This window comes from Cornus florida, unplaced genomic scaffold (genome assembly GCF_030987335.1).
Source record: "Cornus florida cultivar Cherokee Brave unplaced genomic scaffold, ASM3098733v1 CherokeeBrave_3.0.0_Hap2_Chr11, whole genome shotgun sequence".
Taxonomy (NCBI): domain Eukaryota; kingdom Viridiplantae; phylum Streptophyta; class Magnoliopsida; order Cornales; family Cornaceae; genus Cornus; species Cornus florida.
In genome coordinates, this window is record NW_026775581.1 from 87,875,687 (window position 1) to 87,936,958 (window position 61,272).

Sequence of the window (61,272 nt, forward strand, 5' to 3'; positions counted from 1 at the left end):
TCATTACACCCCCAAATTTAAATATTGCTAGTCCCTAGCAATGAATTAGAAAGAAAATGAATGAAATAAACAACTATACAAGTACGAATCTAGAAAATAATAAATGGATAACGCCACTTTCGTAGGGAACATAATTGCACTTAGCATATGCAACAAACCTTTTAAACCCCTAGGTTACCTCTAATGGACGAGTGAAGTCTCGTGAGGGTTTCCAGAAATGGTACCCACAAACATTAAGCTCATTATTTCAAAAGAGGCACCAATATTACAAACAAGTATTGGGAGAAAACTACCTCAAGTATGCAATGTTTCAAACATTTCCAAGCAATCTCCTAAAATTTCAACATCAAGCAAGCAACTATGGTCCTCCACACATCAAAAAAATGATCATGCAAATCAAAACAACTATAGAATCCTTTTGAGTGGACAGGCATCAAATGTGTTGATATCTAAGCCAACTAAAGAATTAATCACATCCTTACCCTCAAACTAGCACACAAATCTTGTACCGATCATCAAGACAAAAAATGGACCTTTTATTAAAGCTTTATTTATCTAGGTGCATTTTTTTATTTTTTTTATTTTTTTAGGATCAAAGATGGAAGTATAGTGCAATGTGTTGATCTATTAAGCTTTTTAGCGATTCATGAGGTTGAGCGTTAGGTTAATAACTCTCAAACCAGACTGCTTTAGGGTATTAGGTATTCAAATACCCCTACGGACTTACAAGCTCAAATCAACTAGGCTACAAATCAAGAAAACAACTATCTAATCATTTCCCACTTCTCACCTTTTGGGAGAAATCCTCACTTTTTATTGCTTTTGCAATTTTTTATTTTTATTTTTATTTTTTATAGCAAGTTCAATTATTAACATAGAGTTTGGGCCCTCCACCTTTTGGCGCGAGAAGTTCAGTGCTTGATAAGGCTAGAATCCCGGCTACTTAGTGAAAAGGGGTTGTTATCTACCTTTATTAAGAATGAAAGCTTTCAATGCACTACTAGCTCAATTGGGATATAACCAATTCAATAATTAACAAAGCATGTACCCCACAAATGAATGCTAGTGTGTGCATGTACTAGTGTAGAATACTAGAATGAATATTAAAACAATTACAAAATCAAGATGATGTGGACCACAAGTGCAAGCATGATATCAATTTTTCAAAAAATTTACTCCTAAATGGCAATCATAAGGCATACAAGGAGTATTGGACTCTCAAGTCAAGCAATTTTTAAATTTTAAGCAATATAGTCCTCAAAAGATCAAAATCATAGCTAGATATGAACCAATCATAGAAATATCCCTCAAATACACAAGTCATGCTAAAAATTTGAATTTAAAACTAACACTGTAGAGCACCATTCCCCCCAAACTTAAATTGCACAATGTCCTCAATGTGCAAAGAGAACAAAGGAAAGAGTATACCAGTGCAACTAAGCAAGAATGATCGGAACTGAAGTATCCGAAGTGGGTGGCATTGCCCCCCAAACTTGGGATGAACTGTGGCCCTGAAAATTGGCACTTGGATAAACTTATTTGATAACAAAATGGGATAATCAGTGCAAAGTGGACATGCAAGTGTAAATAGGATAAAGAAATGGGAGAGGTATTAGGGTAGTCCTGGAAATTGGGTAGCATTCTTTCACTGAAGTCACTGTGATGCACCTGATAGAGTTAAAAGGACAGATGTATCAATAAAAGCATACAACATCTATCATAGATAAAAACAACAATAAAGTGTAATACATCCAGTGTAAAAGCCGACAGACCCGGCTGCAAAAATAATAGTATCACAAGTGTAGCAGACACATAACACAGATAGAGAGCATAAAAAGATAAAGAGACTGGAAGTCTCAGGCAGAGGGAGCTCCGCGAATCTCTCTGGCTAAGTCATCAATGGCAGTCAAGATCTCCGTACGGAGGTGAGAAATGTCAGCTCGAATGGCAGCCATCACATTCAGACGAAGGGTACTAATGTCAGCTCTAAGGGCAACCAGCATATCCTCCAAACTCTGAAGGTGCTCCTCTAAGCGACATATCTGATCTTGAGCCTCAGGTGTGGCTGAAGTGGAAAAATTGTCACTCTTAGTCATGGTCTGCAAAAAAGAAATCTTGCAATGGGATTAAGTGCTAGAATAATGAATTAAAGGCACAATAGTAAAATGTTTGTCAGATAGGATAGACAAAACACATATGATATAAATCCATGCAAGTGATAGGATGTGAAGTATGCCAAGCAATATAAGAATGAAATGCATCCAATGTGGAATATCACAGGCATTGGGCATAAATATGATAGCATGAAGTGAATACAAGATGAATGAAGCGTGTGTGTGACATCTGTGAAGTTCGATCGATCAGAAAATAGAGTGAGATCGATCACAAAAGTTGGATCGATCGAAAATAAGTGAGATCGATCTTACAACTTCGATCGATCTGGGGCACAAGTTCGATCGATCGAACTGTGTTATGTGAAAAACGAGAAGTCACAGATCTGTGACTGTGGGAGCACGGTATCCACACAAACATGTTCGTGGGCCCATCAACACAACAATCATTAATCACAATTACCTAAAATGGTTCGCACTCCCAAAAATCAAAGCGACTTATTACAATGGTGATGGCAAAAAGACGAAAATGGACATATAAACATGAAAAGCTTAAAATTTCATCCATGGCCAACAATCATCATGAATATGGGAGTGGATCAAACATTTAAAGCATACTGTTAACAAATCATGGTGTGAAATCAATAATGGGGTCTCGGATCTTACCTTGAAGCAAAGAAAGGAGAGATGAAATGAAATGTGAAGAGGATGAAGATCCGAGAAGAGGGAGAGATCGACACCTGGCTCACTATGGATATCTCGCCGGAGATGGAGGAGATAGGCGAGGATACGTGACGTAGGAACTAGGGTTTGGAAATGGGGGAGAATGGGATCTTATCCTCTATTTAAAAACTGTTGCACAAGAGTTCGATCGATCGAACTAGAATTTCAGATCGATCAATTTTTTTTTTTTTTTTTGAATAAACAAGAAAATAAAATAAAAATAAAAATGAAAATATTTTTGGATTTTTGAAAATTGAAAAGTCAAACAATAAAATGGAGAATTGAGATCGATCAGAACAAGAGTTCGATCGATCAGACAGAGAGCAAAAATATGCAGGTTTTTGGTTCAAAAATTTGGCTAAGTGTTGGAACATGAGATCGATCGAACTTGGAAGTTGGATCGATCGAAGAACTTTCAGATCGATCTTGGAATATTTCGAATGATCAGACAAAGAGCTGAAATATGCAGGTGGATGCAGGCTTAAAATTTTTCTAAGTGTTGAATCATGAGATCGATCGAACTTGGAAGTTGGATCGATCGAAGAACTTTTAGATCGATCTTGGAATGTTTCGAATGATCAAACAGAAAGCTGAAATATGCAGGTAGATGCAGGCTCAAAATTTTTCTAAGTGTTGAATCATGAGATCGATCGAACTTGGAAGTTGGATCGATCGAAGGACTTTCAGATCGATCTTGGAATGTTTCGAACGATCAGACAGAGAGCTGAAATATGCAGGTGGATGCAGGCTCAAAATTTTTCTAAGTGTTGAATCATGAGATCGATCGAACTTAGAAGTTGGATCGATCGAAGGTCTCTTGATCGATCTGAGAGTTAGTTTGAACGATGGGACAGAGAGGTGATTTGGATGCATGTTTCTGCAGGGTGAAAAATTTTCTAAGTGTTTGATGCAGAGAGGAGTTCGAGCGATCGACTCAAGTTTGAGATCGATCTAACTATGCAGAATGCTCAATAATGACATGAAAGCTCATGCAATCCTCACCAAAGTTCATTTCAATGCATATGAGAACCAAAAACAAGTATCTAGACTCTGCATGAAATGAAATGAAAGATAGAAATGAGGGAGGAATGGGGTATTGATACCCTATGAATGCCTTTGCTAGTCTTTAACGTCTCTAGCAAGACGTTGGACTCTTTTAGCCCGGATCAAAGATTTTGTTATGCATCCCCTCCTTATTGGGGTGATGAATGGTTCTTTGAACTTTTCCCAACAAATGGTTCTTTGAAGAACTTGTTGGTTTAAGCTCAAAAGGAGCTCTTGGTTCCTTGTCAATGCAATCTTCTATGTGCTTATACACCGGGTCAATTAGATGTGTAGCTTCAAAATGTCTTTGAAAGACTTGACCCTCTATGTAAGGTTTCAATCTTTGATCATTAACTTTGAAAATGTTGCCCTTCTTCAAGTTTTTGATTTCAACCGCCCTATGAGGTGCAACAGAGATGATTTCATAAGGCCCTTTCCATTTGGTTCTCAATTTCCTAGGAAAGAGTTTCAGTCTAGAGTTGAAAAACCAAGCTTTTTGACCAGGTTCCAAAGACTTTTTCACAATATGCTTATCATGAAAGGCTTTGGTTCGTTCTTTGTAGAATTTGGCATTATCATAAGCATTGTGTCTCAACTTTTCTAACTCACTCAATTGGAGTAACCTATTCTCTCCGGCTTTATCAAGGTCAAAATTGAGCTTTTTAACTGCCCATAAGGCTTTATGCTCTAGTTCAACCGGAAGATAGCAAGGCTTTCCATATACAAGTCTATAAGGAAACATGCCAATGGGAGTCTTGTATGCCGTCCTATAAGCCCACAAAGCATCATTTAGCTTTCTTGACTAATCCTTCCGGGTGGTGTTAACCGTTTTCTCAAGAATATGCTTAATTTCCCAGTTAGACACTTCAACTTGCCCGCTTGTTTGAGGATGGTAGGGAGTGGCTACCTTATGAGTGACGGAGTACTTAAGGAATAAGTGCCTCAAGAATTGATTGCAAAAATGTTTTCCTCCATCACTTATTATAGCCCTTGGCATACCAAAACGAGCAAAGATATTGGATTTGATGAATTGAATAACCACGGAGTGGTCATTCGTTTTGGTAGCACATGTTTCCACCCACTTGGAAACATAATCAACGGCAAGAAGAATGTATTGAAGATCTCAACAACAAGTATATTGGTCAAGGGCATCATATCCCTTCTAGACATTGTTCCCATCTTTTGACATCTCTCACATGATTTGCAAAAATTGTAGGCATCTCTATGAATAGTGGGCCAAAAGAGCCCACTTCGAAGAACCTTCAAGGCGGTTTTCTTTGCACTAAAATGTCCACCACATGCAAAAATGTGACAAAACACTAGGACACTTGGAATCTCACTCTCTGGAATGTATCTTCTCACAATTTGATCCGGACAATATCGGTATAAGACAGGGTCTTCCCAATAGTAATTCTGAATATTGGCAAAGAAACGATTCTTTTCGTTCTTCGACCAAGAAGTTGGTAGCTTACCTACTGCCAAATAATTTACAATGTCGGCAAACCAAGGCATTTTTCTATTAGAGATTTGGAAGAGTTGTTCATCCGGAAAAGAGTCACGGTAGACTGGGGAAAGGCTCTATCGATAACCTAGAAAGATGATCGGCAACCACATTTTCGGAGCCTTTCTTGTCCTTGATTTCAAAATCAAATTCCTGAAGAAGCAAAATCCATCTAATTAGCCTAGGTTTTGTTTCCCTTTTTGTCAATAAATGCCTCAAGGCGGCATGATCAGAATAAACGATAACCTTGGACCCTAAGAGATAGGAACGAAATTTATCAAGAGCATATACTACGGCAAGTAATTCTTTCTCGGTAGTAGAGTAATTCAATTAAGCTCCCGAGAAAGTTTTACTTGCATAGTATATAGCACAAGGAAGCTTACCCACTCTTTGTCCCAAAACTGCCCCTATGGCATAATCAGAAGCATCACACATGATTTCAAATAGCAATGACCAATTGGGAGGTTGTATGATAGGAGCAGATGATAATAATTCACGTAATTTATGAAAAGCGTTTAGGCATGCTTGATCAAAGACGAAAGGAGTTTCCTTGGTAAGAAGATTGCACAAGGGTCGAGCAATTTTACTAAAGTCTTTGATAAAACGGCGGTAAAAACCAGCATGACCTAGAAAGGAGCGAACCTCTCTCACCGTTGAAGGTGGAGGCAATTCAGAAATATGCTCGACCTTCGCTTTATCTACCTCTATTCCTCTCCTTGAGGTAACGTGACCCAAAACAATACCTTCTTGAACCATGAAATGGCTCTTTTCCCAGCTAAGTACAAGGTTGGTTTCACGACATCTCTTAAGCACTAGATCTAAGTTTTTGAGGCATGCATCAAGTGAAGATCCAAAAACAGAAAAATCATCTATGAAGACTTCTAGATACTCTTCCACCATATCCGAGAAAATTGACATCATATACCTTTGGAATGTGGCGGGTGCATTGCACAAACCAAAAGGCATTCGTCTATAAGCAAATGTGCCGAATGGACATGTAAAAGTGGTTTTCTCTTGGTCTAATGGGTCGAGGGCTACTTGATTGTACCCCGAATAGCCATCAAGGAAGCAATAATATTGTTGCCCGGCCAATCTATCTAGAATTTGATCAATGAATGGCAAAGGGAAGTGATCCTTTCTAGTGGCGGCATTTAATTTGCGGTAATCAATGTATACACGCCATGAATTGGCGGTACGCTTAGAGATTTCCTCACCCTTTGCATTCTCAACCACCGTAATCCTCGATTTTTTGGGAACTTCTTGAGTTGGACTCACCCATTTGCTATCGGAGATTGGGTAAATGATTCCGGCATCCAAGAGTTTGACAACTTCCTTCTTAACTACTTCCTTCATGTTTGGATTAAGTCTCCTTTGGGCATCCATAAAGGGTTTTACATAATCCTCCATAAGTATGCGATGCATACAAATAGAGGGGTCAATTCCCTTAAGAGCCGCCACACTCCATCCTATGGCTTCCTTATTTTCTTTAAGCACACTTAAGAGAGCATCTTCTTGGTCTTTTTCGAGACTTGAAGAAATGATAACCGGAAGAGTTTCTTTTGGTCCTAAGAATGCATACTTGAGATTGGAAGGTAGAGTTTTAAGCTCAAGAATTGGTGGAGAGACTAAAGATGAGACCGGTGGAGTGCTAGAGAGTGGAGGAAGATGTTCTATTGGAGTTTTCCAAGATGGAAAATCTAAGCTTGCAACAGATTCCATGAGATTGCTTACCTCATTCATTGAATTTTCATTATCAAATCCACAACTTCCATACATTTCAAGAAGGCAAGATGCTAAAGGATCATTGGATAAAAGAGATGAAAGACTATCCTCAATTGGTTGTTTCATTACCATTGTTGGAATTGCTTCCCTAACAACCTCATCTAACACATCTACAAGGCAATACTCCTCCTCATCCATGGGATGTCGACTTGCATGGAAAACATTAAGTTTGATCATCATATTGCCAAAAGAGAGGTCCATTATCCCGGATCTACAATTAATTATTGCATTTGCGGTGGCAAGGAATGGTCTTCCCAAGATGATTGGGATATGGTTAGAGGGATTAGTAACCGGTTCGGTATCAAGAACTACGAAATCAACCGGAAAGTATAATTTATCTACCTTGACAAGAATGTCCTCAACCATGCCCCTAGGTGTTTTGACGGATCTATCGGCCATTTGAAGCACCACCGAGGTTGGCTTCAATTCATTCAACCCTAATTGGACATATACGGAGTAAGGAATCAAGTTGACACTTGCACCTAAGTCAAGAAGAGCTCTACGAATTTCATGAGTTCCAATCACACAAGAAATAGTCGGAGCACCGGGATCTTTGAACTTAAGTGGAGTGTTTTGTTGAAGAATGGAGCTCACTTGCTCCGTGAGGAACACTTTTTTAGGGCTTAGTCCCTTGCTCTTCCTCTTTTGTGTGCAAAGATCTTTCAAGAATTTTGCATAAGGTGGAATTTGCTTAATGGCATCCAAAAGAGGAAGATTGATATTGACTTACTTAAAAACTTCCATCATGTCATGTGTTTTCCCTTCTTGCCTCCCATGAGGCGAAGTTTCCTTTAAAGCATAAGGGAATGGAGCTTTTAGCTCACAAGACTTTATAATTTGAAAGGATGATGGAGAAGATTAAGAATTCCGATTAGGATTATTTTCATTCAAAGGAGTAGGAGTAGAATTGGAAATTAGATGGGTGACAACTTTAGGTTGCACCGATTCACTATCTTCCTTTGGTAGCTTAACCCTATTGTCCACTATTCTACCACTTCTCAAGGTGGTGATGGCTTGCGCTTGAGTTTGGGAAGAATACCCCGATATAGGGTTTGCTTCCACACAAAATTGGGCATTTGGATTCCTCTCGGGTTGACTAGGCAATTTCCCAATTTCTCTTGCATTCAATGCATTAGCTATGGTCCCAATTTTGGATTCAAGCTTTGATATAGATTGGGAGTGGGAATACAACAAGTTGGTATCCTTTTCTAAGCTACCCAAAGCCATCAAGACCTTATCTTCAAATGTGGAATTACTAAAAAGTGCTTGAGGATAATGAAAGCCAACTTGGGAATCATACATTTGAGGATGTGAGAATTCATTCATTCTTTGATGATGAAAAGAAGAAGAAACGAACCCTTGAGAACCTCCATTTCTTTTATGAGGTGGAATGTATTTTCTTTGAAGATTTTTAGCTTGATAAGGGTTTTCATTCCACAATGGAACATATGCTTTTGAATAAGGGTGAGCAAATGTGGCATTAACTTGTTCAAAGCGTTCATTAACAACATGTCCATGGGGACAATTGAAAGTAGTATGCAAAACACCTGAACATGTCATGCAAGGCTCACAAAGATGAGTTGTATGATGAAAAGGAGACACATTGGTAGCCGATTTTTGATTCAACAAGAATTGATCAAGTTTTTGAGAAAGAGTTTTAACCTCGGCTACAATTTCCCTTGAATTATCAATTTGACACACTTTTACACTTTCCTCTTTTTTAGTAAAACCATGGTCAAGCCGAGAAGTGTAATATTTGTGCAAAGAATTTTCACTCATTTTTTCAAAGAGGTGCCAAATGTCATCTTCTTGTTTTCCAAAATATGAACCCCCACATGAGGTATCAACTATGTCCTTTTGCATGTCGGATAGGCTTTCATAGAAGTATTGGACAACTTGCCATTTTGGGATACCATGGTGTGGACACTTTCTTAGCAAGTCATTCAATCTCTCCCACACCTCATACAACAATTCTCCTTCCCTTTGAGAAAATTCTCTAATTGAAGCACACATTATATTGGTCAAACTTACGGGGTAATTTTTTTTAAAAAACTTATTTTGTATTTGTGTCTAAGATGTTATTGAATTCACCCCTAAAGTATTGAACCAATGCTTTGCTTTATTTTTAAGTGTAAAAGGGAAGAGGAGTAATTTAAAAACTTCCTCCGGGATATCCATGTACCTCACGGTGGAACATAGTTCAAGAAATTCATTGAGATGCCTATATGGTTCCTCTTCATCCAAGCCATAAAAGAGTGGACACATTTGAATGGTCTCGGGCTTGATTTCATATTGATTAGCCTTAAAATTAGGCAACACAATGCAAGTAGGTGCATAGTATGCATGAAGATTATAATGATCACGAATGACCATTGGGGGAATTGGAGCTTGAACTCCGGGGTCATGTTGATTAAGAGGTCGGTTATGCATGAAACGTGGGTCTAAGTAGCCAAGATTACCCTCTAGGTTTTCCATGTGAATACCTATAATGTATGATAGGACAAGGTCTATACAAGGCTACAAATGACACAAAAATCACCACAAAACAAGCAAGCACTCCTCCTTCGCAACAAATCAACAATCAACAATCAACAAACTTCCTCCACATACAATGCTCCCATACTCCCATGCTTTGATAACAATGTAATGTAAAGTAAAGTAAATAGCCTCCACGCGGGCTCATGATTTATCTAAGAATTCAAAAACAAGCCTTCACGCGGGCTGACGATTTAACTAAGGGATTGAGTAAGAAAGTCTCACAAAAGTCCTTTAGCACTTCAACTCCAAATTTAAAGCTTAGCTTAGCAATTTTTTTTTTTAATTTTAGCACTTTTCCTTGCTTGCGTAACTCTCTGACTTGATGGCTTCTTTGCTTGCCTCCTAACTCAATACTCCTTGTCAAAGATGAACAAACACAATAAGTAATCTAAAGGAAAAACAAAGTAAAGACACAATCAAAAGAGTACTAATTCTTAATTGATTCCACAAATACAACGTTGCCTAATCCCCGGCAACGGCGCCAAAAACTATGGTGTTTTCCCCTAGGTGTGCACAAAATAATGCACAACACTTTGAGTTTGGAAATTAGTGTCAAGTGAGCATCATAGTTAAATTTATAAACCACTTAACACCTATACTATGTAGTATGAGTGAGAAGGGGTCGTCCCAAGGGATTGGAGTCGTACTTGAATGTGAAAATGCAACTAGGGTCAGTAGGTCGAGTGATCAACAAATGGTTGGTTGGTTAAGTAAACTAGAGAACAACTAAATTAAACTAAGTGATTGAATGTAACAAGAGTAAGCAAAAGAGAGAGAAAGATCTTGGGGTTTAGAGGTCACCACCAAGCAATGTTTTTCTACACTTCCAACTAGTGACTAATGAGGGTAAAGTGCGTTGCAATATTTGTGTGTGTGTGCTTGGTTGATTCAATTAGCAAGGGTGACCAATTTAAGCATACATTGTCTAATCAACATGTGAAAATCACAATGTATCTAGCAATTAAGTATATATTGTCTAAATAGCATGTGATAAGTACAACATATCTAGTAAGTCATTAATCATTTCATTAAGCTCACAAGCCAAACACACCACAAGGTTAGAGACATATGCTATTTGCATTCAAAAGTATGGAACATCGAACAACTAGCATGGATTGTCCTCTCATCTAACAATTATGCTATCACTACACTACAATTAAACTAGTGGCATGAAATTAAATTAACTAAGCTAAGGGAGAGGAATAATAATCAAAAAGTGAGCATGAACCATCTAGAAAATCACAAGAGCATTCTTTTAAGGACAATGTTTTGACAATCCCTAAATCCATAGCATTAATACACATAGACATGCATTAATTACACAAGAAAAAGAGATAAACACATGAACATCTGTTCTAGCATACATAGACATATGGATAGAATGAAATGATTGATTGGAAGCATTAAACCACATAAATCATTGAATAAATAAGATCTATATGTATAAAAGTGTTAAAACATTAATTACAACACTAATCCCTCAATAATACACAAGATTAAGATATAGAAAGCATGCTTAGGGCTAACTCTAGCCCCAAGAGGATGTCTAGCCACTCATGGTGATGATGCTCCAACCCTCAAGGGCCAATTCCATAATTGAAATCTGCTCCTTGTTGATGAAGAGTCTCCAATGGTGTCTCTAGCCTCCTCCTCCTCTAAGCTTCCTCTCCAAGAGATGATATGAAAATAAAATTGGCTCCCCATTGAAAAAGCAATCCTTATCCTTATATAGGTAGGTCAAAATGACACCCAAAATGAGCTGGGGTCGTGCACACATTATTCCCTAATGATTGGATAAAGGACAACTTTCAATGAGATGGAATTTTAACTTTTTCGCACTGGAGGAAGTTCGATCGATCGAACCTTGAACTTGAATCGATCGAAAGTAAGTGAGATTGATCGAACTTAGGCTGGATCGATCTAACTGGCTGAGCTTTTTTGAAAAAGACAAATCTGAGATATTTATGGGAGATATTTATGGGAAAAAGACAAAAGTGGTTAGTGGGTGGTACAGCTGTGGATAGGATCAATTATTTGAATAAGGACAAAAGTGTTGGATCGATCGAAGGATGGTGTTGGATCGATCGAACTTTTGGAACTTAATGCTTTTGGGTCAAGGTTTGGATCTATCTTGAAGTGCTGAGATCGATCATTGTTCGATCGATCGAACCTTGAACTTGGATCGATCGAATTTTGCTGCTTGCCACCTTTGGCTTCATTTACTTCCTTCTTTCTCCACTTTGCTCCTTTCTTTGATTAATCTCGGAATTGCTTTAATTAAGCTTTTATTTGGCTGAGTTAGCTTATTTTCGGGATAAGTGCCTGAAAATGGAAATAATACGAAATCAATCTAAAATGGTAAAGTAAGATAGATAAAGGTACGTCTAAGCTTAAGGGGTTTAAATACGTACTTTTCAGTGCTCATCACCCATTACATGGCCATGCTATACAAAATGTATACATTCACAAAATAGGACTCTACAAAATAGTGGGTACAAAAGAGTGGGTATAAGAACACAAAAGATAGTAAAAAAATGGGGTGAGCCTAAGCTCAGTAGGTGATGCCTAAAACACATTTCTTATGACCCCGTGAATCCACATAAGAAATAGATAAGAGAGAAAATGGGATCATGACATAGGGGTTATATGACAACACTTACAACAACCAGTATATGATAATTGTCATCCAAACACATACAATCCATATAATCTAATGAAGTGCAATGTCATGCAAATGTCGCTCCCCATGCTCGAAACATTTCCGTTTCAACTTCCAAAACCGTCAGTGTAATCCGACCCAAGGCACCTCCAAGTCGTCACGAATGGTGGGTTGACTAATTATCTTCGACCACAAGGCACCTCCAAGGAGTCGCATCTGGCCTAGTTAATTCAACCATACTCCTTTCTAGACTACACTAACAACATGGACCACTAGACGCCTCTTAGGCATCCAGTTTTCGCAAATCCAATTCAAAATCATTTCCCAAAGAAAATAAGTTCCCATTTTTACTCTTTAAAACATTTTCCCCTTTCTTTCCCAATGGAATGCATGAATGCATCATACCTAATACAATCGTACAAATATATATAATTTCCATACTATATAGATCAAGTACCACATACAACAAGCCTTAGGGGAATCTCAACAAAATAAACAACATGCTTCCATATTGTAAAATCTAGAAATTTACACATGATAGGCAAATAATAAAACCACTTAAGCATGTTATTCCATACTACATCAACACATATATAGAGACATGCTTTATTTACAACAATTAAGTCATTTAAAACGGAATCAACACAAATGATCATGTTAGACAACAAATTCATGAAGAGAAATTCACATAAAGCCTAAGAAGTTATGAATTAGAAACTCCTACCTCTAATTTGAAGAAAAGCCCCAAATCACCTCAAACCCTAGGATTTTGAGATCCCCAAAATGGTGGCCAAATGGAGATTGGCTCCGATCAAAACGTAGATCTCTTCAAGCTCTTTAACGTGCCGCAAACGACATCAAAAATCTCTAAGAATTGAAGTATTAATCAACTTTTGAAACTTGAGTTAAAAAAAAAAAAAAAAAAAAAAAAAAATGAAGGAAGGAGGGTGGGAGAGATAGAGTGCCGAGAGGGAGAGAGGAAAAATGAGAGGCCAAAACGGCCTCTTGATCTCTTAAGGTGGCGGTGGGTCCCACCACCAAAATTAAATTTCTTTTTGATTAAATTTTTATTTCCTTTTTACACCACACACAAATATACATGCACAAACCCTATAAAACCCACATAAAATACATCAACAAAATGTATGTGATGCCAATGGACCAGACTAAAATTCTCGTACACGACAATTTCGGTAGCGGGTCCCACACGAGACCGTTCGGCTCGAAAAACGAAAAAATGCAAAAAAGACAACCCTTGCATTTCAAAGAGTCCTGAACTCAATGAAATGCCCCAACCAACTCTTAGACACTCTCGGCACACCCCACGGTGCCCGGTAAGAAAAAAGGCAAAAGACGAAAATGTCCTTACGTAAACGAAAAATTCTAGAAAAATGGAAAATGACGAAATTCAGAAATATTGCAATAACTGTCACACCCGACAACGCCGTTGAAATCACCAATCTCTCCCATTTTCAATTGATCTTGATGATTCAATCTCTAGGTTTGGGGTTAAAGGACATCAAGCTAGTTCCAACGATCTTATTGTTGTTGAAGATCTTGACGGTGACGTGGTCGGTAGTGGTGTCCCTAGCAGGGACGGAGCCAGAAAAAAATTTCAGGGGGGGCACATTATAGTACTGTATACCATACCATATATTTATAATATAATTTACATGTATATAAGTCAATATTTATGAGTCTATATATATATATAGAAAGAGATAATGATATTTTTGGAATGAAATTAATTTATAGATATAGAATATAAGGATTAAGGAAATAATTTAGGATAAAAAAAATATGAAACATATATAGAATTCTATGGAGAATGAGAAAATTCAGGGGGGGCACTTTCCATATTTTCATTAAAAAACATATATATTATTATAAAATATATATAGAATATAAGAGAGGGAGAAAATCCAGGGGGGGCACGTGCCCCTCCTGGTCCTTAATTGGCTCCATCCTTAGTCCCTAGCGTGGTAGATCTTAATCGTACTTTTGAACATATCCTTTATACCTAGTTCCATCTTCATCACCTAATCATCCCTCCGACTGGGCTCCACCACCTTCCACTTCGTCACCGCCACCAACATCTAAGATGAAAGCTTAGAGAGATGGTGGTTCGTATACATTAAGGGCAATTCTGTCATTGATGTCCTTAGATATTTTACATTAAAAAATCAATTAAATGTTGAATGGCAATCTTGTCTTTTACCATTTTTTTAAGGACTGTTTGGTTGAAATTTTTGACGGGGGGTGTCAATGTTCAAAAAAAGCCTAACTTATATATGACTGTTATTATGACAAATCTCAGAGAGTGTCGTTGTAATTAACCCAAACATTAGTTATTAATTAAACTTTCTAATAGGAATTCAATTATTAATCTTTTTAATAGGAATTCAGTTATTAAACTTTTTATATACATTCTTGTCTAATTAGATAAACTAAATTATTTATTTTATTTATATATTTCCTTATCTAATTAAGTTTCCTTTTTTAAAAAATTCGTAATAAATAGGTGATTTGAGTTTTATGAAAACTTTTCTAAACAACTTATATTAATTAAAAAATAAAAACTCATAATAAATAGATAACTTGTGTTCTAATAGCTCTTTTAAAAACTCCTTTTTATATTAATTGATAAATACTAAAACTCTTTACACTTTTATAAATGATATGATTATTGTCCAAATTACAAATTGATTTTGATTTGTATGTCAGACAACTTAGATTGCCGCATTCAACAATTATTCTTAATCATTATCAAACCCTCAACTTTTTATTAGAACTACTAATAATAATAGACCAATAACGATTAAAGAAAATTATTTTCATTATGAAAAACTTAATTGATTAATTAATTGTGAATGGAAGAGAACTAGTATATTTTGAAGGGATGAAATTATTTTTATTATCATTGTTTCAGTAAGTTAATCTCTCACATTTCAATTGAAATAAGGAGATAGGAAACCCGAGACTTTGATACCAAAATAAATTGGCCCCAACATAACATTTAAAGATAGAATATTTACTTTCTTAAAAATAGTTAAAAGCATTAATTTTATCCGTTAAAACTTTCAGAAGTTGCTTTTTAGTTGTTATACTGACAAAATTCTTAGAATCGTACAACTAGATAAAATAATACTCAAGATCCCTCCAATGCCACATTTTGCTTCCTTCTATTCCTTCACTTTTTTTCCACATGAAACACAGGGTTAGTGACAATAATAATACTTCTGACAAAGCTTCCCCACAATAGGCAATCATTCAACCAACAGGAATTCTAGGCACGAGGTACAATAGGCAACCCACTAAAGTAGGCAATAACTAAACCAAAAGGAATTTAGGTAATCCACTCAACCAACATGAACTTAGGCACTAGGGACAGGACATGGTCTAATCAGACACCATCATTTAGTCTAATTTTCAACATCATATATATATATATATATTTTTTTTTTCAATCCCCCAATTTGTTCTACCATTTGCCTGTGATTAAGGTGCAGAATCAGAATCAGGCCACTAAAGCCTAATTTCTCATCTGAATGAAAATAGCAATGTCACAAAGGCTGCTTCTCACATGTAATCTACAATAAACCAAAAAAAAAAAAAAAAACGGAGGTGCATATAATTACAAAAGTAGAACTCTACCAACATGATAAAGTGAAATGTCAAAGAAACACGGTACCAGCAACTCAGTGCCACATCCATTCTTCCTAAACGTCAGCGAAGTATTTCTCTTCAGCATCAAGATTAGCCTCCCTCAACCAGTGATCATCTAAAGTCTCGTCCTCGTCAATTTTTGAGTAATCTAAGTGCTGATGATCTTCCCCCGACATAAACTTTTGCTGCATGATGTGGGTGAATTGGTCCATTCGGTCTTGAATCTCTGCTTCAGGTAAAGTAGTTCCTTCACTGGGAATAACACTGGTGGATTGGGCATTATTGAAGGCATCAAGATCACCAAAGTGCACCTGATCAGGTTATAACAGATCACAAAATATTAGGAACAACAGCTAATTACATTACAATTGAAACTCCAAATTCTGTATACAACACAACTGTCTAAATGATACAAGACAGATCCTGTGAAAGACATTTTACAAAGAGGGATAATTGTTTGTGAAAAGTACTACACGTGATAATTTCCAAAGAGGAAATGCAAATATACAGTATACACTATTGTTTCGGATATAGCATATAACCCATATGGGAGCCACTTGGAATCACCTGCGACAGAATGTATCCTAGCATCTTGCATATGACATGTGCTGAGGCTTTATATATATATATATGTTACATGTGAGAACAACATCATAGCTGTCATAAAAAAAAATCCTACAATTCCTATGAAGGAATGTGACTGATTTGAAAGGAATGAACTAGCACCATATAATTTCGAACAAACTCACACATCCCTTCACATGCACACACATTTTATAGAGAGAGGTTTCAAGAAAATAAGACTCAGTTTTCATATTAACATAGTAGTAAAAGATATTAGGGTGATGAAGAAAACAGGACTTAGATGGAGTGTGTGAGAGAATTGAGCTTTCAGAAAAACCACAGAAAACTACCACCTTCTGCATATTAAGATGTAACCACAATAAAAGCAGAGAAACCTTATTGAGAGAGAGAGAGAGAGAGAGAGAGAGAGAGACCTTATTTCTCATGTCAAGAGATCCCTATATGGACCTAAAGTAGGGTGGTCAGCTTTCAAAATGGTTACCACTGTGTTCTAATTTCTCTACATTTGGTGCTACTTGCACTTTTGACCTGAAATTTATGGGATTGTCAGTTATCCTTCCCTACCTTGCTTCCACAATGCTGGGTGGACAAATCTAAAGGCTTCCATTGCCCTTTGATTTTATAATAATAATAATAATAATTATTATTATTATCTTGATGAATCCCTTTGAATTATTTGGCGTGGCGTTAATAATGATTTTTCAAGTTGATGTTCTTGATAATTGAATGATGGTTACAACAAAACAGATTTGGTCACATACGGGCAATGGTTGAATCATTACGACTCACCTCATTATGCACTTGCTTGTTTCTTATACACACAAACCTATAAACCTACAAAAATATTCTAAAGCGCACGGATGACTACTATTATACTTGAATATATATATATCCACATGCAAACATACATACTGATGCCCAAGTATTGACCCTAGAGGAGGAGGTGGGGTGAATAGGGTCTTATGGCAAACAATGGAAATTTCTTTGACTAAAAGATCTTTTTGTGCAAGAAAATAAGGGTGACAATGAGATCAACTATGCACAACAAAAAGGAGATAAGGGAAGAGAAATTGCAAAACACTATGAACACGTGATGTTTACGTGGTTCAGCTTCCCCGCTAATGTCCACACCTCAAGAGCACCTCTTGAGGATTCCCAAATCCACCATGGGGCTTTGCTTGAGGGTGGAAAGCAAACCTATACAAATGAGATTCACAGGCTCTTCCTTTTCTTGCTAAGTGAACTCCGTCACCTAGGCTTATTGGATTTCACAAACCCCTCTTTACAATGATTGTAGTTATACAAGTTTGAGTACAATAAATGACATCCCTCAATGGATGAATACACAAATATAAAGCTCACAATCCTAATAAATGAAGTAAGTGAGTAAGCTCAAGATCTAAGGAGTAAATGCTCAAGAACGATTGATTTCACATGGTAGTATGTTCAAGTGGTATTTCAGTGTGTTTAATGTTCAAGGGAACATGTATTTATTTCTCTCTCAGATATATAGCTGTTTTAGCATTTACTGCGCGGGTATGTGGTAGTTGGATCTGTCAGATTTTGAATCTTTGTGTATTTGCAGCTGGCCATAATAGAGTTTTAGACGGCTACTCCTACATCCACTTTTTCCGCAACTTGTTTTAGAAGGTCAAATCTTCATTTGTAGCAGGTCACTTAGAGTTCAGCTCATAGTACACATGTACTGGTTTTTGCAAAGTAGACGGCTACAAAACCATTTGTAGACGGCTAAACTTATGATTCAGAATGACGCCAGTCTACTGGAATTTCAGTTTTAGACGGCTACAAAACCATTTGAAGCAGTTTATAAGTCACCAGGTTTAAAGATAAAATCTAAACTAAGCTTAGCTGGGACTTTCAGCTTATGAAGTGAGTTATGTGCCCTTGTAAGATGAATTTCATTAATTCAAAGGGTAAGTAAATATGTTTAGGAACCTCTAAATGATATGATCCATTTTAGTTCATGGTCCTAAAGTCTTTCTAGGTCATAGACCTTGAGATATGAAACAATTGCTCCAAAAATTTCTTTACACAAAGTTTATCTCTCACCAAAACTATGCTAACCATTTCTTCATCTTTGTTTCCAATGTCTTTTGATCCTTGGCTTGAAGCTTTATGATATTCTCCATTTGTAGATAAGCTTTGCCATGATCTTTGAGTTCTAAAGATAAATTCTGAGAGACACACTCAAATGGAATATCAAATTCACACATTAATGGTTTGTTATCATCAAAATTACCCAAATATCCTTGGGTTGAAACCTTGGGGCTAACACATACATTTATAGGAATTCTGAGAAGGTACAGCACTTTACAATCACTTGTTTGTGGCGGTTAAATCATGATACATGCTGATTTTCTGTGGCACTGACCACTAACGCAAATGGATTTTGATTTCTAGCAAAGAATTGACATAATAAGTACCCTTTCTCTTAATGTTCTATAATGTATTGATTGGATCCATAATAGCAGATAGAACAAGAAGTGATGCAGCAACACCCCACCCCAAATTATGCAGTCACATGCTAGTTCACCATGGAGCACCTACAACAAAGTTAATCTGGAGAGAACTGCCTTCCATTTCTTGTCCCCATTCTCTTCTTCATGGTTGTAAAACCTATGAATCTCATAGAAACCTAATAGAAAACCAGAAATTCTTCTCTCTAATACACACAGTAATAAGACCTCCAGTTTACAGATGAACCAAACTGCATTCAATCAGAAGCTAGGACTCTAATGAAACTGTTGAAGAAAGAAGAGGGCATAGACATGCGCCAAATGGTTGGGGGTGTTCTGTAACAAATTAAATCTTGACATGCTTGTAATATTGCCAAGCCTCAAGGTGGTGTCTGTCTAATTTATCCTAATAGCAATCATCAGTGGCTTCACTCACATATTCAAAACTAATACAATAATGAGCAGTAGTAGATGGGCTTTCTCATTTATGTCATTATGTTTCAATAACGCTTTAGAAGAAAAACAAGATTGAAATTCACAAAAATCTCGAATTGCTGCTGTCACTGTTAAATTGGAGTCATACAAATATAAGAGGTTTTATATCTCAAACTACAACACTACTCAGCCAAATTAGTCAATTTTTTTTTTAAAGAGTCAGCCTTCCAGGTGAACAGCAAGTATGACCTTGCCCTTAAACACACTTACTAGAAAAATATTGCTGAGGAACACAATAATCACAAATACTAATAACCAAGCCAAAATAAATCTATAAAAATAATATATACACAAATTTACAAATAAAAAAACAATGAGGAGCAATCAATTCAACAATGTAAACAAAAAATTTTAGTTCGAAAATAATTACCTCCAAATGATGTGAACTCCCATTAGCCTCAATGTGCTCTTCATCTTCCTCTTCTTCTTCTTCCTCTTCTTCTTCTCCTTCTTCTTCTTCTTCCTCCTCCTCCTCCTCCTCCTTCTCCTCCTCCTCCTCTTGTTGATGTTCATTCACACTCCCAACCCAATCTCTCTCAGCCACGCCCAACCTCTGCTGCTCCCCTCTAATTTTCTCCACCAAAATCACCTCCTCTGACCGCCTCATCAGTGTCTCCGACCACCGCTCCCCCGGCCTTGCCATGCTCCTACCACTAGGATCCTGAAACTGCCCCACATACTCATGGTGCAAGTATGGCTCTCTCTCCCGCATCGCATCCTCTGAGAAGTACTGCCCATCACACATCAATTTATCCATAAAGGCCCGTCTCCGATTTTTTATCTTTGTTGACCTAGATCTCAATTCCTCTGTTGTTGGACTAATCACACTTCTAAGATGATTTAAATGCCAATTGATTTCATAATCATCTTTCAAAACATCAAATACTTTAAGCTCTTCAATTGTCAATTGTGATCCATACCGTTCTGAATTCATAAAACAACATAAATAGAAGAATGCAATCAGAATCAGAAATTCGGGAACCTTCTACAAATTTAAGAATGATGTTAGAGAGAGAGACAAAAAGAAGAGAGAGACATTTTCCTACTCTCTGTCAATCTATCTACCTGTATTACATATATGTGCCTTCAAATTTAATTAGAAAAAGGGGACTTTTACAGTTCCAGGATGATTTAAATACCAATTAATTTCTTAATCCTCTTCCAAAAAACATCAAATACTTTAGGCCCTTCAATAGTCAATTGTGATATGGAAAGCTTTTTACAACATAATGTGTATATTCACGAAGGCATATGCATTCATTTAAACATTACAAAGATGTTAGAGAAAATGAGGGGTTTCAATTTTACCTACACGAACGCATATATCCCAAAAATCAGAGATTATGAGTGTATATGCATACATATATAATTACATATGGGATTGTGTATGTAAATATGTGTTTATATGGAGAGAGATAAAGAGAGTACCTAAGAAAACAGCGACGTCTCGCGAGAGGAGATCGATAAGGAGGGATTTGCGTTGAGAAGGACTAATAGCGGAGGATTGGAGTGCTCGAGGGAAGTAGAGGTTCTCGACTGATGACAGTCTCTCCGATATGGATTCCACGGCCTCGCCGCTCAGAACTGCTCCTGTCTCCAGCATATCTTTCTCTCTCTACTCTCTCTCTAACTTCGTTCTTCACTGCGCGCACACACTCCCAATTCTGTTTCCCGTTCTAGTCCGAGACAGATGTAGTCGGTTTGTGGGTTTTTTTTATTATTTTTATTTTAATTTTATATTTTTACCTCTTTGATTTTTTTTTTGGGATAATTTTAATGACACCCCGAAATTTGACCAAATATCAGTCTAAAATATCTTGATTTTTGCTTGTTCGTCACAGGCTCCGTTAAAAACATGTGAAAAGACAACTTTGCCCTTATTTTTTTAATAACATATATTTCAAAATATCATATTAGTTAAAAGACAATTATACCCCTGACAATGAATGAGTGGGTAGATGGTGCTGTTGGCTGTCGTGGTGGTCGTGGGTGGTGGTTCCAAAAGTTGAGTGTTGCATAAGAGAAAGAGAAAGTGTAAAGAAAGATTGGTGGTTGGTGGTTGGTGGTTGGTGGTCGGCGATGATGGGGGTGGTGGTGGTGGTGCCGCCGGCGACTATGGTTGCATAACCCAAACCCATTTTTGTTGTGTTAGAGAAAATGATATATTTTCCAATTTTGGAATAACCAAAACAAAATTTTGATTAGAAGTGCCTCCAATCCAGTCCTCAAACACTGTAATTGATTATTCTGTTTTCATATCGGTGTGTGTGACAGAGAGAGACAGAGATGAAGATGAATTAGAGGTTTTGCACCAAACACGCAGATCCACTAATAAAATGTGATACCCCATAATTTTGGAACACGGATTGATCAAGTCCGCGCACAAAATCAAGGGACATCAAAACAATTTAAGTATTTAACAAGCACATAATACAAAGATGAATAATAAAGAATAAATAAACCGCTGAAGAAAACTAATAAATAAATATTACTTAATGATTCTCCAACAATTACAATTCGGAAATCCCATAACTCAAGGACCCCTTAAACATTATCCAATAATCCAATACTATTTAAAAGTACACAAGATGAATAGACGAATGACAGTCTCCCAGCTGCGGATCCTCAACCTCGAGACTGAAACCTCTAATAACCTGAAAAATAAATCGTGGGTTAAACCCTACGAGCAAGTTCACTCTACCAGGCCTCTGAAAACCAATAAGCAGATCATCTCTGATCAAAACCAAACCTAATAAAGTTTTAACTTTAATAAAGCACGATATACATGTCTATATATAATTATATATACTATACTAATCACATCCATTAATAGGTTTATTAAATTTTCATACCTATTAAATAATTATTAAAATAATATTCATACCTAGACCAATCTACCATTTCATTTTATAAAAACTCCTTTGACCTTAATCCCATCCTAGTCAGTTGTCTAATCATTTAAACAACAAATTATAATAAAAGAAATACTCTATTTAATCCCAACCCGATGATGATTTAAATTCTTTAAATCACATATCCAAAATTCAAGTTTTGACAAATCATCCACGTCTTCCCCAATATTATTTTATTAATGTAAAATAATACACTAACCAGTAAGTACTAAACTATTCTCATTTAAGAATATCTAACCCTAATCCAATCCATACATACAACAACCATAGATGATATTTTAATCATCTAACACATAACAACGTAATTATACTTTGGCAAATCAACCATGCCATTGTAAATATTTTTATTTATATATTGGCAATTCAACCATGCCTCCATAAGTATATTTATTTATACATTGGCAATTCAACCATGCCTCCGTGTATGTATATTTATACATTGGCAATTCAACCATGCCTCCACAGGTATATTTATTCATACATTTAATTAGCAATTCATCCATGCTTTCCATATATGTATTCTATTCATACAAATATTTAGGTAATATATTTAATCATTTGACAATTTATCCATGCCCACACTTTAACCATGAATTAACTTTAAAATTAACAATACGCTAAATCATACATAGCCATCACATGCATATTATACGCATATCATTAATTTAACAACCAGCCTATTAAGATATGCCAAATAAGAATGATAATATTAATCATCTTAAATGATTTATATATATATATACCTACACATATGTTATTTAATGTATATATGTGTTTAACACCTTCTTTAATAATCCTTGATTATTTAAAATCAATACACATACATACATACATATATACATATATATATATATATATATATATATATATATTCATCCTTCCATACAACTCATGGACAAATTAAACTATATATACCCACATATAAATAATTATATATATATACACACACACACACTTCCTTCCATAATAAATTATTAATTTATTATATTTACACAAATTAGTGCAACTAAATATGTCAGAAATAGTTTCCTTTAAATACTCCATATTGGTTTAAATAGTTTTCCGACACTTTCTCACTAAAACATAAATATCTCCTAGTAGGATGGGAATCTGATAATGAAATTGGTACCATTGGAAAGAAGACGAAAAATCCTTGAATTTGAGCTCAAGAATGACCCAATTTCGATTTAAAATGACTAAGTTATGACCTTTTTAATTTCTAGTGTCGAATTAGGCCAACATAGTTTCCCACGCCCGCCCACGTGCTTACTATGCACTTGCACGCGCTGGATTCAAGCCTCCTTGTGTGCTAGTATTGGCTAAGCTCTTTCAGCTACCGTGAGCTCACCACACTGAATCCATCACTTCCTTTATGCCGCATCCAATGGTCATAAATGAGTGCGCAAGTGAACACGCTCACACTAGATTATTTTCTATTAACTATAATAGATCTAAGGTCCAGATCAGCGAGTGCACCATCTTCTCATGGTCTGCAATACATCAAATAATCCCATAGTTGACCAGACCACTTCTATGGTCCAGATACACATGCGCACCAAAGTTTTATGCGCCGCGATGCACCATATCAATTCACATAAGTTTAATTAATCAAATGGCCCTAATTGGCGTATACACCCTATTATCCTACACCGCGCCGCACTGGATCAATTCTTTATTGTGCCGCCGCTCCACGTGCGCCAGTTACCTAGTATATATATATATATATATATATATATATAATTTTTTTCCTAACAAATAATAGGAAAATAAATCCTAATAAATTCCTAAAAATATCCGAAAAATTCCAGAAAATTACAGAACAATTCTAGAAAATAAAGAAACCATAATTAACTCTCTTGGGTCACAAATCCACCTATAGATTGATTTTAAAATATACATAACACCTATATATATCAATTAAAATCCAATAATCTAAAAATCAAATATAATAGTTTATACTTTTTAATTATTCCGATCTAACCATAATTTTTAAACAAATAAATTTAATTAAAGCCTTGATACTCAAGGTGAAATCCTTATGAGTTCTAAGAGGAAAGTTAGAGAAAACTCGCCTGAAGGATTCGAAACGAAACCGACGCTTTAAGCTTTAATTATCTCTTCCAATTCCGACGTCCTCCTTTTCAGATCCGACCTCCTCCTTGTCAGCCCTTCCTCTTCCTCTCTCTCTGTCTGTTTTATTTTTCTAACGTGTAAAACCTCTAACCCTAAAGCCTTATGTGTATTTTTATACACCTTAAATTCCAAATCCTATTCCAACTAGTATTATGAATTAAAATAATAATCTTTAAATAATTTATATCTATAAACATATATATATATAAATATATATTCCTTCCATAATTAACTCATTAGTTAATTAAATCATATATACTTATAAATATCAATAAATATATATCTATATATATATCTTTCCATAACAATTATTAATTAATTATATTTATATATTTATAATTAATACAAAAGTGATCATTTAAATAATTAAATAACCACCGGCCTTCATTAAGTAATCCAATAAGGTTTCATACAAACCCAAGACCACATCTTTTGGTCCAACTTTCCTTAAACCCAATCCAATTAATTTAAATAAATAAGATAATTAATTAAATACTAAAATTAAAATAACTAATTACATGAAGCACATAAACAAACAAGAATTTACAACTAAGTCACACAATACCAATAAAATCAACACACCAATAATTCAATCAATAATCAACCACACAAACAATCAATCATCATACATAATCACGAAATATAACTTAATTAAAATAAGATAATTAATCTAGCACTCAATAAAATAAAATAAATCATTGAAAAATAAAATAAAATAATTAATCCTAATTAATAAATCCTTTAAAATTATCGGGGTATTACATAAAACCACAAAATTGATCACAAATCAACCAAGCCACACAAAACCACGGCGACGATCTGTGACCTTCCACTTCCAATTCCAGCGATGGCGAAGAGAAGTGGACCGGACAACGGCGACGATGAGTAAACTATTCGGTGAGGACCAGCCGATCCACAGCCATCCCCTCCACCGTCGGCCACCATCATCCAAAGCTAAGCTCGCAGCCGTTAAATCCCGCCGGTCGCCATCAAACCCAATCAAGGCCCATCACCGGAATAACGACTTTTTTAGTCGCTGATTCAATGCCGTCCCGAACCAGCCATCTCCGCCGACCGAGCACACTGTCGTCAATGTTCCGAGCATCGCCGCAAGCTCACCGCCGCCTTCTTCATAGCCGACACCATCAAACCATGGCAAATACAAGCTCAACACCCCGTCGCTGGAATTGCGCCATACGCGCCGATCGACATCTTCTTGAGGAGAGCAGTCGAGGCGTGTTGGAGGTCTTCTTTGCGGCGATTGACGGCGATTGGTGGTGGTGTTGTGCTTATGTGTGTGTGTGTGTGTGTATATATATATGTCTCTATGTGTATATATAGGAGTGTATATATATATATGTGTATATGTGTGTATAGAACATGTCTCTGTGTGTATATATAGGAGTATATATGTGTGTGTGTGTGTGTGTGTGTGTATATAGGACATATATATATATATATCTCTGTATGTATCGATCAGCGGGAGGAATCGAGATCAGGCGAAGCCGGGCAATGGCATATTCCGATAACGGCGTATATAACATAATTTGTAAATTTACAAATTTTTAAGGGGCCATATTGTCTTTTAATACTGATATTTTGTAAAAAAATAAATTAAAAAAATGAAGGTATACCAAAGTCAAGGGTCAAACAAAAGTCAAAGGGTAAAAATGTCTTTTTATATGTAAAAGTGTCCTGACATGCCTGCAAACTAACTTTTGGGGTGTGAGTGAAAAACGGAACAAACGTTTGTAACGTGAGTAATAGTTATTTTCGAAAGATATTTTAGACTGATATTTGACCAAATTAGTGGGGGTGTCACTGAAATTATCCCCTTTTTTTTTTTTTATAAAAAAAAGCAAGGAATACGGCTCCAAACAAGGTTGGGTCGAGTTGAGCTTGAGCCCAAGGGCCAAGCTTGAGCCCATGAAAAATGTGTTCAAGATTGGTGGAAAATTACTCATCAAACTTGATCTCAGTTTGTCTGTTCTTTTAGTCCATTCATCAAACACGATTTTATTCTTTTGTTTTTTTATAATCACTTTATCAACTCACAAATTAGAATGGAGGGTTTAATGTTAGAGCGTGCGTCAGCTCCACTAAATGAGAGAAGTCAATGTTAGAGCGTGTGTCAACTCAACTAAATGAGAAAAATTATAAATTCACGTAGTCTTTATTAACCAGCCTTATTCATGAGTCGCGAAATTTATGTGCCTAAAACTCGATTTATTTATTAAAGGAATTTAAAGTTGGAGCTAAGTTTTAGTCAAGTTGAACTTAAACCATTAATAAAAAGTTAATCTCGTTTGTTTTTATTTTAGGGAAGCAAAATTTTTCATACATTCATAACAAGGAGAAATTATTAAATTAAGTAATAAGGAGAAATTATTAGATGGTCTTAATCTATTGATACTTGACGAGCCAATTAAATTAAAAAAATGACATCACAAGAGTGTAATAACATATTGTAAAAAAAAATTAACATAAACTTTCATTAAATTAGTCCACTACATGTCAAATGAATCCGTAATAATTTTGTCAAGGGTGTATGTTATGCCAATCTCTCCTAAAATTCAACAGAAGTTACAAAATTACATAACTCTTTCTTGATTTACAAAATTACACCCAACCCTATGAAAATAAGGTGTGATAACAATGATTTCTACCGAAAGGAAAAATTTAATGGTATAATGAAAAGTTTTAAATATTTTTTCTTCTTCTTTTGAATTTTCCAGATATCTTTTTTATTTTTGTTATCAGTCACTTACAATAATCCATAATCGGTAAGATATACTTATCTTTGTTAAGCAAAGATAATAAGGAGTACCATTTTTTTTTAATTCTCTTTCCGAATTGTAAAATAATTTAATATGTATTAGTATTACTATTTTATTTGAGAGCATGTCAGTAAATATTATAAGTTAATTTTGTGAAGGTCAATGTAATTTTTAAAATGACAGAGGATGCTTATGTAATTTTCTCAAACTTCAGAAGGAGAAGAGTGTAATTTTCGTAACTTAAAAATACGACCTTTTTCTATTGCACATCGTCTTCTTCAAGGAGACGCCGCTGTTTTTAAAGGGAACTGCAGCGCGTAAAATTTTGGCCCGGAAAATACAGGTTGCTAGAGAGACTAGGGGATGGAAAAAAAATAACGTCAGGGCAAGTTTCAGACGACACAATCTGCTTCGACACTACGCAGGGCTCAGCCTCCGCTATCGCCTCAGTGACAAGGTATGTTCATCCTCTTTCTCTCTTCTCTCTCCTTTTACATGAATCAATCTTTTATATATGTTTATTTCTTTCTTTCATCTCATCATTTGATTTGTTATAACTTTGGTTCGTTTGATTCGGGCCTTTACCTTTGTTCCAATAGTGATAAGTAGCTTCCAAACTAGGGTTTTTTTTTTTTTTTTTTTTTTTTTTTTTTTTTTTTTTTTCTGTGTGTGTGATGGCTATCAAAAGCTGAATGAATATATTATGATTCTCTTAGTATTTTGATAAATGCGTGCCTTTCTAGTTTCTACATGTGTCTTTCATGGCGATCGAGTCCATAATATATGGCAGGCACTCCAATCTCACAACAGCAGCAACCATACCCCTTATCCTCATAAGTTTTTGCATTTTCACGTTCAATCCTACGAAAATTAAGGATCCCTTCTAGTTGGTTGAACCGTTTTTCGATATCTAAATTATGCTCATACTTAAAAGTGCCAAATTAAGGGTTTTTTTATATTTTATTTTTATATGGAGATACATACCACCATTATTGATGTTATTTGAAGTTGGCTCAGCTAGACTTTCAGTTAATAATACTGTCAAAGCACTTGCCATCAGAATGTACAAACATATGGAAATCAAGAGCAGGCTTTAACAAAACAAAAGTTAATGGTTTTTTCTATTAATTTGCACAGGTCTTCTGTAGCAATGATCAATCAATCACTGCTACTAAAGTTGATTCCTCATCCTGAAATCAAGAAAGGGGTAATTGGCTCCCAAAAAAAACACATACAAAGTGTAGTTAATATAAAGAGTGAAAGACAACTATATATGATAGTGGATGCCACATATAACCTAAAAGTCCCACTACTTCTTCAGCACTACAAGTTCAGCCTCCTATATATATATAGTGACTATAGTCACCTCATCTCCACATATTTTTGTCATCTGTAATCATCAAATTTTAGCAGCTATATAAACAATGAATGTAAAAAAGAAACTGCAGTTTTCTGTTCCTCATTTCCACTTTTGGACTGTATTTTGGATACTCTGTTTTGTCTTCTCTCCTCTCCTCTCCTCCAGATTCCAGTGAAAACTCCAGCCAGGAGATCATTCGACCAAACTGCTTGATTTTAGATTTTTTTTTTTTTTAATTATATTTATTGTATGATCGGCAATGCTTAGTTATTATTGTTTCTGTTTGATTCTCCATCCGTTTTATGTTAATTGTGATCTTCTTTCACATGCTAGCAGGACACTCTTCTTAGGATCTCGCGAAGTTATTTGCCTTGAACTTGAATCAAATCATTGCATATTGAGGTAATATATATTTTCTTTAAACAAAGCAAATTATTATTATTATTATTTTGAAGTCTAGTTTTATGTTGATTATGGTTCCTGTTATTTAGATTTCAAGAGATATCATTATGTATACAAGAAAATTTGAATATGGGCATGAAAAAAGGGGTAAAAAAAAAAAACGAAGAGAGAAGAAGAATTGATTCAATATCAAAAAGGAGATATTCTTAAGTTGTTTAGGAGCAATACACAAATAGAGAGTTTAGCTGACGATTTGGTGAATGAAGAACATATGAATGCGAAAGCAAATGAAGAAAATGTCAATAAACATGAAGATTTAATGAATGAAGATCATAGGAAGTTAGTCAATGAACATGAAGATTTAATGAATGAAGATTATAGTTATTAGTTAGTTGTCTTATGCATACTTATCAAAAAAAAAAAAAAAAAAAGTTAGTTGTCTTATGCACAATGCACATGCGTACAATTATATTAGCTATAGAATTTGAAAACATCGTGTGAAAATTCCGCATTCCTATAATTTTTTTTGCGTGTGTGAAACTTAAGGGCCTCACATTTGAAAGTTTGCCTATGGAATCTCAGGGCCGGCCCTGAGAGAGAGAGTGGAAAATGAGTGCAAAAGATGGAGAAGTAGTAGTAGAAGAAGAACAGGTTGTGAATCCATGGCAAGTGTCGGCCAAAGACGGAGGGAAGATTGACTACGACAAGCTCATCGACAAGTTTGGATGCCAAAGGCTCGACCAATCCCTCGTCGATAGAGTCCAGCGCCTCACTTCTCGTCCTCCTCACGTCTTCCTCCGCCGTGGTGTCTTCTTTGCTCACCGGTACACACTCATACACACTCTCTCTATAGTCCATTAATTGTTTGTTTTGATATTATATATATATGTATGTATGTGTCAATTGACAGGGATTTCAATGAAATTCTGGATGCGTATGAGAGAGGACAGAAGTTTTATCTGTATACAGGAAGAGGACCATCCTCTGAAGCTTTGCATTTGGGGCATCTCATTCCCTTCATGTTCACAAAGTAAGCTCTCCAATTTCTTTATATATATATATATATATATATTATGTACTCCATATATGAGTTTTTGTTAACCCTGCATAATTTTACAATATATTATCTGTTGTGTCTTTCAAGTTGCTGGTTTACGTTCTCCTTTTCATATTATGAGTTTAAGAGATTTTTCATCATTGGCAATGTAGAGAGCGAAAAAAAAGTTATGCTATGTTTGGATCACCAAATCAGTGGCTTGGATATGGAATTGGAAGAAATTTAGTTAAAACTTTGTACTAACTTTCCTCCAATCCCAAATCCAACTTTCGTGTATGGGAAGAAGAAAAAATCTTATTGAGTGGGTTCTGCTGGCAAAATAAATTTTGGTAGTTGAGATGAAAATATATATAGTAAAGAACTGAAAAGCTTTAGGGAGAGTGAAAGGGAGCCTTTTTACTTTTTAAACATGGGCGTTCACGCACACTTAGGTGCCTCCGGTTCTGTGTAGTTCTCATAACTTGCCTTCAGCCACTGTGAGGGAGAAGAAAAAAATCAGGGAAAAAAAAGCGAGAGAGAAAAGAACAAGGGTTATTTTTTGAATGTGTGTTTGCCCATACAAATAGTTCATGGATTGAATTGTATCGGCATTAGAGTAGGTATCATCTTAGAAATACATGTCTTATATATATTGCACTAAAAAGACAGATTTTATTCCTGCAACTTGGTATGTTTGTTGCAAATTTTTTTTTTTTGTTGTGTCGCGTGGCGGATGGGTGGATATCATGTTCTTTATATTATAGCAGAAGTGGTGCCTTCAAGTTATGACATTTCCATAAGTGCTATCTAGTTGTGGGTCAAACTTCTCTTCAAAGCCAATATGGCCTTGTTGAGGCCCGCCCTTCTTTTTGTCGCTAAATTTTTTTTTTTGACTGCTGGATTTAAGAAATCTTTCACTATTCCAATGCGAGAAAAATGCCAACCAGACAATTATGCTGTAGCTTTTTATAGTATGTTTTTTTTTTTAATTTTATTTGGTCCCGTTGAGTGCTCCATTTAGGTTGTATTTGGGATCTCTAGATAAATTATGTACACACTCCAAGGTCGGCTTACTTCACGGGTTAGACTATTACTATGAAGGTATATTTATGAAAAATAAAAAAAGGTCTATGAAGCATTGGAAGTGATCATCTCATTGTTTTGGGTGTACAGCCGTACGGCGGTGTCTCGTGTTGTTTTTTCCTTTCTTGACAAATTGTTGTTTATCTTGTTTAGCTTATAAGCAATGTGTACAGATATTTGCAGGATGCTTTCAAGGTCCCTCTTGTTATACAACTTACTGACGATGAGAAGTGCATGTGGAAGAATCTATCTGTGGAGGAGAGCCAGAGACTTGCTCGTGAAAATGCTAAAGACATCATAGCCTGTGGTTTTGACATCTCAAAAACTTTTATTTTCTCAGATTTTGATTATGTTGGCGGGTAAGTATTGTGCATGCGGACTCTCAGTCTTCAAAAATTAAATTGTTAAGTTTCATTGAAAATTCTGTGAATTATATATCTATTATTTCTCAGCCACGTTGAAATTGATTTTATCACTACATTTTCCATCAATTTCAAATGGTTGTTATTTGCAACACTTTGTGCACATGGCATCAGTTTCTATGTAAGTGTCTATGGCATGCATAGATGTCATCTATAGTTGCCTTTTAAATTGGTCAGTAGCACTAGGAAAAATCCTCACTGCTGATAATCTAATTACAAGGAATAAGGTCTTTTAAAACAGTTTCTGACATGTAAAAGGCCAATGAATCTGTAAGGGCAACTATAGTTTAACTGTCCAATGTAAAAGGAAATTAGGTTAGTGTATTTTCTCCTCCTCCTTTTTGCTACAAACAGTCTCTTTGAAGTTCAAGTTAGTTTTCAGAACTGTGTGAGAAACAGTTTTGTCATGCATAGTTCAGAGGCAGTGTTGGCTTATTCTGCTCCCCTACTTCTCTTATGTCAGAATTTTCTGTGCAGTACCTTTTACAAGAACATGGTGAAGGTTGCGAAATGTGTGACCTACAATAAGGTGATTGGTTCGTAGTGAAAATCTTCAGAAAGAATGATGAATGAGATTCTTCTTTCCATTTCCTTGTTTTATAATTTCTTTTATGCATATTATTTAATCTAAGCTTTCAAACTGGTTGTAAGGTTCATTGCTTCCATGCAGGTTGTTGGTATTTTTGGCTTTACTGGTGAAGACCATATAGGGAAGATAAGTTTTCCGCCTGTTCAGGTATGATTACATCCATTGTGCGATGTTGTTTGGATGTTCTGATTTGTATTGGATTAGAATTTTTCTTATCATCTATCGTTAGGTCTAGAAAGAACTATTATTTATATATAAAAAAAAAACATCTAGAAAGAACTATTAAAAGTTATTTGTAATTTTGCTTTGCTTTAGAGTGTCCATCTTCCTCCTTTTCTCCTTTTTATTTGTAAAATGTTGTTTCTTGTGACAAAATGATTGCATTAACAATGCTTTGGTGATATCTAATGAACGATTCCCCCCGCCCCTGGGTTGTATAGCTTGGATTCTACCACAAGACATAATATATGGATGGAAGCAATAAAAACAGTCTAGATAGTATATTTCTTGTTATGATTATAATGCATGGTTTTGTCTCAATAGTATATTTCTTGTTATGATTATGGATGGAAGCAATAAAAACAGTCTAGATAGTATATTTCTTGTTATGATTATAATGCATGGTTTTGTCTCAATAGTCTAAATTTCATAACTGCAGGCTGTTCCATCCTTTCCCAGTTCATTTCCACATCTCTTTTCTGGCAAAGATAATCTCCGCTGCTTGATTCCATGCGCAATTGATCAGGTTAATTCTTCCTATCATCCAGACGTTTTATCCATTATAATTAGACTTTTGGTCATATGCTTGCTTAATGAACATATCAAAAGTGCTTAATTAATAATAAATATGGGGCTTTTTATATATTAATTATTAACAAACTTAATTTTTGGATGGTCTTTCTAGATTACTATAATATTGCATTCAAATATGGATTAATTCGCCATTAGTAACTGGATATAAGCTTCGGCAAAATATTTGGATATAGAATGGAAGTGCTTGTGTATGGTAAATTTTTAGAAATGTTAATGCCAATTTTAAAATTACTTTCTTTTTGTCATGCAGTTGCAATGTTGCATTGATAGTAAAATAAGACCATTATACATGTTACCAGAACTAAGCATGCTAGCATAATTAGAACAGCTAGAAAATGCAGTTATGCACTCAAATTATTTCCATATTCAAAATTCTATAAACTAAGAACTTGCAAAAAAGCCCATTTTGTATATTGAAAGTATATAAACCATGGGAATAAGCCCTCTATGCATAAAGGAAATTATTAGCTACGGGTAAAAGAAGAGTAGGAAAGATTAAAGTTAACAATAAGGATACTAAGGAAAACAATCAAAAGGGCTGGTCACTATAGGGGCAACGCTAGCGTCCATAAGGTGTGAAATGCACAAGTAGTCCATGACACTTTCTAAGTTCACATAGCCATGGGTGGAACAAGAAGGTGTAGTGAAGAAGGTAACACGAATAGGAAATAGAAGTAGAGAGCAATAACAAAGAGAGAGGGGAGAGGCCTAGAAGAGCCAGAGTATAGAAGAGGATAGAGAGAAGAGGAGGGGGGCAGTCACCGAGGATTCTTCCATTATCCATCAACTTGTATGAAGCGTTATAACTAGGCATATATAGAATACCCCTACAGGCTACAGAGCTTTGTATCCTAGCACTTAGTTTCCTTGCGCATGTATAATTATCTCTTAAAATCCTATGTGCCATTCACTTCACTTATGCTGTATATGCATTGTATGTGACCACTTTAATGGATGTGGTTGCCCCCCAGAAGTGATAGTTGTAGATGCAACACTTATAAAAATGAAGTTAGAAAATGTCACCATTGACCATACTGAAATTAACTCTAATCATAATAATCTAAGTTGCATCACAGGTGGAACATTCTGCTTGAAACCCATGTGGGCCATTTTGGTTTCAGCGGTTTTCAAGCTCAACCTGTCATGGTTGACCAAATTGATCCAAAGACTGGGTCATCCATTTATTGGTCTGACTGACTTGGCTGGGAAAATAATTCTGTCTTATCCAATCCAAGTCTTTTGATCACTAAACTATAAGAAAATAACTCTTTGAAGATGATAAGTGTTCAAAACTTGATAGATTGCGAAATAGATCCTCTTTCTATGTACATCTACTTGCTCTTTACCAAAACATTTACCTTTCTCATTGGAAGTTCGAATTTACTAATTAACATGAAGTCATTCAATTAAATTACTCAGTTACTTGGGTCACTGTTGCAAGTTCTTTCAGATTGCCAAAATTTGCTAGTGAATCTTGAGGCAATATTTGTTGTCAGGCTTAATAGCGATAATGATTTGATCACCGCTTTGCTTTAGTATTATTTTGTGCTCATCAAAATATTGTAACTTCTTTCCATTTGTATCCAAATGATTGATTCGTTCTGTGACATGGGATGACTATCTGCACAGGGTACCTGGTTTCTTTTTTGTTTTTTGATCTTCTCATTGTTCTCCTTACTCTACCTTGATCCCTTTCTCCACACTAAAATCTCACTCTTGTCTATTTATTTCTATTTATTTATTTTTTTTTTTCCCTTTTTCCTTTTTCTTATGGTCTTAACTTCAGTTTGCTCATTTTCTCAGGATCCTTATTTTCGAATGACACGAGATGTTGCTCCTCGAATAGGTTATCACAAGCCTGCGTTAATTGAGTCATCATTTTTTCCTGCCCTTCAGGTATCTTTTAATTGATTCCCAAAGGCTTTCTGCTCTTACAAATAGTTTTGGTTGTATGATTCTGCTGAAGTTGGTTCCAATGCTTTTAATGATGTGAAATATATATATATACACACACATTTATATATATAGCATTTCACCAATTGCTATTGCAGCTATGGCTCTTGAGCTTATTCTTTCATTTAAGGTATTTATATTTGGGATACACACACACACACACACACATGGTCTTGTTATCTTTTAGTTCATGCTTACACGTGTATGTAAATTTGTTGCAAATATGTGGCTTAATGGTGTTTATGTCTTTCATTGAAATTCAGTCATTGATATAAACCATCAGACTTGTCCGTTGGTTCTGAAATCAACAAATGGAGTCGCATGCCGCCCTAAAATATTCCATATATTTGGCTTTGATCAGCCATGCATCACTATAAAGCTGAGTCTTAGTATCATCTGATTAAATTTCTAAATTAGGTTATTATTTAGGACTTAGAGTTGGGATGTGAGTTTGTAACTGTGTGAAAACTTTCATCTGACATTGTCAGTTACTAGCCACATGACATTTTGACTGCTTTATTTGCACGTCTTAATAAAATGGAGGAAGATTATTTTCCCATCTATTAAAGGTGTCATCTCCAAATGAAGATTTTCCCTTCTAGTAAAGGTGTTGTCTCCAAATGAAGTGAAAAAATTCTTGAGGACTTCAACATAAGGTGGTTGGTCATATTCATCGAAACTTGATTTTTTATTTTATTTTGGATCAGGTTACTCACACACACATTGCCTATGCCGGGGCTCAAACCCCTCCTCTCCTCTTTGAGGGTAGGGACGTTACACCATTGGGCTATTAGCCCAATGGTAAAACTTGAAGGTTTTAATTATGTCTGATGACCCAAGAACTTAAAAAACCTAGGAATAAGTGAAACAGAAAAGGCATTTATTGTAAATTTCTAAATCACAAATTTGCTATTCTTTAGATAAATCATTAGCTGCTCATGGGAAACAAAGTTCCCATCAAGATGATCTATTTACATGATGTAATTATGTATACGCACCAAAACAGAAGTTACGGATTGTATTTAAATGGAATATGGCGACGTTGTTCGTATGTCTAATTGAATGCTGAGTATGTTTAATTTTGTATCTTAAATTTATTTTACTCAAATTTGTTTGATACTAGAAAATGTTGCACAATAACACTGACCATAAGGATTGAAATGTAAACCAACTAAAAACCCGCCATATCTAAATAGTAATTGACCTCAAGGCTCATTGGTCTAGAGCTTTGTTATATATTTGACTTTTTCTGGTACATTGTTAAAATTCTATGTGGTGCTGATACCAACTGGTCACAGACACTACCATACTGGATGTCTATGTGGATACTAAACGGGTAAGACAGAAACTATAAGGACATTTCTATTAATTCTTTTGCCCTAAAGAGATTCTTATTTGATATGGGACGAGAATATTGTGTGGACTACATTATCCTTCTCTCTGTATTAACATCAGATAACCTAGAAGATGAAGTTGAAGTAATGATAACAGTATTTCTACTAACTAATCCCCCCTTATTGTGTTCTTCAGTTAATAAATATATATATATATTTTAATAGTTGAATGCTTGACCTGCTTCAGCCAAGTGTTGGATTCATTTTCTTTTTTCTCTTTAAAAAGTTTTGGACATATATTTGGGTTATATACAACAGGTTTCCTAGAGTGACAGAAGAGTGTTATGTGTAACATTGAGTCCAACATAAAAACTCTCGCTTAAAATTTCTGTGCCACCGAGCCTGTAACTATTTACCGCAAACAGATAGATCTTCAGCAGTTCAGTTTTCATTGGCATATTGCATAATTCTTGTTATATGTGTTATATGAATTATGCCATAAACTGCAGGGGTTGTTTATTGGAAAGTTCTTAATGTTGAATTTTATTTTTTGAAACTCAAGGGTGTTATAAGAGCCATTTTAAGTTTTCTTTATGGATATGTTATATGCGTCTCTATAAACGATTGAGCATAGCAGATCCTTTTTCTATGAGCTGTGTCTTGATATCCATAAAGAATGATGTTTTCAAGTAGTAAAATGAAAAATTGAGTTTCTTATCACTGTTATAAAGTATCACTTTGGCTCTCAAACATGGCTTCTATCTTCCGCCGTGTCCAAGATTTCTGCTTATTTTCATATTGGTACACATTTGATTGTTCATGTAGACTATAGCTTGTTTCTTTCCCTGAGCATGGATGTCTGCAGGGTGAGACAGGAAAAATGTCTGCCAGTGATCCAAATTCTGCAATTTACGTGACTGATTCAGGGAAGGACATTAAGAACAAGGTTTGTTTTGGAACTTCTTGTACGTTATGAGGTCCATCATGTTGGAATTTAATAGACATTGATCAAATATGCTTATGTTATGGTTTTTATTAACTACAATTATGTACAGATAAACAGATATGCATTCTCTGGTGGGCAAGATTCTATAGAGAATCACAGAAAGTATGGGGCAAATCTTGAGGTACTAATATTCTTATTCTTTCAGTTTGGTAATGTTATGATGAAGAATGATATTTTTTTTTTTTTGCAAAGTCATGGTGCTGTGCATCTCTTAGTATTGTGAACTCAAATTATTGGAAAATGGCAAGAAAGCTTTTTATTGCTTGCAATTTCCTACGCTTCTGCTTGTCTTTGTGTGTGTATTGAAAGTGCTGAGTGCCAGAGTACGTATACTTTTATGTCTCGTGATAATGGATGATCTTTGCTCAACCAGTGCTTGCTGTCATTTAGGAAGCAATCTGGATACATACTGATCTCTTTCTATTTTTTATTTTTTGTCTTGAACATTATTCAGGTAGATATTCCAATTAAATACCTTGGTTTTTTCCTAGAAGATGATACTGAACTTGAACATATAAGGAAGGTGAGATAATCATCTTTAATGGGCTGATGTTTTCCTTTTGGTGAAAATATATACTGTTCTACATTTAGTTCTTCATGCATGCCAAACTCTGTTGCACACACAAATGACGGCTGCTTTGATTTCTTTCTTAAAGATCCCAAACCCACCTTTTTTCCCCCTTTCAGGAATATGGTGCAGGACGTATGTTAACGGGTGACGTAAAAAAACGACTTATTGAAGTTTTGACGGAAATTGTGGAAAGACATCGCAGGGCTCGGGCTTCCGTGACTGATGAGGTAAGTTACCTGCATCCCTCAGTAGATTGTTGCTTTTATTGGTAAACATTGTTAAAGGATTAGATAATGATGCTTCCTGTCACAGAATTTGCAAATGTTGCTTGATTGTCAGAACCATGAATTATAAGTTGCATGACCCTACACTTCATTGAAAATATTTTTATTTTATGAATTTCTGTTCAAGGTTAGAAGCTATTGAGTGGGACCGAGTTTCTAAAGGAGCTTGAGCACCTTTTCCATCCCCATCCCCACATACTTAGCCTAGAAAAAGATAAGAATAATGATAAAAGTTGGGGCTTTACTGTAATCTAACGTGTCAACTTATTTCAATTCACATCTTTCAGTGGCATTGTTGTAAATAGTACACTGTAGAAAAATATTCCTCTTAATTTGTTCCTGGAATAATATTTAATCTATACCCTTGCCGATAATATTGTACAAACTTTACTATGTTTAGCAAACAGATACTAAAACAAATCTTCTTAGCTTTTATCTCCAAATGCATAAATTGGAGCTGAAGTTGTATTCTAGAATACAGGAGAATTATTTATTGGGATGTAAATCATTGTTTGGATCTTTTATACGCAATGACATTTTGGTTAAAATCTTTCAAGACACTATTTTTTATTATCGGAGGAGAAATGATCCTGTCTAATATGGAATTGCAGCACGGTGATCATAATTCGATTCAATATGCAACTTTGTTGGGTTGCTTATCAACCTTGTAAAGTTTCTCTTTTTGTTTTGATGTTTTATTTTTTATCTTTAATTTTGCATATACATAATCTTCTTTAAAACATCTTGCCATGGTTAGTGCAGTTGTTTTTCAACTAATTCTTTCCAGCCTGGGAAGCATTTGCGGTACCATGCTTTTAAGTTGCATATTGTTTAGTTGTGACACGTCCCAAGTTCATTTAAAAGGAGAGCAACCCACTCTCCCAGCTCAAGCTTTGCTGAAGGGTACTCGGCCTCAACCAGTGTCCAGTTCTTTGGGCTGATGTTCTTAACTTATGCTCAATTTTGGCCAACACCACTTGGTTGGGTTGGCACTTTTTTGCTCATATCTAACTAACTGGCAATATCGAGAAATCTAATTTAGAAGGAATACTAAGGAAGTAGAAGTACTAATTAAGAGGTGAATTGGGAGTTTTTTTATTCATATACACATTTGTTTTAATCAGTATTAAGGTTGTATTCTTTTTATAATTCTAGTTCCATGTCAATCAAGTTAAATTAGGAGGTGTGCTATTAAAATTAGTTTAGGAATCCTCCTTTTTCAGTAGCTGAAATTAGACCTGGATGCTTTACCTCGAGTAAACTTTTTAATTGGATCAATTTATAGTAGGGGAAATGGCATGCAATAGGAAAGATTGGAGAGAGAGAATTCATGTGGCCGACCCCATTCATATGGGATCAAGGCAAACATGACGACGATGATGATGAATTTCAACAATATGAGAAAATCTGTTGACTGTTTGGCCAAATTTAGATGTGACGTGACCAATTTGGTTGTGATGTAGTCAATGTGTCAGATAATGTGCTCAAAGTATCCTGCTGTAATATTGTTCTCAAGCAAAATAGGGTTAGATATATAACAAAAAATATGGTTATTTGGAAAAGAGTTATGTTTTGTTCACCCACAGAAATGTAGCTAGTGCATCCTTGGTATCTTGTAGTAGGACATTGCTGTATTACCTGTAAAAATTAATTTATATGATGTCATTATGATCATGCCAAGCTTAGTTTGGCAAGGTATGTAGCCAGACCCACCTTCCAAAAAAAAAAGGTATGTAGCTAGGCCTCCATGGTGACAATGACTTTTAGTGGTGGGTCAGAATTTACGGTACTGAAGTGTCTGCACATGATGGATTGACGGTCCCTACTGGATTAATATTTTTCTTCCACCCTATCTCTCTGTGGTTTGTCGTTCTTCTTCTCTGTGTCTGGGTTTGGTGGACATAACTGCTGTCTGCATGTGCTGGCAAGCATACTAGGTAAACTGTTGTTTTAACTAATATTTCCTCAAACACTTGTGATTGTTTGACATCAAAATTTCCAACTTTTATGAACCATTATTATTGTGCTTTGAAAGTTTATCTGAGCATCCTTTATTTATATGAGCATACCCTGATAATACTACTTTATGTAGCTTTGGATAACTAACACTAATAAAAATCCTTTATATTGCTTTGGATATGTAATAAAAAGGATCCTTTATTGGACATTGATGCAGTTAAATGACAGACTATGAGTTTCCCAGATAAAACTTTATATTGTTTGTTTATATAGCTTATTTCCCATGTGGTCAAGACAATTTATACTCTGTTGCTTCGATAAGATGGTAAGCTGATATAAGGGTGATTTATAATATCCTCCTTTGTTCTATTTCAGATGGTAGATGCCTTCATGGCAGTGAGACCACTTCCCAATATGTTCAGCTAAATTGAGAGCATATTGATTCCTGGAGGCCTCCTGATTAAGGGTTCCCCCTCCTCTTTCATCACTTATCAAATATGTACCAAATTATTTCAGTTCTCATTGATATACTATATATATATGTGTGTGTGTGTGTGTGTATTGAGACCTGTTTATTTATATATAGAGGACAGTATTTTACTCTTTTGCTTCGATAAGATGGTATGCTGATATAAGGGTGATTTATGCTATATATATATATTCAGATCAACAATATGTTTTATTAATTAATTAAAGGAAGTAATCTGTGTGCCCTTTTGCTCATAATATTAAGGTGCTGTTTGATAAAACTGGAAATTTTAGATACTGAACTTTAAGTAAGTGCCCTTTGCTCATAATTATATATGTATATATATATATATTTTCTGTACATGACTCTGGAAAGACTCTACGTGTATAAAAAGCTGTGTTAAAGTGTTAAACCCAAAGCCCATGAAAGACTGAAAGACGAGCACACTCATCTTCAAAGTCCTAAAAAGTAGATGCAGCATGAGAAATGAACTCAAGCGCCAACAAAAATATAAATAAAATCAAGTTTGCCTACAAAATTCCAATAAAATTAACCATCAAAAGCCGAGATTCACGAGTTAAATGTATATATTTCAATAAGATGTTGAAACACAAAAAACCTATAGAAATTGAAGGCAAAGTGCAATACTACATTTTTTTTTTTTAAATAAGCAGTGTTATTGAGTTACTAAAATAAATTTTTAAATGTGTTACAAGGATGCTAGTATGAAGGGCATAGAAACTGGTATTAAAATGGGTTAAGTGCAATACGACTATAAAAAAAGGGTTAAATGCTGTGGCACCCCTCAGGTTTGTTTATATTGCTCAAAGATTAAATTAGTGGATAAAAATGTCTAAACCTCCTGCATAAGGTTTGGTTAACTTTACCCTAACACCCCTTTTTGTTAATTAACTGTTAAAAAGTCAAAAGTCAATTAATTAAAAGAAATATAATGCCAAAACTACTCTTGGCTAGTGAAGATGAGATGTATGAGGCCATAAATGAGTTGAGACCAGCTAGGACATAAATGACGTGGACTTTAACTTTTCTGGTTTTATTTTCCATTAAGTTGGATGTTCAATTGAGGCATATATTAAACATATTGTGAAATTATATTAATATATTGTTGGGTGTTTAATTGAGACTTATGATTGGTAAAACTAATTATATGCTTCATGCTAACTAATGTTTTAGTGTTTCCAATCAATTCATAAAATGAAGGAAGGCAGAGGAAAATGAAAAAAAAGAAGAAAAAAATAGAGAACAAAGATGACATCATATTATGAACATTATATAAAATATATTAAGTAATCATATTGTAGTGGATTTATAATGTTGGCTTAATCAGCTAAATTATGTAACATGATTCAAAATTAATTTCATAATAATTTTATTGGATTGATTTTAAAAAATATATATTCATAAATATATATCCCCCTCTCTTTACCTTGGAGTCATTTATCAATATTTCTTACAACTTAGTTTAAGAAAGAAAAGCGACCTAAAAACAATCTTCATGTTGCACTTTTGGACCAACTTGGGATGTGTTTTTGTTATAGATACCAAGTTATCTATACGAGGCAGGGTCATATATAATCTCATTGTTATTTCTGTACATGTACCAAATTATCATATATAGACAGTATTTACCACTCCCTAAGGATTCTCTTATCAACAGATTCTGCCTTCTAGTAAAAAAATTACTTACCAAAGATTTGTCACGAAAATGTTTGGCATTGCAACTTAGTGATTAAAAAAGCTAGGAAGCATGGATACGGACGTGGTGAAACAATAAATCTCAAAAAAAATAAAATTAAAATACAGTAAGAATGCATAAAAAATAATAACATAACACATTATTATATAAATAAAAAATAATTCAGCGAATTTTGAAAGTGTTCCAAATCACAACACTCAGCTTTCGTACTTCATATACTCTGAAAGTGTTACAAAGTGATTTGGGAAATCTTGAATAAATTAAAGCTTTGATAGAGAAGTATATTCTCCTCAACACTCAAAAAGTGTATGCAAACACGACCAGAGCTAACAAAGTAAAAATATAACTCAAATATATATATATTTTTCCATTTTCAATAAGGAGTTTAGTGAACAAAAAATTTCATCTGCTGGGCCATCACTGCAAAAAATTGATAAAACAAGGCTCTGATGATCTTAAAAAAATTCTTGTATTTCCCTCTAAATCCTCATAAACCCAACAAAGTTGACAAGGTTAGAATCTCTCTCTCTTTCACGGTCTCGTAGAGCCAGCTTAGCACGTCATCAGCAAATGCCAGACACACTCCTCCCTGTAAAGTGTTGGGACAAAATATCCATTATTGCAAGCCATTGACTATATTATCTTACCTTAACAAACCAGACAGCCAGTGTCATTTGAAAATGTGGCACGTCCTTAATGTCCACAGATCATTAGAAGAGTATCATATCATATAATCATTTTATATTACTAAGAGGATTAGTTTTCTATTTTTATAAACGTTCATTTGCATTCAAATTAATTCATTTTATATTTTCGGAAACTAGGACAGTTGAAGTTGTCGGTTTTATGACACAGCAACTACACCATTTCACATAGACAGAACAGATGAATTAACAAGATTGCGTCAATACATAGACGACAACATGGACATATAGCCACTAAGAAAACAACTAAGAAACCAAACAAAGGTTCGGTTTGCACAAATGTTGCAACAAACGACATGTACCTGCCAATATCTGCATCAGGGCAACATACATTAACATTGTGCATAAAATTAGGTCAGAGAAGTCTCAATTACAATTCCAATCCTTCTCAAATAGTAATGTAACAAATTTGCAATACTATCCTTAATTTGCCATAATAAATGTCTCTAAAGACATATTTGAGTCGCAATTAAAACAGGAGAGGGGGCTGTCAGGTGTTGAAGCCTTCATGGAGCTAAAATATAGTCCTTCCTTCCAATAAGAAAGAAGAAGAATATATTAAATAGCAAATAGGTTTTACGTAAATCCGACGACAATATAAGGGACACTAGCTAGATATGACTGAATCTGCAAAAAAAAAAGTTAACGTCGGTAGAGTTGGTAAAGAATGGGCGGTTGGTCTTCCTCTTCCCTTGGTATTTATATAATTCAATTAGTTGCACGATAAGTCATAGCACAGCTGATATCTGTTATGTGCAATTTTCATTTTCAGCCTTTTCCTTTCTAACCATACCTTCTCTTTATTCCACAACCACATCAAGTAGACTTTGCATGTCAATCTCGAAACAATAACTAATTAGGAGACACATTTATAATTGGCAACACAGTGCAGATGAAGAATAACAAATGATTTAAGGAAAGACATATAGGAAGGAAAATTTACCCAAAACTTACGGAGGTATTTTCATTCAAAGATTCAATCTTTACTCATTAAAACACTCTTCGGAACGCCGGCCTCATCTCATACATATCAAATACATCGAAATGAGGAACAATGCGGCATGCATCCCCATGCATAAATAAAATAAACCCAAGCAATTGCAATCTCCAATCTTGTATCCTGTACCTGAAATATGCCCCAGTATCGTAAGGGTGAGTAACATAAAGCTACTCGTAGGAAATGAGCATGCATCGACCTAGCAATTTTTCCCTTTCATATCTTTCCTCAGTATGAGCCTGCAACTGTTAAAAAAAAAAAATGATGATTAAAACTAAGGAATGAAAAGGAGGATGAAGATGAGAAAGCATGCCAACCTCGCGACTTGTCTTCAATAACATAAAACTTCCTCCCATCGTCGGTTAAATCACAGCAATCAATTTCTGCACCCATCAAAATACGATGAGCTCCTAATTTAGTTTCAATTACAGGACAAAATTCAACGTTGGAATCAACATGATGTTTCCGGTCCCCATCAGCTCTTTTTCCATCTACAGTGGCCAGGCTCTCAAAACAGTATCCCCAATAACATCTGATTCAACAAAACAAGTCTGAGAAAGGTAACAAAATCATTTGTTGATCATGACAGCATCAAACCAAAATAATTACTTAATCAAGTATTTATCAAAATACAATTCATATGTATTAGGACTCAAAAAGAGTCGAGCATTCAACAGTAAAAAATTACCATTTCAGTATTTCCCCATCAATCATCCTCTCTAATATCTTGTTTTAACCAAGCAATAATATAGAACTTCTCCATAAAGTAAAAAATTAAATTTCCTTCTGAAGTAAGAAACTAGGCAACACTATTATTCAAAACAAGTGTATAGATATAGTTTAGTACCTTCGACGGTCGAACTCACTCACTCTGTAGCCTTTCTGGAAGTTTATGCACACCAAGATAGACAACTCCATTCCTTTTATGCACCCCCATTTCCCAAGGTTCGCTTTTAAGATAGGCAGTTGCCAATATCTGCAGATAAGCAAGAGCAATTAAAAGGCTCATAAACCAAAAAACAGAAGTGATTAACAGGTTGAATCGCTCAATCAAATTGTCATTAAGAAAAAAAGAATTTGCAAAAATCTAATGAACTTCGTCAGAATTTGATTGAGAAGATGAAACAAGTAGATATGACTAAAGTCATTCAAAGGGATCAGCACGTACCTTATTGAGGTTGTTTCGATATGTCTGCCGAGAAAGGAACAACCTTAAGTTAGTAACCTTAAATCAAAAGCACGTCCTTATTAACAAGGACCCGAATCCTCTCCAGTGGAACAGTAGGACCTGTTCCGAAATGGACAGAACATGATGTATTGTTCACAGAAGGGGATTTTCTTTTTATGCAGAAGAAGAAATCTTACCACGAAGTGAATATTTTGAAGTGGTATATTTTTGTCTCTGATACAAGATATAAGGTCGCCAAAACCCTGAGAGCCCCAATCTGTTGTGGAGAAAAAAACAGAACATTGACCTCTAACAGTATGAATGCTTGATTAATATAATTCATTTGTCGTAGCATTTTTAATCGCTAAGGCATACCTTTTTTCTGAATAAGAGTATCAAGACCTTCAGTTCAAGTCTGCTCCAACATCTTCAGTGACGAGACGCTTAAAAAGCCTCTAACATTATGAAGAATGACACATATAAAATAAATGTACGAAAGGATTACCAAGTTGAGATCATCAAAGTAAACATCTCCATCTCCTCCACGACTATAACATGCAAGTTCAGATGGCTGCATCACATGCCAAATACATGTATTACACAAAACCAATAAAATAATCTGTAATGAATAATGGAGCAAAACAGCAAAAATATTCCATTTATATATTCATGATGCTGCATGTAAAGATTTCATTGGTAGAGCAGCATTGAAAATATTTGAAAATTAAAAAAATAAAAATGTCTTCAATGTTTTCTATATCTTGTAATGAATAATGTAGCAAAACAGCAAAAACTATTCCAATTATATATTCATGATAATATATGTGGGACGTATCCAAATGATAAATAATGAAACATGCATGGTATTGTAACATTGAAAATATTTGAAAATTAAAAAAATAAAAATAAATAAAAAGGAACATGAAGAACAAATTAAGAAAAGAAAAACATTATTACCTCCTGGATTGTTATACATTTTCTTGCTAATGTCTCTTCACTCTTTGAAAGCCTTAGTTCAGAAACAAATCGTTCATCCCGACGGCCATTGAAAAACTTTGAATTATATCCATAGTTTTGCCTTTGAGGAAAAGGTCCAGGTCGAGGAAAAGGTCCAGTTCCTCTATCATTTTGCCAACGGCCACGTCCAAAACCCCCTCTAGTTTGGTTGTTCATATTACGTATTGGAGGCAAAACTGTCAAACAAAATTTGAAGAGTTAGGCAAGTAACATTTGGGAAAAGGGCGAAGCAAACAGAAATAATAAAACAGAAGTCTTCTTACAGCAGTAAAAAAATAGGGTTACTCTAATCAAAGTCGGAGCCTAGATTTCTAAAGCAAAATAGAGGACTGACTGATAATATTTCAAAACAATACTGATTTGAGACTTGGTTTGGTAGACTACTATTGACCCTTACTTTCTCTTGAATGACTTTCAAAATACCACAAAACATTAAAGAACGACTTTTACCATTCCAGGGACAGTTTTGGATTACCACACCATAATTACTACTTTCACTAGACACTTGACTACATTAATCTGACTAGATACCAAGTCACCATAAATTATTTGCCTCATAGGGGGAGAAAATAGTTCCCTAACTAATAAGAAAGTTCAATGACCAGTTAAAGGAATGGAGAAAACGCAAAAATCGGTTCAGTAAGTCAAAATTCTCTTTTCAAGGTGTGTGTGTCGTAAAACAAGAGAATTAAAAAGAAAAAAAAAAATTGGCCCCATGTGAGCATGCTCACGTAGACTGATTCTAGCCAATCAAAATAGGCCACTGATGGTGTCGACTATTGCTAGCAAAGCTCTTATTGTGATGAGCTAGACAGAAAGTTTCAAGGAACAAAAATGACACAACATCTAAGACTAATTTGCAAGAACAAATACAAGACAATGTTCATGAATTAAATAGATAAACATACTGAATCCAACACTATAAGAATTTTAAATTGTCAACGGGTAAAAACAATTTAAAATTCTGAATATAATTTTTTACCGTGATCTGAGCTGAGCATATTGAAATGCCATGGCTTGGAGGACTGGCAGTTTTATTGTGACTCTATTGACATGCCATCTTGTAACTGATACTTGATCACCAATTCAACTTTATTCTAAATCTCAACTGTTTTCTTACCATGTATGTTGAGCAAATCTCACTGGTCTTTTAGTTTTTTTATTTATTCAGTGACTGTTTATTCGATGAACTATATAGAGAGGACAATATTTACCACTCCCTCTGTTTATTCGATAAACTATATAGAGGACTATACCTAATTTATATGTTTTTGTTTTGACATGATGATATGTTACTTTAAAGCTAGCTGCTTGACATGGACATGATAATACATAAATATATATATTGGATATTATCATTTGTTATCATCACTAATTTGGAGTTAGATCAAGATATTTGTTGTTTTTAATTTTTTAAATTTTATATTCTTTTTATAATTGATCTGTAATAGATTTTAAAATTGTATTAAAATTACATTCTTCTAATAAAAATAATTACAAAATTACTGTATTCTAAAAGTGTTCCAAACCACGGCATTCTTTGGAACTGAAATGTGAAGCCTTTTTGTGTCCCCAATGCAGTAGGAACAGAATTAAATGTTGCATAGTTTCCTAGTATATAATCCAACAAATATCGGATAACAAGTAAAAAAAATGGAGATCAGATTAAAGCTTTGTTAGAGAACGCTCCTTGACACTCAAAAAGTAAATATGCATGGTCATAGTAAACAAAGTAAATATATCTATCACTAAAAAATCATATATTTTTTCCTTTTCAATAACGAGTTCAGTGAACAAAAATTTTACATTTACTGGGCCACCTCTGTAAAAATTGATAAAACAAGGCTATGTTGATCTTAACAAAGCCATGCAGGTAACTCACAGTACTTGCAATCTAATTGGAGCATGTTTTTTATCTAGAAAAATACAACAAAAATTACATTCAATTCCATAAAATCTAACATAAAATTTTAAATATTCCCATGCCTCTTTTTTTTTCTTCCCTCTTTTAATCAAATATTTATATAATATAATTAGTCGGGTTTCCTCATAATTGTTCAACATGATTGGTAATCGCATCTGGGCAAGATTGTGCTTGCAAAAGCTCCAAACGGGTGAAAGGTGGTGCGAACTGCAATATGTAGTCTTCATCTGTGCCACACAATTCGAAACAGGTTAATTATCCGAGAGCATTAGTGTTTGTTTGATAACAGAAAGAGACGATAAGTCTAAATCTTTCAACTACTCGGGAAGAGCAGTTGCGACTTGCAATATTCTAGAATTTCTCTCTTTCCATCTAAATCCTCATAAACCGAACAGAGTAGAGAAGGTTAGGATCTCACTCTCTTTGACAGTCCCGTAGAGCCAGCATAGTACCTCATCAGCAAATGCCAGGCACACTCCTCCCTGTAAAGGGTCAGGACAAAATATCCATTAGAACCACGAAATATGTTGAGTGAAGCCAACTTGCAAGCCGCTGACTGCATTATGCTATCATATTCCAGACAGTGAGTGTCGTGTATGTGGCAAGTCTAAATGTCTACAGATTATTAGAAGATTATCATATCACATAATCATCTAAATTACTTAGAGCATTAGTTTTCTCTTTTCATAAAGAGGAGCATTTGAATTGATTAGTTAGTCTACAGTCTCACCCTCTCAGCACCCACGGTGAATAGGAGCATTCAAATTAATTCATTCTATACTTTCAGTATCCAGGACAGTTGACGCTGACGGTTTTACGTGTGTGATACACAGATGAAGGCAAATTATGTGTAATACAGTATGACAGGGCAACCTCACCATTTCACACAGACAGAACAGGCAAATTAATGATATTGTGTCAATAGTAGAGGACAACATGGACATATAGCCCCACCACTTAGGTGACAACATCAGCATGCCACCTCTATGAATACAACTGAGAAATCAAACAAAGGTTCTGTTTTGCACAAATGTTGTAACAAACATGATGTACCTGCCAATAATTCTTCAGTTTTACTCTATGTGTTATATCTTTGGTTCTTAATCTCTCCGTGCGGACAAGTCGTCCTCCATCATCTCTGCATCACGGCAACACGGTGCATAAATTTGGTCAGGAATGTTTCAATTATCATTCCAAAAATACCACCAGACTTAAAACCAAATTTTATTTCCTTCTCCAATAGTCATGTAATAAATTTGCAATCCAATCTTTCCTCTGCCTTAACCAATATGTCTCTAAAGACATCTTTGGGTCACAATAAAAACAGGAGGGGGGGTAGGAAGGCAGGAGGAAGAGAGGACTGTCGTGTTCAAGCCTTCGAGGTGCTAAAATATATTCCTTCCAATAAGAAGAATTGATTAAATGGCAAAGAGGATTTACCTAAATCCGATGACAATATAAGGGACGCCAGCTAGAAATGACTGAATCTGCAAAAAAATGGTCAAAGATATAAAATGATTAAAAAAATTTCCATTCACACAACAAACCTTTGATAAAAGTCAGCTTAAATAAATATTTTTAAATACAAAACGCCAATTGCCCAACAAATTCTGAAGTGCAAAAGTAGAAATACTGACAATCCCATAATAATTACAAAAGGCAGGAGAACGCTTGAAGAAGTGGCATAATGCACTAAGAAGCATGCCAATTGTAACATTATCTTAATGTGCACAAGTATGAAGGGCACTAAGACTTTCATAGGCATAGTAACCCCACTGTGCCTTAATACTTTTCTAACCTACCTTTTGAAGTCCAAGCAAAAGTGTGCGAATGAGAACGTTGTGAAATCATCCCTACATAATGCATATATTTTTCTGTAGACATCCACATGTCATAGATGTAATTAAAAATATCATCGTAACTAAACAAAACAACAAACCTTTTTCCCAACTACTTGGGATCGGCTACATGAATCCTATGTTTCTATTCCGCTGTCTAATGCCATTGCCTCAGTCAAACCACATGCTATCATATCCTTCTTTACTAACTATAACCATGTTAACTTTGGTCTTCCTCTTCCCCTCAATGTGATTGTCTTCTTCGAATATGTCCAAACCATCTTAACCGATTTTTCTCATTTTATCTCCAATTTGTGCTACTCTAAGTCTCCAAACATCTCCTTAATGTGGTCATTTCTAATTCTCTCCTTTCTAGTCTTACCTCAAATCCATCTAAACATTTGCATTTCAGCTACACTCACTTTATGCATATGTTGTTTTCTAGTTGCCCAACATTCTGTGCCATAAAGTATGGCTGGTCTAATTAAACATACCATTATAAGTTGAAAATGATTGATAAAACATGTTAAAAAGCAACTTAGCTGTGTGGTAGTAATTCAAAATCTGTTAAGAGACATAAAAGAGAAGGAAATGAAGTGTCCCGTGTGGACAGCGTTGAGTTTAAAGTATTACTTAATTCAAATCAATGAATTCTCAACTTCCTTTTTTGGTTGCAGTGGTAGGAGATGGCATGGAGACACTAACATTAAATGCTCAACACACTATAGTTCAGTACGGCTTTAGGTTCCTCCATGTTGAACCAATCTTACTTTTAAGAACGTGGTCAATTACATCACTCCTTTTTTTTTTTTTTTTTTTTTTTTTTTAATAAAAAAAAATGGCAATCGCTACCTCAAAATATATAATAAGCAAAATAACATTACTCTCAAACGGAAGCTAAACATATTGATGTTGCAACTAAAATAGGTAGCTTAAAAGATAATATTGCATGCAAGTAATCAAAAGGTAGTGTAATCTTTCACTATTATTTCCCCTACTGACTGTGTATTTCCGGAGAATGGGAGATGAACTCTTTAGTAAAGGTGCAAGAACTACTACGGATCTACAGGGCAGTCTGAAGGGTACTGCAATAAGGTGGGGGCTTAAGAGAGGGCTGGAAGTTGGTCCTTTTGGAAACTGAAAAAGCTTAATGGAACAATAATTGGGAAGAGGAAGCACATAAATGGTACCACAATCACATAAATTTAACTTATGTAAGCATGTAACTCTACTGGTTTACGGAAAAACATAAAGAATTCTGCTACTTACAGAACCTAGAATACGAATCTGTAAATCATACAACAAAAAGAGATGGATACCAATCATGAAGCGAAACAAATATTAAACATCCTAACAAATTCTTAATCATATCAGACAATAAGCTATAAAAACCCTTTAGACACTGCACCCCACAAAGAGAGACACCCCTTGAATTTCACAACTTTGTACTTTCCAAATAAACCAATATAAATTGAGCAATTTGGACAAATGAATTTTATGTCTAGCAGGGAAAATAATATCATCTTTAACATAGATTTTCATCTAAGGTCAATATTGTTACATGGAAAAGGAGAACTAAACCACGCAACAAGGCTACTCAAAGTGCATAAAGTACCAATGCAAAGATGAGATGACATGAGCATGGGAGATCACTAGAAAATCCGTGATGCTTTCCACATATTTTCCTCTATCATATGGATATTTCAAAATGACTGCACAGTAGTTATGCCCCGAGTACAATGCCAAACACACACGCATACACTCCATTTTTTTTTTTATTTAAAAAAAAAAAACAAAAGTAGGAAAGCAACACAATTGGTGCCGCTGGGTCCTAATAATTAGGGATTATATAGATAAAAAAAAATCTAAAAACATAAGCACACGTCTTGAATAGGATCTGAAATGACGATTCCCTGACAGTTTTGTTTGCCAAACAATAAATGAAACAAACTCTTATTTATTTCAAAAAGAAAATCTTCGCAAAACACGAAGCATTTGGTATTTATAAAATTCAATCAGTTGCAGGATAAGTCACATTTTAGTTGATATCTGTTGTGTGCATTTTTCTTCTTCTGTCTTTCCTTTTTGACCCTACCTTTTCTTTTATTCCACAACCAGATCAAGCAGACTTTGCACGTCAATCTTGAAACAATTACTAATTAGGAGACACATTTATAAATGCCAACACACTGCAGATCAAGACTAACAATAATAAATGATAGACATATAGGAAGGGAAATGTACCCAAAACTTGAGCAATTTTTCCCTCTCATATCTTTCCTCAGTATGAGCATCCAACTGTAAATATATAGAAGGCAAATTATAAGAAGTCAAAAAAAAAAAAAAAAAATTAGGGAATGAAAAGGAGGATGTAGCCCAGCAGGAGGCATCCCAACCTCGCGACTTGTCTTCAACTCAACATAAAACTTCCTCCCATCGTCAGTTAAATCACAGCAATCCATTTCGGCACCCATCAAAACACGATGAGCCCCTAATTTAGTTTTAATTACAGAACAGAATTCAACGTTGGCATCAACTTGTTGTATCCGGTCCCCATCAGCGCTTCCTAGAGTGGCAAGGCTCTCAAAACAGTATCCCCAATAACATCTAATTCAACAAAACAAGACTGAGAGAAAGGCAACAAAAAGGATATGATGATCATGACATCATCAAACCGAAATAATTAATCAAAGTATTGTTTACATCAAATTCATAAATATCAAACACCATAAATAACCCCAAAATTCTAGAAATGCTCAAGTATTTATCAAAATACAATTCATATGTAGAAAAACATACAGGACTGAAAAAGTCCAGCATTTAACAGCAAAAATTTACCATTTGGGTATTTTCCATCAATCATCCTCTCTAATCTTGTTTTAACCAATCAATAATAAAGCACTTCTCCTTAAGTCATAAATTAAATCTCTCTCAAATATGGAATTCAAGATACAAGGAGAAATTCTCATGCTATAACTGGCTGTTAGATATCATAATCATCATCATAACTTTCCAAATATGATTCCAATAGCATCGCATTTCTAAAAAAGGAAAAAAGATATAGTTAAATGACTTCAGAGATATTGTCAGCAACTAATTCATGAGTGAAACAGCTTCTTTATTTAATTTTAGGAAAAAGAAAACAATATATATATCTTTTTTTTTTTTTTTTTGATAAGTTATAAATATATATATCTTTTAAATTACTTTTAATGTAGTTTTTCCTAGTAAGGCCTTCCCAGTGAAGGATTTTTGGTGTTCGATAGCTGCAGTGAGCAAACTGTAATTTGCTTATTTTTCTTATCCCTATAGATAAATTAAAATTCCTCACTGTGAATTAGGAAATCCATTCAAATCCTGCCTAACAAAACAAAACATCTATGCCTATCATGTTATGCTGATAAAATAGATTACTAGGCTTTCCTTTGCAAATTGCATCTAGGAACACTGCAACATATATTTTACGTCTTTGATATCTTTCCATTTCCTTTTGAACTAAGGCAGCACTATTTTTCAAAACTAGAGGATAGATATAGTTTAGTACCTTCAATGTTCTAACAGAAACTAGGCAGCACTATTTTTCAAAAGAATCAAAACTAGAGGATAGATATAGTTTAGTACCTTCGACGTTCTAACTCACTCTGTGGCCTTTCTGGTAGTTTATGCACATCAAGATAGACTACTCCATTCCTTTTATGCACCCCCATTTCCCAAGGTTCGTGCTTGATATAGGCAGTTTGCAATATCTGCAGATAAACAAGAGCAGTCAAATTGTAATTATCACTTTATCAGTGATTCACAGAATCAAAATGCTCATAAATTTAACACTTGGATGAACTATCTGGTCCATGAGGCTAGCAACACCAGTTGATAAAATTATTACATTATTTTCAGATGTGCAAAACTAGATATCCCAAAAACAGAAGTGGTTCACAGGTTGAATCGTTCAATCATAAGTCATTAAGGAAAAAAGAATTTGCCAGACTCCAATGAACTTCATTGGAATTTGATTGAGAAGATGAAACAAGTAGATGTCCACTTAATCATGAGAATTTTTTTTTTTACAAGTAAGTAGAGCCATTCAAAGGGATCAGCACATACCTTATTGAGGTTGTTACGATATGTCTGCCAAGAGAAACAAGGATATCAAAGGAGGAGAAAAAAGAAGGGGGGGAAGGAACAACCTGAAGTTAGTAACCTTAAATGAAAAGCATATCCTTATGCACAAAAAGGCTAGAAATATAGCACAAATCTTACAACGAAGTGAATATTTTGAAGTGGTATATTTTTGTCTCTGATGCAAGCGAGAAGGTCGCCGAAACCCTGAGAGCCCAAATCTGTTGTGGAGAAAAAACACAGCATTGACTCTCTTCAGTAATCATACACATAAACCATAAAAAAAACTAAACTGTAATAGTAGGCATACTTGCTTAAGTAATATATTTCACTGTTGTAGCATTTTTAATCACAAGGCATACCTTTTTTTGGAATAAAAGTATCAAAACCTTCATTCAAGTCTGCTCCAACATCTTCAGTGATAAGACGCTTAAAAAGCCTCTAACATTATGAAGAATGATGCAGATGAGCTAACAATCAGGACAACATTAATCTAGATTTAAAAACCTTATGAAGAGATGAAACAGAAAATTCTAAAGCAGAATAAATCTCTGAAAGGCTTACCAAGCTACTATCATTGAAGGAGACATCTCCATCTTCCCCACGACTATAACAAGCAAGCTCAGATGGCTGCATCACATGCCAAATAGATGTATTACACAAAACAAAATTTTGTAATGGAAAAATAACAAAGAATATTTATATGTGCTCATCTGGCAGTCCGAAAGGATTATTGACCAACATGCTGACACATTCAAGGTGGTGGATTGGTGCATTTTAGTCACACCCAACTAAATCATCAGGACCAAAATAAACCAGTCAAAAATTTAAACGATCCAATCTACGTACTCTTTGAACCATCACTTGTTGTATTCCTTTTTATTATCACTTTCTCTTAACCATTACAATGAACAAGGTAGCAAAACAGCAAAAAATTTCCAATTAAATAACATATGTGGGACCTACCAAAAGAGAGATAATGAACCAAGGTATTGTAACATTGTACACATTTCATTGGTAGAGCAACATTGAGAATACTTGAAAGAAAAAAGAAATAAATAAAAAAGAAAAGAAAAACATTCTTACCTCCTGGATTGTTATACATTTTCTTGCTAATGTCTCTTCACTCTTTGTAAGCCTTAGTTCAGAAACAAATCGTTCATCCTGACGACCATTAAAAAACTTTGAACCATACCCAAAGTTTTGCCTTTGAGGATAAGGTCCAGGTCGACCAAGGATGCCAGCTCCTCTATCGTTTTGCCAACGACCACGCCCAAAACCCCCTCTAGTGTGGTTGTTCGTATTACGTATTGGAGGCAAAACTGTCAAAATAAAAAATAAAAAAATTTGAAGAGTGAGGCAAGTGACATTTGGGGAAAGGGGGATGGGGGAAGGGGGAGAAAACAGTTCCCTAACCAATATTTCTTGTGATAGATTCAAAGTTTCCAAGGTACCAAGATGACATAACATTTAAGACTATTTTGCAAGAACAAATATAAAATACACATGTTCAAGAATTAGATAGTTATATATACTGAATCAAACACTGAAAGATCTTGTCTTACACTGTTGTACTTCAGAGCAACAACATATCTAGTAATCATCCCATTGTTGATCGCAATGCCAATGTTAACAAGAATACCCTTAAAAATCGTATTTGGGAAAAGGAAAAAAAAAAAAGTTGCTTTCTTCTTCTCTCATTTTCTTGTTTGGTTGGTTGTAGGGAGGTTTTGGAACTCAATAGTATTTACTCTTTATATTCATTCCATTGGCCCTTAATTTAACTCCAACCAAGCAACTTAAACATATGAATAATCAAGTGATAGTTACTTTTGTTTTACAAAATAAGTTTAGAAGAGCCACTGTTAAACTCAAATTAAACCAACAAACAGCTCAAAGTAATCTCTCCAACTATCTCCCCAACCATACAAAAACTGCCAAATAACTAATTCTCTGCCATTCTGCTCTATCACGAGCCATGAGTAGACATAAATTCAACCAAGAAGAAAAGGAGACATATAATAAAAACAAGGTGGGTATGTGTCAAAACCCAGTATTTACCGATCAGGAACTCCATGAGCAAATACCCACTATAAGATATTGCAAAAAACAAAAAGGGTATGCTTCAAATCCCATTATTAACCTATCAGGAACTGCTAAAGCAAACCCACTAGAAGAATTAGGCAAAAAAACAGAAATATCAATCCCCATCAGAAAACCAGAATTCAATACAACCATCAAGAAAAAAAGATAAATTTACCGGGCACTAGATAAGGACTAGTCGCAGGGGTTTTACAGTATTCTTCGTTATCGGACCCAAACAGATCTTTATCATCTTCCTCACGATAGTAATTAGACCTCACTTCCCCGTTATCTTGTTCTTCCTCCTCTGCACCGCTGCTGCTGCCGCTACCACTTCCGCTGCCACTGCCACTGCCACTGCCGCCGCTACTGCTCTCTCCGCCGCCGCTACGATTAGACGAAGATGATGAGGAAGAGGAGGAGGAAGAGGATGCAGAGGAAGATGATTGGTGACTCTGTTCTTCGTTGTTCTCTTTATTTTGATCGTCGTCGTTGTCGTACTCTTCTCCGAATAAATCTACCTCTTGTTCGGAGAAGTCCATTTGTTTCGTTACAAACTCTCTCTCTCCCCCTCTCTCCCCTCTTCGTTTTCTCTCTCTCCCTTCTCTGTAAGCTTAGAGCGAGAAATTCTGGAATGTGTGTAATTGTGGGCTGGCTGACATGATTCGTTTTTGTACTTGGTGGAGTACACTAGGGCCTCGGGAATCGGTTTAGGCCCAATACTCAGAGAATGCAGCCCACTAGGACCTAATTAGAGCCCTTTAAGTCAGATCATTATCCCGACTGCAGCCCAATTATAAGTTTTATCAACCCAACCTCCGAGTCAGCAGGGCGGAGCCAGAAATTAAATTCATGGGAGCAAGTGTAAAAAAAATATTTAATAATTACGACAATAAATATAGATTTTATAAATTAAGAGATAAAAAAGAAAAATAACTTAAAATAATATGTCAATCAATGAGTAGTTTAAGAATGATAAACAATTAACAAAAATTTTAAAAAGGAAAGAAAAATGAGGCTTCGTTTGGTTAGATGGAATCAATTAGAAAAGAAAGGAAAGAAGAAATTTTTAATTTTTTTTTAGAGTTTGGATGGATGGAAAAAGAATCGTAATAGAAAATATAGTTTCCCGTATTAGGCTACTTTCCCCCAAAACTTTTCTCACACAAAACACGACATGGGAAAATAAAATTTTCTCGTGAAAACTACTTCTTTTTATTTAAAATTCTTATCTTATCCAACAACTGAATTATGTAAAACAATTAATTTCTTTATTTTCAAACTGAATTTCTTTTCTACTAGAGGCAAGTTTTTTAACAATTTATATTTTAGTGGACTATAGAAGGTAACTTCTCTATAAACATATTCTCTTACAATACCATTGGGACAATTTTTTTTTTTGGGTTCCGAATATATACATTGTATCAGATATATTATACACTTCTATTATATAGACAGAGAATAATATATAATTTTTCTTTTTTTGTGTTCTCTAGTTGAAAGCCCATGAGTTCATGAGCCCAAAATTTTTTATTTTTATTTTTATTTTTAAGCTTCCTTATTTCTCTTAAATGAATAGGTAATTCTGCTTCTACGGTTCTACATAAGAAGTCTTGAAGTATTGTTTTAATTTAAACAATATAAATCATTATATTTTTAAAATTTAATAATTCATCATTTTATTAAAACTTTGAATAAAATAAACATCATCAAACACAAATTTATTTATTTATTTTAGTATTTGAAATCATAAGAGTAATTTTGGTATGCATAATCACTTTCTTTTTATTTTCATGCTATCCAAACTAACAAACTAATATTTTCATACAATTTTCCTGAATAAATTTTCATACTAACCAAATACTTCATAGAAAATAACTTTTCTTTTCATTCACTTCACTTTTCTTTCATTTTCCATTTCTTTTCTTTTCTTGCTTATTTCTATCTAACCAAACGGATAATTTTGAAAGGGAAAAAAATTGGAGTTTGATTCAAAAAGGAAAATTTGATTTTTTAAAAAGGAAATTAAACGAATTTAAAGAGTTAAAAAAGAGAAGAAATACAAAATTTAAGAGAGAATTTTAGAAAATAAAAATTTTAGTAGGGACATTATATAAATTTTTTCATATATACATATAAAAATATATAAATTTAGTATATATTTTATAGTAAACGGGGCCAGGCAAAGGGGTACCTGCATTACGCATACACTGGCTCCACCCCCTGTGTGTGTGTGTGTTTTTAAAAGTAAAAAAGACAATAAAGTTTATAATTGTTAGATAGTAAAGGAACCTTATGTAAATTATAAGCTTTATTGCATTTTTTTTATCCACTCAAAATAAGGGCCTTTTTATTATTTTTTAAAGTAAAATAAAGCAATAACGCTTATAACTGCTGCTTTATGGATAAAAATAGGAATCTCCCCAACGAAAGCACCAAATGACATTATTTTCCTTGGTTTAATTCATGATAATTAAGTATAAGGGATATTTACGTCATTTTAAATAACAAAAAAGAAAAAAAAGAAAAGAAGAATGCATTTATCATTTTTGGAAAGGTGATGAATGCACTCCACTTTAGTTAAATGTGAAATGATGTATATATTTTTTTCTAGAAATGATATTACTGTCTTTGTTCAATTCATGATGATTAAGTATAAGGGACATTTATGTCTTTTAATTTAAGAAAAAACAAAAATGGAGCGCCTTTATCATATTTCAGAATGGTATAAATGCATGAAAAATGAGAATTTTGTCCTTTCTTTTTTTTGACATAAATATTTTCCTTTCCTCTATTCAATTTTAGGTTAGTGGTATTTCCTTGTCTTTCAAAGTATAAGGTCAATGACTCATGGGTACAAGTGCCTGTAATGGCATGTGGAGGGATTTATGAGTGTGTTTCTTAGGAATAAAAACAAATATATATTCTTAATAAGGGGTATTTATGTAATTTGATTTAAAAAAAAATAGTATTACATTTATAAAGAAAATAAAGTGGAGTGCATTTCTCATTATATATATATATATATATATAATGGAGTCTCTTCACGTTTCCTAAACTTGGGCACATGTGCTTCAAAAAGTCAACACCCCCAATGAATTTAGTTAATTTTAGAGTTAAATTATGTGTTTGAATTAACTTTATTTTTAAATGATATGACTGACTTCAGTTGACTACTAAAAAAAAGTAGGATTATTTGTCTATACATTAAAACTCCAAAAATCTTTGGAATTTTAATGTTTACACAAACAATCCTCAACCCTCCTTTCTCTTTTAAGTTTTGGAGTTTTTTATTTTTTTATTTTTTTATTTTTTTAAGGAGAGTTGAGGTTGACAACATCCAATATTATATTTGCCCCCTTCAAAACATGACAAGGACAAGGGTCATCCATTCTTTTGAAGAAACTTCTCTTCTAGCCACTGGTAATCTAAATCTGGCTTTTTCATTTCTTTAGAATTCAGTCATTTTCATTTATTTTCTTAATTAATCTTCTTCCAACTTTTCTTTCTCTCCTTCCCCACCCCCCGTTACTTAATAATAATAATAATAATAATAATAATAATAACTACAAACACTACCAGAGAATGAAATAGAGAATGCTTAAGAGGTTTTTGGCAAACTGTCATGAATCCCATGTCACCACTACAAACCAACCATGAAGTGTTTCCATTACAATTCACAAGTAATTAACCAATGAGCACTTTTTATATTTGTTAGAGAGAAGTAGACCCTTATTTTGAGTGGATAGGTTAGTCCAGATGATATCATCTCAGATTTTTTCTACATCTGTAATTGTTTTTTAATATTTATCATACTTTTAATTAGCCCAGATGATATGATCTCTCCTTTTTAAAGGGGAGGTTGAGTGTTCGAGTCTCTGTTCAAGCCTGTTACATGTAATATTGTGAGTGTGTGCAGTGATGGACCTAGAGAATTGTATGAGAGGGACGGCCTTGAATACAATAATATATAACTGGGTATCATTAGAAATTGAGTGGGGGCATTTTAGGCATTTTAAATTTTTTTACAGAAAAGTGCAGACATTAATATGATTTTTACAAAATTTATAGGCAATTTTACAAATAAAAAAAAAATCCAATGGGGGTTGGGCCCTTATTAGGTCCGTGCCTGGATGTGTGTGCATTTGCTTGAACTTTCAAAAAAATGTAAGAATTAAGCAACCGATCAACCATGAAAATTTGTAACAGAGAAGGACTAAGAATATGTATTTTTTAAGCTGACCCTTCAACAGGAGAAAAGTTTTCTCTCATGAGCATAGCTCTGATTTAAAATTCTCTCAGGTTGAATTCCCAAGTTTAGAGTCTTAGCAAGCATACTTACCAATCTTCTTTAAATTGAAAATATTTAAAATACTGATACTTAATGATCATTAAGTTTTCATTTTCTTTTTAATTTATATAGAAATGGAAAGTAGCCATATTTGTTTAGTTATTAAACAAAAGAACCCTTCAATCTATTCTTTGTTATCTTTCTATAGGATTCTGGAATCAATTGTGAAGAAGAAATAATGGGAAATTGAGATATTTTCTTCTCATAATCAACATTAGTCAAAGGTTGCCTTTTTCTTCAGTTCAGGATGATTAATTAGTTGATGTACTTGGTTATCTTTTTGCCATGGCTCATGCATGGTGCTTCATGTACCATCATTCCAAGAGTTGCATTCTTTGTCCAAAGGTTTCTTTTTCTAATTGTACATAGGATATGGCATAAACAAGACATGTTAATGAACAAAAAAGAAAGCACAACTGTACATACAACGTCCTTCAAAGTAACCAAACATGACAACCTACTGATTAGAAAGAAAGAAAAAAATGACAACCTACAAAAGTAACACTAAAAAAAAAAAACACAGAAAATATCGGAAAAACATAGAGCCTGCTTGGTTTGTAATTCTGAGAACGATAACTTTAATAACGGATTAGACTTGTTCGCCTCCATCTTCAAAATTATGCCCTAAAATTCCTTGATCCACATGTTGTGGTTCCACCATATCAGTGCATGTT

General features: G+C 34.7%; 4 protein-coding genes across 5 annotated transcripts; 1 reads left to right on the plus strand and 3 right to left on the minus strand.

Moving 5' to 3' along the window:
* Positions 1 to 15,833: 15,833 nt before the first annotated feature.
* On the minus strand, positions 15,834 to 21,267 carry LOC132284681 (uncharacterized). The gene is made up of 3 exons (XM_059786805.1): positions 21,010 to 21,267; positions 19,952 to 20,505; positions 15,834 to 16,335 (listed from the first exon to the last, which is right to left on the minus strand). Exons 1-3 carry the CDS (start codon positions 21,182 to 21,184, stop codon positions 16,078 to 16,080), a joined length of 987 nt encoding a protein of 328 aa, XP_059642788.1. The 5' UTR covers positions 21,185 to 21,267; the 3' UTR covers positions 15,834 to 16,077.
* A 6,402-nt stretch (positions 21,268 to 27,669) lies between these two features.
* Positions 27,670 to 40,832, plus strand: LOC132282973 (tryptophan--tRNA ligase, cytoplasmic). 2 transcript variants are annotated; one of them, XM_059784826.1, is made up of 14 exons: positions 27,670 to 27,860; positions 29,097 to 29,165; positions 29,748 to 29,989; positions 30,076 to 30,195; positions 31,458 to 31,643; positions 32,184 to 32,235; positions 32,377 to 32,442; positions 32,954 to 33,040; positions 34,912 to 35,004; positions 37,261 to 37,341; positions 37,451 to 37,522; positions 37,856 to 37,924; positions 38,089 to 38,199; positions 40,591 to 40,832. In XM_059784826.1, the coding sequence occupies exons 3-14, from the start codon at positions 29,775 to 29,777 to the stop codon at positions 40,639 to 40,641; spliced, it is 1,203 nt and encodes a 400-aa protein (XP_059640809.1). In that variant the 5' UTR covers positions 27,670 to 27,860; positions 29,097 to 29,165; positions 29,748 to 29,774; the 3' UTR covers positions 40,642 to 40,832. The 2 variants fall into 2 exon arrangements, with proteins under 2 accessions (XP_059640809.1, XP_059640808.1); XM_059784825.1 differs by having other exon boundaries at positions 29,100 to 29,165.
* Positions 40,833 to 43,201: 2,369 nt separating this feature from the next.
* LOC132281488 (NAD-capped RNA hydrolase DXO1-like) lies at positions 43,202 to 46,443 on the minus strand. The gene is made up of 6 exons (XM_059783188.1): positions 46,228 to 46,443; positions 45,776 to 45,841; positions 44,969 to 45,078; positions 44,420 to 44,634; positions 43,408 to 43,417; positions 43,202 to 43,259 (listed from the first exon to the last, which is right to left on the minus strand). Exons 1-6 carry the CDS (start codon positions 46,441 to 46,443, stop codon positions 43,202 to 43,204), a joined length of 675 nt encoding a protein of 224 aa, XP_059639171.1.
* Positions 46,444 to 48,030: 1,587 nt separating this feature from the next.
* Positions 48,031 to 56,875, minus strand: LOC132283268 (NAD-capped RNA hydrolase DXO1-like). The gene is made up of 13 exons (XM_059785201.1): positions 56,426 to 56,875; positions 55,252 to 55,487; positions 54,730 to 54,795; positions 54,528 to 54,606; positions 54,307 to 54,386; positions 54,151 to 54,174; positions 53,671 to 53,795; positions 52,446 to 52,656; positions 52,294 to 52,347; positions 49,652 to 49,698; positions 49,265 to 49,349; positions 48,630 to 48,693; positions 48,031 to 48,438 (listed from the first exon to the last, which is right to left on the minus strand). The coding sequence occupies exons 1-13, from the start codon at positions 56,787 to 56,789 to the stop codon at positions 48,335 to 48,337; spliced, it is 1,539 nt and encodes a 512-aa protein (XP_059641184.1). The 5' UTR covers positions 56,790 to 56,875; the 3' UTR covers positions 48,031 to 48,334.
* Positions 56,876 to 61,272: the final 4,397 nt, after the last annotated feature.

Bases quoted from the DNA above. Each gene is read 5' to 3' on its own strand.
- LOC132282973 (XM_059784826.1), top strand. From the start codon at position 29,775: ATGAGTGCAAAAGATGGAGAAGTAGTAGTAGAAGAAGAACAGGTTGTG. The intron at 29,990-30,075 runs GTACACACTCAT...GTCAATTGACAG, and splicing joins GGTGTCTTCTTTGCTCACCG to GGATTTCAATGAAATTCTGG. The intron at 37,342-37,450 runs GTTTGTTTTGGA...AATTATGTACAG, and splicing joins GGAAGGACATTAAGAACAAG to ATAAACAGATATGCATTCTC.
- LOC132284681 (XM_059786805.1), bottom strand. From the start codon at position 21,184: ATGCTGGAGACAGGAGCAGTTCTGAGCGGCGAGGCCGTGGAATCCATA. The intron at 20,506-21,009 runs GTACTCTCTTTA...TTATGAATTCAG, and splicing joins AGACGTCGCTGTTTTCTTAG to AACGGTATGGATCACAATTG. The intron at 16,336-19,951 runs GTAATTATTTTC...TAACCTGATCAG, and splicing joins GGAGTTCACATCATTTGGAG to GTGCACTTTGGTGATCTTGA.
- LOC132281488 (XM_059783188.1), bottom strand. From the start codon at position 46,443: ATGAACAACCAAACTAGAGGGGGTTTTGGACGTGGCCGTTGGCAAAAT. The intron at 45,079-45,775 runs GTAATCCTTTCG...GCTTATCTGCAG, and splicing joins ACTTTGATGATCTCAACTTG to ATATTGGCAACTGCCTATCT. The intron at 44,635-44,968 runs GTGAGTTCGACC...TTGTTGAATCAG, and splicing joins CCAGAAAGGCTACAGAGTGA to ATGTTATTGGGGATACTGTT.
- LOC132283268 (XM_059785201.1), bottom strand. From the start codon at position 56,789: ATGGACTTCTCCGAACAAGAGGTAGATTTATTCGGAGAAGAGTACGAC. The intron at 54,387-54,527 runs GTATGCCTTGTG...TCTCCACAACAG, and splicing joins TACTTTTATTCCAAAAAAAG to ATTTGGGCTCTCAGGGTTTC. The intron at 49,699-52,293 runs GTACATTTCCCT...ATTTTTTTGCAG, and splicing joins AAAAATTGCTCAAGTTTTGG to ATTCAGTCATTTCTAGCTGG.